The sequence below is a fragment of the Podarcis raffonei genome, chromosome 1, assembly GCF_027172205.1.
Source record: "Podarcis raffonei isolate rPodRaf1 chromosome 1, rPodRaf1.pri, whole genome shotgun sequence".
Classification (NCBI taxonomy): Eukaryota; Metazoa; Chordata; class Lepidosauria; order Squamata; family Lacertidae; genus Podarcis; species Podarcis raffonei.
Window position 1 is genome coordinate 5,989,721 of NC_070602.1, and position 64,223 is coordinate 6,053,943.

General features: G+C 48.5%; 1 protein-coding gene across 3 annotated transcripts; it reads left to right on the top strand.

The window, feature by feature from the left end:
- Positions 1-517: 517 nt before the first annotated feature.
- FBXO34 (F-box protein 34) lies at positions 518-59,665 on the top strand. Of its 3 annotated transcripts, none has more exons than XM_053390231.1 (4): positions 518-727; positions 31,944-32,022; positions 55,385-55,594; positions 56,877-59,665. In XM_053390231.1, the coding sequence occupies exons 3-4, from the start codon at positions 55,515-55,517 to the stop codon at positions 58,954-58,956; spliced, it is 2,160 nt and encodes a 719-aa protein (XP_053246206.1). In that variant the 5' UTR covers positions 518-727; positions 31,944-32,022; positions 55,385-55,514; the 3' UTR covers positions 58,957-59,665. The 3 variants fall into 3 exon arrangements, with proteins under 3 accessions (XP_053246206.1, XP_053246291.1, XP_053246377.1); XM_053390316.1 differs by lacking the exon at positions 518-727 and adding an exon at positions 1,276-1,378; XM_053390402.1 differs by lacking the exons at positions 518-727; positions 31,944-32,022 and adding an exon at positions 38,565-38,782.
- The last annotated feature ends 4,558 nt before the right edge of the window (positions 59,666-64,223 follow it).

Consider the following 64,223-nt stretch of genomic DNA (forward strand, 5'->3'; position numbering starts at 1 on the left):
TGCGCTACTGCTGAAACCCAGAAGTAACCTGTTCCGGTACTTCTGGGTTTCGGTGGTCCGTAACCCAAAAAAACCACAACCTGAAGCTTCTGTAACCTGAAGTATGACTGTATAGAAATATTATTATTATTATTATTATTAATAATAATAATAATAATAGAGCCATCCCCGCAACCTGGCACTACTAAAGCGGCTGCCCTCTTCCCTTTTGTATATTTTTGTGTTCTTCCACCGCCCTGTGATCCTCGGAGGAAGGGCGGCATAGGAAATGAACCAATACTAATAATAACCACCATAAGCGTGGCGCTGGGCCCCAGGGCCTTGCCCGCGCCGGGGCTTGTGTGGGTGTCGCGGGGGCTGAGCTTGGCCCTGGGCCCTAAATCCACTCAGCCCCGCGGCGGCGGCGGAGGCCTGCCCGCCTGTCCCTGCTGAGGCGGCGGGGAGCCGGCGAGGCCCGCCGCTCGGAGCGGGCGCCTGGTCGGCCCAGCCCTGCCTGCCTCCCCCGGCGGGCGGCGCCCCACTCGGCGCCGCTGCTCCGCCCCGGGCCTTGGATTGGCGGGAGGCCGCGGCTCCTCCCAGCGCGGGTCGGGGGCCGAGCGAGGGAAGCGGGACGGAGGAGACGTCGGCGAAGGTAGCGCCGGAGGAGGAGGAAGGAGGAGGAGGAGAAGCGCCGCCGCCGCCGCCAGCAGAAGGAGCTTCGGAGGCCCCAGAGCCGCCCCCTCGCCAGGTGAGGCGAGGCCGCTCGCGGGAGGGCCCGCGCCGGGGGCTCGCGTAGAACCCGTCGCGGGCCTCGGGTACCACAACGGGGGGCTTCCTTCACCCCCTCACCGAAACAACCCCCGAGGGCGCCCTTGGGAGCCCCACACCCCCAATTCCCGCTTTTCAGCGCTATAATAGGACCTGCCCCCTATATTGGGGGTTTCTCCCCCCTTGAAGGATTGTAGGGGAATTCTCCTTCCCTTTTTTGGGGGGGGTGATATTTGAGGCGGGGTCGTTCGGGTTTCAGCCCCATTCTGGGAAGAGGAATCCCTCCCCCCCCGCACATATTTTGGGGTGTCTGTGGGGTCGAGGCGTGGACTCGAGGTGTCTCCATCCTTTTTGGTGGGGGTCTGGAGCTCCTCCTCTTTAGCTTTGGGGGGTGTGGGGGCTTCTCTGTATTCAGGGGGCCCTGCAGGATTTGGGCTGCCTTTGCATTTCAGGGTTGTTGTTTTTTTGTGTGGGGCGGAGGCTTCTTGTCCCCATTCCCCCCACCCCTTCCTTGAGGGCCCCTATATTTAGGATTTTGTCGTGCTTGGGGAATATGGAGTTGGAGTCCCTGCTGCTTCCAGGGTTTGGGATGATGGAGAGATTTTCTGTTTCCAGGAGGCAGGGATTTGGGGTGAGTTCTCCTTTCTCCACACTCATATTCTTCCCCCCCTTTCCCCCCTACTCTTTGGGATTTGATCCTGTGCCTTTTGAAGGCTTCCCTTAAGCCAAACGGTTCCCTTAAATTCGAGAAAGGAGGCTTGACCCTGCTGCTTGAATTGCAAAGACTTCCTTGTTCCATCTCCAGGGATCTCGGAGGAGCTTCACATCTCAGCGCCTTTTTTTGCTTAGGGGATTTAGGAAACTGGAGCAATTGCCAGCCCAGGTCCCAAAGGCCCCTTATGACACGATGAATTTGCGACACAGAAGGAGCATGCAGCTTGTGGATCTTGGCCTCCCACACCTGGGAGCAAGCCCTGTTGAATTCAGCAGGATTTACTTCTGAGTAGACACGATTGCGATTATTTTGCTGTTGCATTTGTTAATCTCTTTTCTTACAAAGGTAGCTCTTTTGCATTGAAGCCAGTTAAAAGGCAGTAAAAACCTAAAACAGGCAATTTGGTGCAGTTAGCAAAAGGAAAAAGGCAGGACTACAAGTCATGCTGGTTATTGTGCCGTCCGTTAATTTAAATGGGACTTTATTTGTTTCTGTCTTTGTCTGTATATAGTTAACTGGACACGGTTCCAAAGATTTCAATGAGTTAGCATATATTTTGCCCTTTAGTTTACTCACTTATTTTTGTAATTTTAAACTTGTTTTAAACTGGATTTAATAATGTGCTTTAATTGTTGCTTCCCGCCCTGGGATCTTAGTGTGAAGAGCAGGCAATAAATTGTAAGGGGAAACCCTGTATGCCTGCGTACACAATTTTTCTCTTACCTGCGCAGGTAATTGGCTTGTGTGACGTGTCATGTGCTTCTTTCCAAAGGGAAGGTTTGAGAAGGGACTGTGGACTCTCAGTGCTGGAGTCCTCAGTTTTTATTCCTTGGCTGTAAAAATATACGGTATGTTAGGGCATCTCTGTTTGGTTTGAGCTATGAGGAATCCATGATGACTGTTTACTTTGAGTTGGTGGCGTGGTATTCCTGTGGTAGAATAAGTGACTTTTCACCAGTGCACACTTGTGGATATGAAGAATGAGTCCCATGGTGTTGACTCCTTACAGGATTTGTTAATGCACATGTTTTGGGGTGCTCCCAGAGAATAAAAATGAATGGTGTTTTTGCTAATGCTATGCAAATACTAGCATTCTTCTAAGCTAGTTATGCAATATGTGATCTTGTAAAATGTACTGACTACTGTACCTTAGAAGATCTAGTTCTTTGGGGGGAAAACTACATCTTCCCACTGCTACCCCTTTAACAGAGGTTCCCATGTCTGCTTCTGCCACAGGAATTCCAGCCATTCATCCCTTTCCCTTTAAAGAACACCTGCCATTGCTATTGATGTTTCTGGGGGAAAGCAATTACCCCATAACTAGGGTTCTTGCCAGCCAGCTTAATTTAGGAGAGCATTACCTGTCCATGCTCCTTTTTCCACAAGGGCTCTCACACCAGTGTAGCTGCTGCTCCGCGGAGGGAACAGATGAAAAAGAAGGTGATGCTGATCATAGGGTTGCCATATCTTGAACAAAAAAAGAGGACAGCCCAAGCCAGGGAAAGAGGGGCACTGGTGTATGGGGCCGCCGCTGCGCCAGTGTGCCTCTTTTCCCAACTTGGGCTTGAGCTGGCTGCGGCTACAGTGTGCAGAGCCGCCTGAGCCAACCCCCAAATAAATAAATACCCCCCCCCCAAAAAAATCACAGACATTTCCTTTAAAATCTAAAAATCCCCCTGGATGGGCCAGTTGGTCCCCCCAAAAGAGGACATGTCTGGTATTTCCCAGACATATGGCAACCCTAGCTGATAAGGAATTTGCTAATGGTGCCTCATTCCCTTGAATCTGTATGGGGTCCAGCTGTAGAGGGGATCTGTCAGTTTCGCCTTTTGCTGCTGCATTAGAGCCAAGCTGTGCAGGCCTCATATTTTAGCTTTGAAAATATTAAGTTGGCAAGCTTTGTTCCCTTCCTCTCTGCTGTCTTGCTATAGTTTTCAGGTAAAATGGTGCAAAATTGAGAGACCCCTTGGGAACTCCATACATGGGTACATGGGTGAGGTTGCACACTCTCCCTGACTGACTCCAGCTACAAAAGCTGAGGCTGCTGAACAGGCTCTTGAGCTGCGGTGTTGTTTGCGGGGGTTTTTAGTTGGGTTGGGTTGTTGTCGCTGTTGGGTTTTTGTGATTTATGTGGAAATTCTTCAGTTTGCTTGTTTATATTTTGATGTTTTATTTGTTGCTTATGACTACTTCTGCTATGTTGCAGTTACGTATTTTTTCATGTTATAAGCCGCCTGGATCATGATTCGAATTGTGGAAAGGTGGCAGACAAATAAATATACAGTGGTACCTCGGGTTACATACACTTCAGGTTACGTACGCTTCAGGTTACATCTGCTAACCCAGAAGTAGTGCTTCAGGTTAAGAACTTTGCTTCAGGATGAGAACAGAAATCGTGCTCCAACGGCGTGGCAGCAGCAGGAGGCCCCATTAGCTAAAGTGGTGCTTCAGGTTAAGAACAGTTTCAGGTTAAGAATGGACCTCCGGAATGAATTAAGTACTTAACCTGAGGTACCACTGTATATGCCTGTATGTATCCAGTGTTTGAAATTAGCGAGCTACATTTTGCACCTGGCTTCTGATCACTTGCGACCAAGTGAAGATGTTGGGGCACCAGGATGGCGCATGACGTCTCCACCATTTGCAGGTGCATGCCTGGGGATCTTGGATCTGGACTGTTTTCACACACTAATACCCCATCCTGTAGAATTCTATCAGTTATATTTTATCTGCACAACATGCAGATTCAAGAATGAATTTCTTGAACCGAAATGCTTTTTCTTTGCCGCCTGAGCAGGAGCAGTCTCCATTAAGAAGAAGAAGTTGGAATATAGTCCACTATATATGTGGACTGTCCCTGGATCAATGGACTTTTCTTCTTTAAGTTATCAAAGCTCTTAACCTAGCTCAGGGTTGCCATCTGAACTAGCCAGATGTTTAGCTGATAATCAATCACAGTCAGTCCATCATTTGAAAAATAAGACATTAGAGCCATCTTGCCCCCAAATGGCAAACTGGACATTCTGTTTTGGCGCCTGTAACCTTGGTTTCAGGAGCCATTTGGCTCCTAGATTATATATCTGAGTTCCGAACACCAAATGTATTATAAGCCATATATCTGAAACAAGGGAGGCCAGAGTGCTACCTTGGACCACACTTGAAAATCATATAATTATGGCAAAAGCTCCAAAGATAATGACTGGGAGAAATCGAGACTGAACCTTTCTCCCTAACATGCTAGATAACTTGCATAGCTGAGTGCTGAAATATTCCATTCCCACCTGCGGCAGCCTGAAGTGGATCAATCCAGGAGAAGCTTTTCTATTTGATTTTACTGAGAGTATAAACTGGTTCTTGCCAGTTTCTGTGTCCACAGTACCAAATTGCCTATCTAGAGTTGCCTGATGTTAGGAATGAAATCCATGCCATACAAACTGGCAGTACAGTGTCTTAGTGGTAGCTGTGTTTTTCTAGGTGGGGTCTGCAAATGCAGTCTGTTAAAATGCAGTGGACATTTTTTAAAATAAAAAGTGATGCGTATCTTTTCATCCCTGTTTTCGTGCTTGTGTGATCAGTTCTGTTCCCTTCCCTTTCTTGGTCTCATTGCTGTGTGGCAGTTACATAAAGAGCGTATTGTGGAACTGGATTGGACAGAGTGTCGTCAGATGCGCAGTAACACTTCAGGATTCACTGACGACGCTCTGCGATGGGCTCAACACAGCGTGCACCGAGTGAGCTGGCACCAGGCTTTAAATGCTCAGCACATTAGTGTCTCTTTAAAAATTCCTTTTCTTGAAGCCTCGGCATTGCGCTCATACTAATTGCATGGTTTTGGGTAGGTTAAATATGCTTATGCCATTTTTAAACAAAGGGCATAATGACAGTAGCTTTGGTGTTTGAGGCTTAAAGAATGTTTACGATGTGCGTTTTGAGCCGCGGTTCCGAATATGTTATTAGGATGCCAGCCTGAATCTTTTATTAACAAACGGAAGAATGTGACCCCAGGTTGCTGGGGTGGTGTGTTCGTGTGTGCTCGCGTCTGTGCTGTAGGATTTTTTAAAAAAGTTTTTTTAAGCCTTCCTCAAGTGGTTCTACCAATTAATAAGCCAACATGTTCCCATGAATAGAGTGATGGGAATTCACAGCAAATGCAAACTTGAGAGCCATATCAAAATGTGTTGCATCTTTTTTTCTATAGAAGGCCCTTGCTCTTTATTTCCACCCTGCCTTGCTTCTCCACCCTCCCACCCAAATGTTCTTCTTTTAACAAATGGACCAAATGGACTTCAGGACTCTTCCCCAGATGATGCCTCTCACCAGCCCTGCTCCCCATCCTCCAAAGTGCCTTCACCTGGCTGGAATGTGTCTTTTACCTGTGAATAATTACTCCATATTTCCTGGATGGAGAATTGTGTGGGGGTGTCGGGAACCTCTGACAAAAGCCAGAAGCCTTTGACTTCTGTGTTGCTGGAATACAGTGGACTGTACAAAAATAAGGCATGCATCTGTTTCTCTGCCTACTTTTGCCTCTGGTCCCACCCATGATTTGCATGTGGCCCCTGGAAGATTGGCCATGGCGGAATGTGGCCCTTGGGCTGAAAAGTTTCTCTGTCACAGCTTTGACCCATCACATGGTGGTTTGCGAGGTGGGCCCCTTCCTGCCTGCCTCCTAGTGAGCAGTCCTTCATTAAATACATTTTCATTCCCTCCTGTATACCCTGATAAGGGGAATAATAGAGCTGCTCTCCACATGTCTGCTCAAAGAGCTTGGCTTCCCTACAAGCTGGAAAAGAAAACTGCTGTGTCTCTACAAGGAGAGCAGATGCAGACACACACACACACACACACACACACACACACACACACTCACACTCCATTATGTAGGTGTTGGTTGATTGAGAATGCAACTATTCAATGCATCCTCTCTGTCTTGAGAGCCCTGAGCTTTTGCTCTTGCTTTTGACCCAATAAATATTCCTGGTGTTCTTGTTGTTTTCTGGATGGCTGGGGTGATGGGCACTTCAGAGATCTCATTTCAAACCTCAGCTTGGCTATGAGCATGCTTGTTGGTCTTCTGAAATGTCTCAAAGATGGAAGTAATAATGGCTCAAGCCAATAAGACAGTGTTAGAAACTCAATTATACAAACTAGGTGCCAAATGGCTCCTTAAAGCAGGGTGGTTGTTGTTCTTTAGTCGTTTAGTTGTGTCCAACTCTTTGTGACCCCATGGACCAAAGCATGCCAGGCACTCCTGTCTTCCACTGCCTCCTGCAGTTTGGTCAAACTCATGCTGGTAGCTTCAAGAACACTGTCCAACTATCTCGTCCTCTGTCGTCCCCTTCTCCTTGTGCCCTCAATCTTTCCTAACATCAGGGTCTTTTCCAGGGAGTCTTCTCTTCTCATGAGGTGGCCAAAGTCTTGGAGCCTCAGCTTCAGGATCTGTCCTTCCAGTGAGCACTCAGGGCTGATTTCCTTCAGAATGGAGAGGTTTGATCTTCTTGCAGTCCATGGGACTCTCCGGAGTCTCCTCCAGCACCATAAACAGGGTTACAGTCGCCAAAATGGAATGCCTAGTTGCTGTTTTTGGACCAGATGGTTCGAAAGTCATATTTTTCAGTATGATGTTTTGGTTCCTGAAATACATTCTGATTGTGCAGATACAATATAATGAATAGAATTCTACAGAATGTGTTGCCAGTGTGTGAAAACAGTCAAGATTCAAGGATCCTCAGGCATGCACCTCCAGATGGTGGAGACACCAGGCGCCATCCTGGTGCCCTGGCACTGATAGCCAGGTGGAAAATGCCCCTCGCGCCTGACAAATTTTGAATGCTGCAATAAGGATAATGTAAAGTCGAAATAAAAGAGTGGTGCAAAGCGCCTTACAGGCTAAAAGCACATTTGAACTTTAGGGGCAGGGGCTGCCGGTAGTTTGGTGCTTAACTGAGCTCCCTAATGAATGAATGGTCTGGAGTGCATCGTTAGCCAAACCTGCATTTCCTATCTTCTCTTTTCCAGGGTTTGTTATGCTTACAGGATTATGTGTGACTGTGCAATGTTTGCTCTTTACAGAAGAGGGGAAAGCATGGTGTGGCTTACTTATACATAGAGATGAGCTGTATTTTTTGTGAATTAGGTTGGCTAGACATTTGAACTCATAAAGAGTAGCTGTGCCTCTGACTGTCTGAATCTGCTTGGAAACCAGCTGGGTGGCCTGGAGGGGATCTTGCACACAGAGAAGCCCAATACTCTGGCTGCCTTTCCTGTTGCTCCTGCACCACAGATCCCTACTAAATGAGACTTAAGATAAGCGGGGAGAAGGCTTGGTCAGGCCCTGACCTCCTTAGCTTCAGAGATGGAGACTACACCTCCAGGTGCCTTCAGAGCATCTGATAGCAGCTTGCAAGCTAATGATGGGGGATAATAAAACCCCCTCTTCAGATGCTAATCCGAAGTGTTGGTCCCAAGGCTGACATAAACTGGGAGTGGAACATCTGGCGTAATTCGTGAGCAGCGCCTTCTTAAGAGAGTAGGCAATACACTGCAGCCTTTCTCTTACGGTTTATAGCTTCCTCAAGTCTACCATTGACTCTTCTCTCCCCAGTCATAACATGTAAATGCACTTGTTCCGATCATAAACGTCGCTTCCCCTCTGGACTTTCGCTTGTGATGAGTTTGGCCTTTGAAACCATAGCTGGCAAGTTCTCTGCTGTGCATTTCCTCTTTAATAAATGGATAATCTTTTGCTTCGGGGACTGGGTGTGTTTGGGATACTGAGTGCAAAGGAGGGAAGGAGTGTCCAGACATCTAGGGAGTGAAAGAGTCTCATTCACTAGCTGTGCTGGCACTGCATCCAGCTTGTGCCTGCTGTTGCATGGCACTGCCTATCAGCGGTTTTTATTGGGTTTTCAGTAAACGCACGGCAGCAGCTGAAATAAAAACTTGTGTGATGAACAGTCATTAAACAATCAACGCCACTCCCTTACGCTCACCCTGTTTCTTCCTAGTCTTGTGTGAGTCGCTCCCTTCTAGAAAATATGTATTAAAAAAACCTGGGCTCAGATCTCTTTGCACACTTTTCATAGTATATGGGCCGTTGTTTTTGTTGGCATCCGTCTGACTTGATAGACAATGGAGTGCTCCTCCAGGGCTGAAGTCAAACCGCTGCATTTGCAGTACTGAAGTGACCCCCGGGGTGCAAGCCTGGCCAGTGTGCCTGGAGGCCCTGGGCTGCCCAGACAAAAGACCCCCCTCTTGGACTCCAAAGGAAAGCAGAGCAATATATTTAGCTGGAAGAGTCTTCTGTCTAAAACCCTGTCACATGGAAGATGGAACAAGCTTGTTTTTTCCTGCTCCAAAGGGCTCGAAGCGATGGCTTCAAGTTACAAGAAAGGAGATTCTGACTAAACCTCAAGAATAACTTTCTGATAAGAGCTGTTCAGCAGTGGAACAGACTCCCCCAGAATGCGGTGGGCTCTTCTTCCTTGGAGGTTTCCAAGCAGAGTTTGGATGGCCACCTGTCATTGATGCTTTTAGTTGAGGTTACTGCATTGTGGGGGGTTGGCCAAGATGACCGTTGGGGTCCCAACTCTACAATTCCATGATCCTGGAGGGCTGCTGCCATGAGTGTAGACAATGCTGATCTTTGATGGACCAATGGCCTTGACCTCCATGTAAGGTAGCTTCTTATGTTCCTGTTGCAATAGGACTTCACACGGTTATAGAACAAGATACTGGGTCACCATGAGAACCTACTGATCTAGACACTGTCTGTTTCCATTGTCAGGAGGGCTGGAGCTTGGGGGAGACCTGCTGTTTCAGCAGTGAAGTGGTTCAAACTGATAGCTTGTGATCCTTGCCATATCCACACTGGCTTCTGAATGTTGCATGCAGAATACCCCGTTAGCTGGGGGAAATCTTTTGTAGGAACAAGACTGGCCAAGTTTCTCCAGCTGTGCCAGTCTGCAGGTGGCTAAAGAAGTGTCTCGTAAAAATCTGATGGTTGACCTAAAACTCACACTTGGGGGCTTAGAGTTTTGTGTGGTGGAAGAGTAGATAGTGTATTTGACCCTGAAGGCATAGAGGGAGCGCACACAGGGGTAGCTGCAGATCATTTCCTGAAGTGAGGAGGGTAGGAGTGTAGTAAACTGCCTTACCCCGAGTCACACCATTGATCCATCCAGCCCCATATTGTCCACTGAGTTGGGGCAGCTCTCCAAGATGCCAAGGACTGAAACTTGGAAAGTTGTGCTGTACCACTGAACTACAGTCCTTGAAAACAAGGGGAACTTCACACCTGTTTGCCCTTTTTGTGTTTCTACTGCCCTCCTGCTTGTTTCTGGATACAATTCAGAGTGCTGTTTTTAACTTTCAGGCACCCGTTATGGCTATGGCTCGGGGCACAGGTATCTAAAGGACTGCCCACTCCCATATAAACCAGCACAGGCATTTGGGGGGGGTCTCTATTGGTGGCTGTTCTCTGGGTGTCTCCAACAGCGGAGGGGCAGCGGGTGGCAAGTGTGTTGCGTCACACCCTTTCAGAGGGCAGCACCCAACTGCAGCATATCCTCTCCACAGAGAACAGGTGCAGGGTTAAGTTTTAGGTGCTTGGGTGATGACTTCACCAGCCTGCGCTTTTAATGAATGGTGGTTTTGATCTCGTCTGCTGAGAACTTCAGCATGTTGTTATTTTCGCTGCTTGATGGCTGCTTTTCCAGCACACCATTTTGATCTGACGCTTTTGAACTTGAAAAACTCGTATGTTGTTTCTATTCCACAACTGCTTTTGTTTTCAGTTATTCCCCACTCCCCCAAATGATTTCCAAAGCACGGTTCAAACAAATTAAAAGCGAGAGAGACAGATATCTTTGAAATGGACTGGAAAAATCTCAAAATGTCATGTTTGTGCCTAGGATCTTAAAGCATTTCTCCAGCTGACATAGACCTAGCGGTTGTGTGTAGTTTAGACTTAAAACCTCATGGTGCTGTTTTCTTGTTTGGTGTCTGTGCACAAGGGAAGGGTAGCCTGGGAGCCTGCATAGATGTAGCTTTTTGCCATCAAAATGCTATGTGTCTTTCGACCTTCTGATATATATATATTTTTAAACATAAGCTGGGGAGACATGGTTGATGATTCCCCCTCCCTGTTTCTTATTGGAGCTTAGTGGCCCATGAAAATCCAAATACGCTTTCAGTTTAGAGAAATGCACAATTGCAAACAATAAGTGACTTTTTCAAAATGCCCTCCAGCGGCGGCAATTTCTCCTTGCGCACAAAGCAGTCCTGTTTACAACTTGGGAGAGTTATGTTAAGTGGTTTTTCCAGCAGATATTTTGAATCCTTTGAAGCTGCCTCCTAGCCATACAAGCCTAGAACATAGGTGCGAAAACCACAGGGGTACCATTTGCTGCTCAAAAGACCTGTTCTTTCCTTCAGGGCAGTTTATTTTGCTAGTTGTTTTCAAGAAAACCCACATTATGCCCCCCTCCCTTGTGAGCAGTTTGTGGGTTCAAAGGTCACAGTAACTTAAACGTGTGCTTTTCTGTGCATTTGTCTGTCTGAAGACCGTAGGAACTGAGCTGCGTGATTGGGCTGAATTAACTGTGTCTGTTGCGTTTCTTGTACTGCATTACAGTGGTACCTCGGGTTAAGTACTTAATTCATTCCGGAGGTCCATACTTAACCTGAAACTGTTCTTAACCTGAAGCACCACTTTAGCTAATGGGGCCTCCTGCTGCTGCCACGCCGCCGGAGCACGATTTCTGTTCTCATCCTGAAGCAAAGTTTTTAACCTGAAGCACTATTTCGGGTTAGCGGAGTCTGTAACCTGAAGCGTATGTAACCTGAGGTACCACTGTATTTTCCAAAAAGAAAATAAAAATGTGTTAACGTAATCTGATTCCTATTTGGAATTTTCCCAACCTTGTGTCCAAAGCCATGGGTTGTACCCAATGGAGTTGTCTATTTAGTGCAAGGACTTCCCCCCTTCTCTCCCCCCCCCCATGTCCCCTTTTCCAGCCCAGATCTGCTCCAGGGGGTTGGTGGAAGGTCCAGAACAGACTGGGGCAGGGAGATGACACGTCCTCTGCTTCTTTCGATACAGATCCATGGACTTTCAGAGGTGATATTCCACTCAATAGGAGTTGGTAGGAATCGCAAGTGGGGAGAGGGGCTGTTGCACTCAGCTCCTTTGTTCAGGCTTCCCATTGAGGCATCTGGTTGACCACTCTGAGAGCAGGATGCCGGACCAGATGAACTATCCCTTTACCCAGAAGCCAGGCGCTTTTGATGTTCTTAACGGGTGGATTTCTGCCCTTTGCTGCAGCTTCCTACATAGGAATCTACCTTGTGCCGAGTCAGACAATTGGTCCGTCTAGATCAGTCTTATCTACACAAATGTTTCTTGGGTCCTCTGCTGTTGTGGGACTACAACTCCCATTGTCCCTGGCTAGCAGGACTAGTGGTCAAGGTCAGGGATGATGGGAGTTGTAGTCCAATAACAGCTGGGGACCTGAGGAACACTGGTCTACACTGATTAGCAGTGGTTCTCCAGGGTTTCAGACCAGGAGACTTTCCCAGTCCTACCTGGGATTTAACCAGGGACCTGTTGCATACGAAAGCAGATCCACAAGCAGCCCCAGGACTCTCCAGACTGCAGTTTGGAAACCAATGGTCTGGCGGGATGCTTAGTTTCGTCTTATCTCCCCTTCTTTCCTTTGCCTTTTTTCATCTCCACAGCCAGGATTTTACCCTAGCAGTCTTTGTGCTTTGGTCTTGCTGATTTTTCCGGGTGTGCGCGCTCGTTTGCTTCTATCTGCTTGCAGTTCTCTCTTTAAGTTTGTGATTTTGAGCAGTAACGTCAAATGACACTCTGCTGCAGGAGAAGGTCTTGCTGATTAGAACCAGCTAACTTGTGGGGGAAAGTGAACATAATGCTGCTGAGGTCATGAGGGTTTTCAAAACAGCAGAATGCGGTGAGTGTAACAGCTGCAAAGCGCGACATGTTTAGATGATGCCTGGAGTTGGGCTCTTGCCAGTTTTGAAAAGATAATTGGTTGTAATTCGACAAGCAGTGCGCTGGTTTTGCGGTGCTTGGATGCAAACCTGCGTCTGTCCTGATGGGAGCCAGAGAGGACACTCGTGATTCAGAATTCAACAGATGACAGGGTTGGCTCACTCACATGCTTCGTTCATGTGCGTCTGTGGCTTGTTTCAGCCCTTTTACCGAATAAAGAGAGACTGATGAATGACCACGTAAGCTGCTGTTGTGATTGCTCATGCATTCCAGCGGAGTCCACACACCGCTGCTCTTGGTATTAGATCAGAAGGGCTGCTTTGCTGTGTCAAAGCAGTGTCAACCTATCCTGGCACCTTGTCTGCTACCGTGACCAGCCAGCGGCCTCCAGAAGCTTACTAGCAGAATTTGAAAAAGATGGTCACCCTTTATACCAGCCTTCCCCAACCCTGGCACCCTCCAGATGTATGGGGCTGTGATTCCCATCAGCTGTGTTGGCTAGGGTTGATGAGTAGCGCAAATCCAAAATGGGTGGCACAGAATAAGCAATGATGTATAAATATGAAATATATAAGGCAAAACTGGTTTTTTTTTAAAAAAAGAACTAAATATAAAAAGGTTTAAAAATAGGGATAAGAGCTTGTTGAACCAACAATCTGACCTGGAATACAAGAGGGAGAGGTGTGGGGAAGTCAGGGAAATATGTTATAGAAAATAAGGATTGTGAACCGTATGTGTTTTTAAACTTTTTTCTTTCTTTCTTTTTTGATTTTTTATTGTATTACGGTGGAAAATCTTAATAAATATCATTTTAAAAAAAACAAAAAATAAAAATAAATGGGTGGCACAGGACCTGTAAATTGTACCTCTGCGTAGCCAGACCTCCAGTGAGTGACAGGCGCAACAACACTCATCCATGAGCAGTCCCTGCTTTCGTTTGTTTATTAAATTTGTATACCGCCTTATACAAACAGGGCAGTTCACAACACAAAGTTACAGCAGCACAAAATACTTAATAAAAAGAATTACAGCAATTAACAATACTAATGTATATAAACTACAGTGGACACTCAAGTTGCGAACGTGATCCATGCGGGAGGCACGTTCGCAACCCGCAGCGTCGCGTCTGCGCATGTGTGGCTCATGATTTGGTGCTTCTGCGCATGCGCAAAGCGCCGGAACCCAGGAGTTACCAGTTCTGGTACTTCCGGGTTCAGCACGGTGCGCAACCCGAAAACGCGCAACCTGCAGCGTCTGTAACCCGAGTTATGACTGTAATAAAAAATATGCTCCCCAACAAAAGCCTCTAAAACAATCCCCCAGCCCACCGATACCAATACAAAAATCCAAATTAGCACATAACATTTAAAAACAACCCCACCCTCCAGATAAAACAACACCCACCCAAGTCAAAACCCCACCCTTGGTTAAAATAACCTAGCAATTTCCTGCCGGTCTGCTCATTTGCCCTCCACCAATGCCTGCCTAACTCTAGTAGTAAAAACGGGGGTGGGGAAGCTACACAAAAAAAGCAGAGTTTCTCTATTCCCCCCCCCAAAAAACCCCTTTTTGTAGCTGAAGCTCTGTTTGAGCTTTATCCTGCCCATCCTTTCCTTTCCAAAGGCGGGCAGTCTGCCTCTTAAGGAAGAGTTTAGGCTTAACTTGCAGCAACAATGGCGGTGAAATCAAAAGCCACGCGTGCCGAACAGCCTTGTAGTGGCTCTGCTGCTTTTAGTGCATAGGGAAGCCCCTTGCCCGTTATAAGGGGATGTGCTTTGCTCTGACGTGCGATCCCTTAAGGTGTTGCCCATCTTGGCATATACTGAAAGAATGTCGGAAATGGCACATGTATTCCAATGGAGTCTTGCATTTGCAGCTCCCATTATTTCCTCTGGCCATTGTCTCCGGTGTGTCATCCTTGTCATTCGTTTCAGTCCATCCCATCAGTTTTTGCCTATTGCTTCTCAGAACCTTCGTTTCCGGCGATGGGCGGGGCCAGAGGCCAAAGTGGGTGGAGCAATGTATGTAGCTTTTACCTTTGCTTTGCAGGCTACTCTCTGCACACACTTGCACGTGCCTGTAGCCTTCCCCCAAGCAAGGAGTATTATTGGAGTTCAACTCGAAAGAGGGTGCAAAGCAGTGCCATGTAGGGGTGTGGTCTAGGGAAAGGGGATGTGGCTTGGGAGAGTCCCAGGGGCCAGATAGAGGAAGACGGAAGGGCGGCCTTTGGCTTCTGAAAAGAGGCAATTGAAATTCAGCAAGTTCAGATCTCTCATGTTTGAAGCTGCATTGGGTTTAGCCACACTTTCAAGTCTCAGAGGAGAAAATAAGGATAAGGTTAATCAAATACATATATTTATTTGCTTTTTTAAAGTTCTTGATGGTGGCAAGTCCTATCTTTCCAGTTTACCTCTTTCAGAGACGTGTGGAGGCCAAGAAAAATAAACTGGTACTTGCTCATTCGCTTTGACGTGAGGCACAAATAAGCTTGACAGCTTCGGAACAACTGATGCTATCAATAGTGGGGATTGTTGTCACTCTTGTGGTTTGTGGTGATCTCTTTATTATGATTTTGGAGATAATAAGGGCTTATTCATACATGGTAAGGTATGAAGGGTTTTCTCTGTCGTACTGAAATTAACGCCCTGGAATTCCTTTGATAGTCAGGCACACCTCGTTTTGGACCATTCTGGCTCATACACAGAGACAGTACTGTGGTGCAGTGGTTGAAGTGTTAGACTAGGACCTGGGAGAGCAAGGTTCAAATCCCTGCCCAGGAATGAAGCTCCCTGGGTGAGTCTCTCCGCCGAACCCATCTCACAAGGTTGCTCTGTGAGCATAAAATGGGGAGAGGGAGAACCATGTGTGCTCCCTTCAGCTCCTGTTTATAGGTCTGGAAACTCCGTATTTTGGAGATGATAACCTTGATATTTCTATATTCAGCAATCTGGTCCCTTCTCAGTGTTTTTGACAGGTCCAGCCAGTGCTGGGGAGGGCTCCAGATTGCTGAAGGACTGGCTTACATGGTCAGGGATGGAAGAGCTACTGTTTTCCATTTTCTTTGACCAGATTCAGCCTTAGAACGATCTATGGGTAGGCTGTTCAGTCTCATGAGAGCCAGTGTGGTGTAGTGGTTCAGAGCGGTAGTCTCGTAATCTGGAGAACTGGGTTCGCGTCTCCGCTCCTCCACCTGCAGCTGCTGGGTGACCTTGGGCCAGTCACACTTCTCTGAAGTCTCTCAGCCCCACTCACCTCACAGAGTGTTTGTTGTGGGGGAGGAAGGGAAAGGAGAATGTTAGCTGCTTTGAGACTCCTTTGGGTAGTGATAAAGCGGGATATCAAATCCAAACTCCTCTTCTTCTTCATGTGAAAGTGAATGCCAAGATGTTCATACCTATCGTACTCAAATGTAAGTTTCCATGTGTCCTGAGACTTGGGGTGTGTGCGCTGATGACAATAAGTGGGGTGACTGTTTCAGCTTCCCCATTCATATGGAGGATGATAGATCTACCCTCCAAAATTCCTAGAAGTTCACCTTATCAGTGCCTCTTAGTCATGGTGGCCGTATTCTATGGCCAGTGTGCTCATTGAGGAACAGAAATGGGCTGTGGCCTTGCTGCCTTCCTGGTGGGCTTCCAAGAGGTGTCTCAATGGCCACTGCAAGAAGCAGGATGCTGGACTAGGCAGACCTTTTGTCTCATCCTGCCAGGTTCTTTCGTGTTTTTCTGATGACTCCAAAGTAATCTGCATTAATGCTTTTATGTCACCTTTAAATGCCCGCAGAATCCACATTCGATGGCAGCATTTTCTGTTACCTCTTAAATGAACCAGGATGAAACATTTGCAGAGGATATTCAATACCCCCTTCATTGTTGGTATCATGTGTAGAGGGACGTTGTTCTTTCGTCTGTGCTTCTTAACATTTAACAACCTGGGGAATTTGTGTAACCTTTCCAGCAGCATTAAATCTCTCTGACGGAGGGCTTCTCCGATTTGTCTTGTTGCGGCTGTTTCAGTGTTCCCAGCATTTCTGAACTATTTTTAGCTTGGCTTGTCATTTGGTACTAGGTGTTCTTGAGAACTATTAATTATTAAGTTCAGTGGAATTCTTTTGTTGTGCCACTGCCGGTGTTGCTATACACACACACACAGATCAGTACATAGATTTTTCACTAGAAGCTTTATTGCTCTTGGTCGTCGTGCCCCCCCCCCCCGTCTTTAGCAGGCAAATTAACTTAAAACCTGTGATGTGGCCTTAAAGCAAGGCTTTCCCATAATTTTCATAAGAACATAGGATGTTGCCTTATACCTAGCCAGACCCTTGTTCCATCTAGTTCAGGACTGGCTACACCAGGCATGTCCAAAGTCCGTTTCAGGGACCTGCTGGTCGATTTAATCTGGCCCCTGTGGCAGTATATGTCCTGGGGTAATTCAATCCTAAGAAAAGCTCAACAACTTTGGGGTAAAATTGTAGAAAAAGCTCAACAACGTGTTCACTTCTTTAAATCGGGCCCTCTTTGAAAAAAGTTTGGGCGCCCCTGGTCTACACTGACTAGCTGCCAGGGTTTCAGATAGGGAACGTTTTTAACCCTACCTGCAGGTTCTGGGGATTGAATCGGAACCTTCTGCACACAGATCAGGTGCTGCTATTCCCCCTTCACTAATACTAGTATGTATAAAAGGTAAAGGTAAAGGTACCCCTGCCCGTCAGGGCCAGTTGTGACTGACTCTGGGGTTGCGCGCTCATCTCGCTTAAGAGGCCGGGAGCCGGCGCTGTCCGAAGACACTTCCGGGTCACGTGGCCAGCGTGACGAAGCTGCTTTGGCGAGCCAGCACCAGCGCCGCACACGGAAACGCCGTTTACCTTCCCGCTATAAAGCGGTCCCTATTTATCTACTTGCACTTAGGGGTGCTTTCGAACTGCTAGGTTGGCAGGAGCTGGGACCGAGCAACGGGAGCTCACCCCGTCATCGCGGGGATTCGAACCGCCGACCTTACGATCAGCAAGTCCTAGGCGCTGAGGTTTTGCCCACAGCGCCACCCGCGTCCCACTAATATGTAATAGCATTGCCTTTAAGTAGGTGTTCATGTTCTCTCTCTCTCACTCTCTCAGACACACACACCCCAACACACCTTTTGGTCTTTATTAGCATCTTGCATAAACTAAATTGGTTCCTTTCTGGAACGTGTACACCATTACCTTTACATACATTTAATACTCCGCCTTTTTTTGTTTCTGGTGTCTTTTCTCACCTTTTCAATAAGGAGAAAATGGTGAAGCATGACTTTTTATTACATCAAATAATACTGAACATGCTGGCAATGGCAGCTCTCGACGCTCTAAGAACTTCTTCAGGCATGTCCAAGGAATTCCTTTCTTTTCTAAAAAAAAATTGAATGTATTGCTTAACTTAAAGTCCCAGTTAAAACATGGAGACAATAATGGCTCGGTCCTTGGAGACAAAAGTGGTGATGGGTAAAATCGACCTGTGCCAGTTTTATTTACTTACCTGAGAGCAGGCAGTGTTTTTGCTTGCCTGAACTTTGATCTGATTTTACACTCTCTGCCAGGTTGGTTGTTCACAAACGCCACCACAAACCCAGTCTGAAAAAAACCGAGGTGTTAGTTTCTTTTGCAGAGCAAACCTCTAACCTTTTTGGTGCTCAACATCTGATTGGTTCCTTGCTGCTTCTGCTCTTTAAGCCAGGGGTGGGGATCTTGCGTCCCTCCAGCTGTTTGCTTGACTCCAAATCCCATCTTCCCCAGCCAGCATGACCAATGGCGAGGCATGATGGGAGTTGCAGTGCAGCTGCGTCTGGAGGGTCTACATCCCTCCACTACTCTAGGTAAAACACTGAAGCCCGCTCTCTCTGGCTGATTATTATTAAACTTGGATGTTAGAGGCTATTTTTTATTTACCGTATTTTTCGCTCTATAAGATGCACTAGATCATAAGATGCACCTAGTTTTTGGAGGAGGAAAACAAGAAAATTTTTTTCCTGAATTTCAGAAGCCAGAACAACAAGAGGGATCTCTACGCAGCGAAAGCAGCAATCCCTCTTGCTGTTCTGGCTTCTGGGATAGCTGCGCAGCCTGCATTCGCTCCATAAGATGCACACACACATTTCCCCTTACTTTTTAGGAGGGGAAAAGTGAGTCTTATAGAGCAAGATATACGGTAATTGGCCACTGGGAGCAGCCTTCCTGAGATCCCAGCTGCCTAGAGAGCTTGGGATAGGAGACACTGCACAGTAGCCCTGTGGATCTCTGTGGGAGAAGAGGATTTTGGGTTGGGGAATGAAATCTGGAGTACGAGGAGTGGTAGAGAAGGAACCTTGCTCTCTGGCTCTTGTGTTTTATGTAAAGCAAAACACAGAAAAGGACGCCAAACCCAAATAGGCCTCTGCTCCAAAGCAACAGCTTCTGAGCCAAGTATCTGCTGAGGTTAGATGGGCTTTTAACCGGGGAAACTATTAGAGTCTTGTTTAGGACTTCCTAGGCTTCCAAGATGTCCTTTCTTTGCTTGACATATTTATTGCAGCGCTGTGGTTTTAATAAGATGCTGAACGCCAGCATCCCAAGGATTTTCGTACGCCGGGAATTTTCCTCCCTTGCACGTCCAGCTGTCCTTCCCTTGCGGAGCCGGTAGTGCGGGAAGCCATAATGCAGACCTGCAAGCTGCTGACCGTGTTTCAAGAGAGGCAACGAGGCCAATTTTATAATAAACGGCATGGGATTATCTGTCATTCTGTGCCTGCTGCAGAGCAATATTTAATTGCATTCTGCACGTCTAAGCAGACTTCAAAGGAAGGTTTCACTTTTTCAAAAATCATTCCACCACACCCACTGGTGCTGTAATAACCTGCACACAGCTCCCAGTGAACTTGGCCTATTAAACTTGCTGGATTTGTTATCCCACCCCGGGGTTAGAATAAATAGGCCTCCCGTGCTTCATAGATGCTCTCCATTTCATAATCCACTTCCTACAAAAGCATGACGCTTAATGCAGTGGTAGACCCGTTGACAAATCCCTTTTCCCTTTGGCGGCTGCTGGCGGGTAGGGAGGTAATTTTCAAATTTTACACAGAATCGCAACTTTCCCTGCTTTATTTGCCCAGTCTTATTTTCATTGTGTTAGTGGGCATTTGAATAACGTCTGTGATGTGGAATTAGTGGAGGCAAACAAGGAAACTCAGATTACAGCAGGTAGATCATTAACAACTTGTGTTTTCCTTACCACTTAAAACTTCCTTGTTCCGAGGGAAACTGTTCTGTGGCATTCATCCCCATAGATGCTTAATTCTCTAATAAGGAAGTGGATTTGGTGGGCGCCAGCTGCTGGGAATTGGCAGGTGGGGAGAATACCATTGCTCTCAGCTCCTGCTTGTGGGCTTCCCATCACGGTGACCGCTTTGCGGATAGCATGATGGACTAGATGAGTGTTTTGCCTGATCAGTGGTTTTGGTAGTGGTACAATGAGATTCATAGCTGTTTTAAGACCAACATGGATGCTATCTTGTTCCGCCTGTCTTTATTTATTTTATTTTTTAAATTTTTTTTGAGGCATGGGACATGTTATGTTTTGCAGCCCGCATAAAGGAGAAAATATCTGTTGCGCTCAGCTGGCTGTTTTAATCACTGTTTGCACAGTAATTTGAGCCTCCGAGAGGCTGGGAGCCAAATTTGCCGGTCTCTCCCCCTTTTATTCCGGCTGGGAATGCAGGTCACTGGGCAGCGGATGGAATTTTTTTCGGCTGGGTTTTTTTATTTTTTTATTTTTGAGCCAGCACTTTTTGCTTTTCAGCGAAACAACAAAGGAACTCTCTCACTCGCTTAACAGGGTGGCTTTTCCCGTGGTCTTGCCAATAATGCCCCTTTGGGTCCTGTTCCAGTTCCTAAAAGACTGTGAGACTCTCCAGGCAAGGACCAAACGGTTCCTGGGATCTGTTGCTTCAGACTGCTTTTGCATGCTTGAATGTTGCCCCTGTGGGGGTGGGAGGAATTTTTAAACACATGGAATTCAAGTGTTATTGGGGAGAAGAGCCTTCATTATACAGCTTTAGGCGCCAGGCAATAAGTTCCTTTTTAACCAGGCCTTTGGTTGATTTGATTGACATCCTGTTCCCTTTTAAAATGTGTTTTTTTTTTTAGAGTGGGGTTATTGGTTTGTTGTAGTTTATATTTTGATTATGTATTTTGTGGTTTTGTATTTTGATTTTATTCCGAACTGAGACCTGCAGGTATAGGGCGGCAAATAAAGTAAAATAAAATAAAACTTTTGCAACACCTGCTTTTTGAACCAAGTGGAATACAGTCCAAACCTCAGTTCTCAAACAGCTCTGTTTTGGAACGTTTCGACTCCTGAACACCAAAAAACCAGAAGTAATTGCTCCAGTTTTTGAACTATTTTCAGTAGCCGAACATACTACACAGCTTCCGTTTTGAGTTCCCCCATTGTAGTGAGGCTTCCGCTTTCAATTTTTGGTTGTTGAACATTTTGGAAGTCGAACGGTCTTCTGGAATGGATTACATTCGACAACCGAGGTTTGACTGTAGTTATGTGATCTCCCCCCTCACCTGTAGTCGGAAGTGGTACAGTCCAGGAACGTTTTACCCTATGGTGAGCAGTCCCTCTGGCTCAGTATTGTCCACACTGACTGGCAGCATCTCTGCAGTGTTTCAGGAAGGAGTCTTTTTCCAGGCCAGCTAGGGATTGAGCTGGGGACATTTTTCATGCAAAGCAGGTGGTCGCCCACTGAGTATGACTGTTCCAGTATATATCTACATCTTTCTCTCTATACGTATGTGTGTACCCCACCAAACATATCACATGGAATCCTGAGTGATCCTAACACTACAATATAAAAACAGCATTAAGCAATAAACCATTTACCGTATTTTTCACTCCACAAGACACTCTTTTTTCCTCCTAAAAAGTAAGGGGAAATGTGTGTGCGTCTTATGGAGCGAATGGCACTGCACAGCATCCCTTCAGCGAAGCGGGAGGAGAAACGGAAGGGGCTCCATTTCTCTTCCCGCTTCACTGGAGAGGCGCTGCGCAGAGAGGGCCACCTTAACCTCACTGGGTTGTTGTGAAGTTGTTGTGTGATAGCCCTTGTTTAGCCCCCTGACTTGTTTAGCCCCTAACTTAACAAACAGACAGGAGAACATTATTCTTGTTTTCCCTCTTCAGCCAGTCTTGGATTCCATCACTGCCCAAACCATGTGCCTCTGTCTCTCCAAACGGCCAGATGATCCCATTTTTTTTTTCTGTGAGAGAATGAAATCCAAGCACTAATGCCTGTTAAAATGCTTCTACTGTTCACTCGCAAAATCAAGCTTTTGAAAAGAGGCTCTACAGAAATAAAAGATTCAGAATTTTTTTTGTTGTTTTCCTCCTCTAAAAACTAGCTGCGTCTTATGGTCGGGTGCGTCTTATAGAGCGAAAAATACGGTAAATACAGTCGTGCCTCGGGTTAAGTACTTAATTCGTTCTGGAGGTCCGTTCTTAACCTGAAACTGTTCTTAACCTGAAGCACCACTTTAGCTAATGGGGCCTCCTGCTGCCGCCGCACCGCCGGAGCACGATTTCTGTTCTCATCCTGAAGCAAAGTTCTTAACCTGAGGCACTATTTCTGGGTTAGCGGAGTTTGTAACCTGAAGCGTATGTAACCCGAGGTACCACTGTAGTCTTGAATCAAAAGCAGTACAGCAGTGAGTGGAACCAAATGGAAAAACCTGCCCAGCAGATCTTAAAAGCACAAATGCCAGTGTCAGCTCATGGTGTTCTGAGATGCCACTCGCTTCTCTGTGCTGGCACCCAAGTATTGCATGCATGCGCAGCCCGATGGAAGCACAGCACACTCGTTCCCGTTGCAGAAATGGACCTCCCTGGGATCTACGGATGAACGGCACTGTGCAAAATAAACAAATAAACCAGTAGCCTTATGCTGGCCTTGAGCTGCTTAGCTGGTTCTTCCTGAGTGGAGGTGAGCTGTTACATTCAGGTCCCACTTACAGGCTCTCCATAGGCACCACGTGGGGCTTTGTGAGAGCAGAGTGCTGGGCCAGAAGTGCCCTTATTAAGAATTACATGTGCTTTTCAACTAGAAGGATCCGAAACGATTTTTCCTACAGGCATAAATGTCTCTGCAGAGGCCCACTAAGCCTCTGTGCCCTTCATACCAAAAACAAAACTGCCGTTAGATGATGAAAAGCCGTACGCCCAAGAGAAAATATGTGAGCTCTGCACAGCGCGGCTTTCCCGTGGCGGAAAGCACTAACCCCAGAAGCCTGGCAATTAATAGCACTGAGAGCGGCGTGGGCTTTTTCAGTGCAGTGGACTCAAAATCTTCAACAGGCAATGTTCAAAAAAGGGTGTTCTCCCCCTCAACCCCCTACATGCACACTTAATGAATTTTGGAAGCAAACCAGCCGCGATCTGAATAAAGAGCAACAAAGCAGCATGCTGGTTTTTTAGCCGGCCACAGTTACGTTTCACTTCTGGTTTGCTGCCATCTGCTCTCTTGCTGTGGAGTTAGCACTTTCCTGCTGCTGGTGGAGTGTAAAAATCCAAATTAGTTTCCTCTGGGAGATCTAGCAAGTAGTTCTGAGGCTCTTGGGAGGTGGGTGGTGGGTGGTGGGGAATGACATTAGCGGTATAATGCAGGCAGGACTAGTAATTTGGAGCCGGCTGCTTCTGTCGCTGTAGAAAGTGAATAACCTCATCTTGTTAGCTCTCAACTTCAAAGAGGATTTCTATTTCCAGGATAAAGTGTGGGAAGGGAGAAACTGGTGCAAAATGAGAGCAATTTTGTCAGAGTAACTGAAGCTGGAATAGAAGGCCAGTAGTTGCGGGAAGTGAGCCTGTAAAACGGCTCAGAGCTTGTTCAGTAGCTGGCAAGTGGCTAGAAACAGCTCTTCTCTTTCTAGAGGCATCTTCAGATGCCCTGTTTCTGGAGCCCTCGTCCTGATTTGCTTACAAGCCCTAAATGGCCTCGGTCCAGTATACCTGAAGGAGCATCTCCACCCCCATCATTCAGCCCAGACACTGAGATCCAGCGCCGAAGGCCTTCTGGCGGTTCCCTCATTGTGAGAAGTAAGGTTACAGGGAACCAGAGGGCCTTCTCAGTAGTGGCGCCTGCCCTGTGGAACGCCCTCCCATCAGATGTCAAGGAAATAAGCAGCTATCCTATTTTTAAAAGACATTTGAAGGCAGCTCTGTTTAGGGAAGTTTTTAATGTTTGATGTTTTATCGTGTTTTTAATATTCTGTTGGGAGCTGCCCAGAGTGGCTGGGGAAACTCAGCCAGATGGGCAGGGTATAAATAATAAATTATTATTATTATATTATATTACACAAAGCTTATGCAGGGGTTAGATCAGGGGCCAGCAAACTTTTTATTCAAGGGGCCAGTCCACTGTCCCTCATACCTTGTGGGGGGCCGGACTATATTTTGAAACTCCCCCCCAACTCCCCCATCCCTTCTCCACAGCACCGGACGAACCCCGGTAGCTGCTTACCTGTGCCTTGCCAGTGGCAGTGGCTGGCAGCAGAAGGACAATGAGCGGCACGAAAGGGCTGGCTCCGGAGAGGGGCTGCTTAAAATGGCGCTCAGCCAACTACAGCTCAACAAAGCCCAGCCTCCTTCCTCCTCTAGGCAGGGCGGGGAGAAGCCAGGAGGAGGGAGGGAGGAGACGCCGTCGCGGTGTGTGTTTGGGGGGAAATGGCGCAGCCCGAACGATCAGAATCGCCACACCGATCCACGCGGCGATTCCCGGGCCATCCGCGGGCCAGATTCAAAAGGCATTTGGGCCGGATCCGGCCCCAGGGCCTTAGTTTGCCGACCCATGGGTTAGATCAGGGGTCAGCAAACTTTTTCAGCAGGGGGCTGATCCACTGTTCCTCAGACCTTGTTGATGGTCGAACTATATTTTTTTTTGGGGGGGGGGTGAACGAATTCCTATGCCCCACAAATAACCCAGAGATGCATTTTAAATAAAAGCACACATTCTGCTTATGTAAAAACACACTGATTCCCGGAGCATCCACGGGCTGGATTTAGAAAGTGATTGGGCCGGATCTGGCCTCCAGGCCTTAGTTTGCCTACTCATGGGTTAGATCAGGGGTCAGCAACCTTTTTCAGCCGTGGGCCAGTCCACCATCCCTCAAACCATGTGGTGGGCCAGACTGTATTTTTTGGGGGGGGGGAATGAATGAATTCCTATGCCTCACAAATAACCCAGAGATGCATTTTAAATAAAAACACACATTCTACTCATGTAAAAACACGTTGATTCCCGGACTGTCAGTGGGCCAGATTGAGAAGGCGATTGGGCCGCATCTGGCCCACGGGCCTTAGTTTGCCTTCCCCTGGGTTAGATGATGCCCAGTCTTTATTCAGCATTTGTTCCAATTTGTTTATGGGGTGGTTAGATGACAATGACTATTCATTCTGATTTGTTTGGGCTTTGCTTACAAGTCCTCCTGTTAACAATTCAGTCACCCCACGCTCTTCCTTTTTTTCAAAGAGTTATGCTACGGCGACAGAACGTTTAACCCATTTTAATGGTGCAAACCTAAATTTCTGGTATGCGTTTGAATCCCTTCTGGAAAGGAGTGACTGTCTGCGGGCCCCATAAAAATGCCTTGTACCTCCTGTTTTCTCATTTAATGCTCAAAGGAGCAAAGTAGGTCGTAGCCAGTATAAAAGCTTTTTAGAAATGAAATTAATAATGCTATTACTAGTAATAACAACAACAATAATAATAACAAATCTCATTGTAAAAAAAGGCACCTAGACATTCAGTTGTGGTGACTGTAACCTAGGTTTAAGGTGCTATTTGATGATTAGGTTAAATATCTGAGTTTCTAACACTGCTTGGAGGGTCTCTCTTTCGCCCGCTCTCTCCCTCTTTCTCTTGTAGCCCTAAGTTTATTTAAAAGGCTTGCAGTCGAATCATGTGCGCATTTACCTTGAAGGAGGCCCCTCTGCGACACTTAGGAAGAGAAGCAGCTAATCAGCAGGGACAGACTTCTGATTCAAAGAGGTGCAGCTTTGGGTGCTTGGTCTGCAGTAAGCAGTCATGATTCAGTAAGGGTGGCATTTTCCCCTTTCCTATTTTTGATGGTGTCCCCTTTTGCTAACCCTGGATTTCGTCGTTCCTCCCTAGATGAGCTTAAAAGAGAGGGAGGGAAGCATATTCCTGAGAATGTGAAACGCCAAACAAGGACCCCAGCTTCTTGAATGCAAAACTGTTTTTGTTTGGGTCGAGGAAGTGTCGTGTGGCGTTGTCTTCCTTACGGGCTCCTACATCTTGGTCTATTAATAAGCTGCAGGTCTATACTTAGCCGAGCAGCAAGGGGTGCGTGTACCGCTGCTTCTGCCTGGCAGGGCCTGGCGTTCCTGGCCTACTTCTGTTCAGCAGAGTGTGTTTGATGGTATCGTGCCTGCAGCTTCACAGCCTGCCATTGTGGGGAGTGAATGGAACGGTGCATCGCATGCTTTGCTGCACCCAGGGCACTTGAGGTATTAGATCGGATCGCGCCATCCGTTGTTTTCCTGGTATCGTTCTGTACAGACGTCACACGTCAGACGCTTCAGCTGCCCAGGCAAGTTCAGAATCCGGAATAAAGGCTTCCGCACAAAATGTGTAGACGTAACAGGATCGGGATGAACTGTGCTCATGTTGAGGACGCAGGGCGGTTAGAATAAAGGACTTTTTCGCACCGTGCGTGGCTAAACTGTGGAATTCTCTCCCTCAAGAGGCAGTGATGGCCACCAACTTTGGATGGCTTCAAAAGACAAATTCATGGAGGATAAAGCAATTGTTGGGTAGGAGCCACAATGGTTGTGTTCCTCCACACGGTTGCAGGCAGTAAATGTCTCTTGAATGCCAGTCGCTGTGAGTAATCCCAAGTGAGGAGGAGAGTGATCTTGTTCTTGGGTCGTGCTTGTGAGTTTCCCATTGGGGCATCTGGTTGTCCACTGTGAAAACAGGATGCTAGATGGGCCATTGGCCTGATCCAGAAGGACTCAACTTTCGTCATTACTTTTAGAAATATGTAAGTTTCTGGTCCTCAGCATGGTAAAAGTGGGAGGAGATCTATATTTGTCTGTCTTTCTGTCTGTCTATCTGTCAAGTGGGAGGAGATCTCTCTCTCTCTCTCTCTCTCTCTCTCTCTCTCTCTCTCTCATCTATAGCGTTTTGTTGCCTTCATCAGAGGAGCTCAGAAGTGGCACATCAGCCACTGGTTGAGAGCCAGTGATTTGCCACAGGTCATCTAGCTAAACTAAGGAGGAACATCAGTCTGGGTTCAAGACTTTTGGCGATAAAGCCCAAGGGAAAGCTGTACTGCTGATACATTCCCTTCCAGTGCTTTGCATTTTTACATTTTTTGCCGAGGGTTTTTATTGGGCTCCATTGTATTTTAAGTTTCCTTTGGTTGAACGTCTTACGATGCATGTCGCTATTTAAATTTAAAATAAACACAGACTTTGTTTCATTGTTGAACTGACTCCTGACCGTTGGGAAGGTCAGGACTTTAAATGATGAAATGAACAATGAATGTTAACCTTTTTGCTTATGGAGCTTCTGAATTTGCATAACAGGCTCTTGTCCGAGAATGTTTTTATTCCAGGTTCTGAAATACCCTGATGGGAGGGACTTGGCGGTGAGAGCTTATAGAGCCATGGGGCAGGAATGGGAATGGGGAGCACGCTGCTACTGTGGCTCCAGTCCTCACTATGGGACCGAGTCCAGAGGGTAGCAGTGGGAGAGTGCTTTTTGGCCCCCTGGTGGTTATGCTATTTTATTTTATCCCCGGTGCTATTTAGTCATAGAACTGTAGAGTTAAAAAGGACCACGAGGGTCACCCAGTCCAACCCACTGCAATGCAGGAATCTTTTGCCCAACGTGGGGCTTGAACCCACGACCCAGAGATTAAGAGTCTCACACTCTACCAACTGAGATATCCCATCTTCACAAGGCAGTATGTATATGAAGTTGTTGGGAGAGGTCATAAGGATTTTGGGGACAAGGTGCTTTAGTTGCACTGATGACACCTGGCTGGATTTCTCCATAACATCTCAGTTGGGAGAGACTGTAAGCCCTGGGCTGGTACCCTTTGTGGCCTCCTACTTTCTCTACCGGCCACCACTGGCCAGGGTCCTTGAAAAATGGAAGTGCCCTGAGCAGCCTCTGAAAGGGGCTGGTGATGTCAGAACCTGGACTCCCTCCAGGCAAATCACACACTCAAGGTTTTGGGGTGAGGTTGTCGGCATGCAGAGGGCCGGGAGGTCAGCTGGCTAGCCCTGGCTGGGCCGTCTCCTTCCAGCCGTCCCGCTGCGAAGACCATCACCTCTGCTCCAACGTAAATCAGTGACCTGGGCTTCTGAGCCAGGGCACACTATCCGCAGATCGAACTGCGCACACAGAATAGGCGTGAGGCTTGTGGAAGCATACTACAACTACAGATTTATTAATCATAAATCAGGACAAAGAAACATGTTGTCTCTCTCCCTCGTTGTCTCAGAGAGAATGGGAAAAGCAAAAGCTATACACAAGTTCCCAGCAAGCTGGTCTGGAATGTAAACAGACATGTGACACGCAACAATTCCACATATCTGGTCCTTAAGGTGGAATGGAAATGTCAACAGAGCTTCTGCTGCTCTGTCCCAGCTCCTGCCAACCTAGCAGTTCGAAAGCATGCCAGTGCAAGTAGATAAATAGTTACCGCTGCGGCAGGAAGGTAAACAGCATTTTCGTGCATTCTGGTTTCCATCACGGTGTTCCATTGCACCAGAAGCGGTTTAGTCCTGCTGGCCGCATGCCCTGGAAAGCTGTCTGTGGACAAACGCTGGCTCCCTTGGCCTGAAAGCGAGATGAGCGCCGCAACCCCATAGTCACCTTTGCCTGGACTTAACCATCCAGGTGTCCTTTACCTTTACCTTTTTACTCAAGGTTTGTTCTTTTTTTTTTTTTAATAAATTTTTATTGATTTTCCAACACATATTAAATAACAATACAAGACAATACAAAAACAAACACACATATAAACATGTATAGTTTCTTAACCTTCTTTTCCTTAAACTTTCTTTCAGCGACTTCCCCATACCTCCTTTTTCTGCATCCTTGTTTTAAAATTTTTCCAGCAACCTCTAATTTTATTTACTTATGGCACTTCCTTTAAATCCTTATTCCCATGTCCAATTGTTTATCGCTGCAATTCTATTTTACATTACTCAAAACATTTTAGCACTCATTAATTTTACAATAGTTCTTAAGATAAACTTTGAGTTTCTTCCAGTCTTCTTCCACCGTCTCTTTCCCTTGGTCTCGGATTCTGCCAGTCATCTCAGCCAATCCCATGTAGTCAATCACCTTCGTCTGCCATTCTTCCAGTGTGGGTAGTTCTTGTGTCTTCCAGTACTTTGCTAAAAGTACTCTTGCTGCTGTTGTCGCATACATAAAAAACATCCTATCTTTCTTTGACACCAATTGGCCTACCATGCCCAAGAGAAAGGCCTCTGGTTTCTTCGCAAAAGTGCATTTAAGCACCTTTTTCATTTCATTGTAGATCCTTTCCCAGAAAGCCTTAATCTTAGGGCATGTCCACCAAAGGTGATAAAAAGTACCTTCAGTTTCATTACATTTCCAGCATTTGTTATTGGGCAAATGGTAAATTTTAGCAAGCTTGACTGGGGTCATGTACCACCTATAAATCATTTTCATAATATTCTCTCTTAAGGCATTGCATGCCGTAAACTTTATACCAGTGGTCCATAACTGTTCCCAGTCTGCAAACATAATGTCATGTCCAATGTCCTGTGCCCATTTAATCATAGCTGATTTAACCATCTCATCCTGTGTATTCCATTTCAACAGCAAGTTATACATTCTTGACAGATTCTTAGTACTGGATTCCAAAAGCTCTGTTTCTAATTTCGACCTTTCCACCTGAAAGCCGATTTTCCTGTCCTGTTTAAAAACTTCGTTTATCTGGTAATAATGGAGCCAATCTCTTACTTTGAACTTCAATTTCTCATAACTTTGCAATTTAACTTTTCCCTCCTCATACTCTATAATTTCCCAATATTTCGGCCATTTAGATTCCATGTTTAATTTTTTCACTTCCTTAGCTTCCATCGGTGACAACCACCTGGGTGTTTTATTTTCCAACAAGTCTTTATATCTAATCCATACATTATATAGGGCTTTTCTAACAATGTGATTTTTGAAACCTTGGTGAATCTTAACCTTGTCATACCATATATATGCATGCCAACCAAACCCATTATTAAACCCTTCCAAGTCCAAAATGTCTGTGTTCTCAAGAAGTAGCCAGTCTTTCAGCCAGCAAAAAGCCGCTGATTCATAATACAGTTTTAAGTCTGGCAGGGCAAACCCCCCTCTTTCTTTTGCGTCAGTTAGTATCTTAAATTTTATTCTGGGCTTTTTGCCCTGCCAGACAAATCTAGATATATCTTTTTGCCACCTCTTGAAACAATCCATTTTATCCACAATATGCAGTGTTTGAAACAAAAATAACATTCTCGGCAAGACATTCATCTTAATAACAGCAATTCGGCCTAACAAGGAAAGTCTCAAACTTGACCATATTTCTAAATCCTTTTTCACTTCTGCCCAGCATTTCTCATAGTTATCTTTAAATAAGTTCACATTCTTAGATGTCAAATTTATCCCCAGGTATTTCACCTTCTTTGCTATCAATAAACCAGTGTCATTCTGGAATTTCTCTCTTTCTGCACTTGTTAAATTTTTATCCAATACTTTCGTTTTCTGTTTATTCAGCTTAAAGCCTGCTACTTGACCAAATACTTGTATTAACTCTAAAACTCTTCTCGTACTAGTGTCTGGCTCTTGTAAAGTTAAAACTAGATCATCTGCAAATGCTCTCAGTTTGTACTGTTTAGCTCCGACCTGAACCCCTTTAACCAGCTGGTCCCCTCTAATCATGTTTAATAAAACCTCCAGGACTGATATAAAAAGCAATGGGGATATTGGGCACCCCTGTCGTGTCCCTTTTTCAATAGCAAATTCTTCTGTAACCACATTATTTACAATCAATTTTGCTTTTTGTTCAGAATAAATTGCACTTATACCGTTCTCAAAACCTTGGCCTACCCCCATCCCTTGGAGATTCTTTTTCATAAAACTCCAAGAAATATTGTCAAAGGCTTTCTCTGCGTCCACAAATATTAGTACTGCCTTAGTGTTAATATTAACTTCCAGTAACTCCATAATGTCTATTATGTTTCTCACATTCTCTGATAAATGTCTTCCTGGAAGAAAGCCCGCTTGGTCTTTATGAATCTCCCCCACCAAAACTCTTTTCAGTCTTTTTGCTAAAATGTCTGCAAAAATTTTGTAATCCACATTAAGTAATGATATAGGGCGGTAGTTCTTGACCTGGTTCTTCTCAGTCTCTGACTTTGGTATAAGTGTAATATAAGCTTCTTTCCACGATTCAGGTGCCTTTTTCCCCTCTAAAATTTCATTACAGACCTCCTTCAACGGTTGTATAAGCCATTCTTTCAAAGCTTTGTAATATCTGGAGGTCAGTCCATCGGGTCCCGGAGATTTTCCCAATTGCATACTTTGAATGGCTCCCTCAATTTCTTACTCAAGGTTTGTTCTTGACTTGCTGCTTGTTCTTTTTCTCTAGGGCAGACAATCTGTGTAAACGGCAAAGAGCCTCCCTCCCCTTTGAAACTTGAGGAAGGGGAAGAAATCCTCACGTTTTCCTGAATCACTGGAAGGCTATTGTTCTAGGGCTGCCCCTGTAGGGTTGTGGAATAAGCTGGCAGGACTGGGAAGGGCTATCGCCATGCTTTGCTTGTGGACTGTCCCTGGTACCATCTCAAGCATCTGCAGTCAGAAGGCTCTGATCACAGGTGACCAGGGGGAGGGGACCTCTGCCTGAGACCCTGAAGAGGTGTTTCTAGATAAACCGATCATGTGAGTTGCATGAATAACGCTGAATTTGCCAAAACAATGGCAGCTTCCTAGCATCTGGGGGCATTTCTGTTGTGTGCAGTGATTTTGCCCATACACTGGGTGTAGTATGATGATGATGATGATGAGTCCATCTGACTGGGTTGCCCCAGCCATACACTGCATATTTTGCAGTGGTGTTTTGTGGCTGTCCTTGAGCTTTCTGTGTCGAGGGGAGCTATAAATATCCAGGAGACGAGAGGTTGTGGCTGCTCTTGCCTACCGTAGCTTTTGGAAATTCATTGCCCTCTCTTTCCACTTTGAGTTGTCATTCCCAACACCCTCCAGAGGGAAGAGGCCTGTGATGTTCTGGGCGGCAGTGCTTTTAATACATCTGGTTGATTGTGTCCTCTGGTAATTTTTATGATGTGTCCTTTTTATAAAGATGGAATGTTTGCTGCCTGCTAATTGCTTGCTGCCCTCTAACCTCCCCTTCCTTTTCCTTTTCAGAAATGCCCTTCAAAGGATTGTGCCGAACACCGAGGGTGCTGTGATGTCTGAAACTGCGCAGAGGGGCTTCTCCCTGAAGGTACTGCTCTCAGTTTGCCCCAGCGAGGTGCCTATGCGCAGCTCTACGTATTTGTTTTTGGCATTTTGGGGGTGGTGTGCAGAAAATCTCTTCCTGTTTATGGAGTTTGGATGCTGACTTTTTTTTTACAGTTGGGGAAGGGATCTTTCATTGTAGCAAGACTTTACATGCTCCAGTCAAGACATATACAGTGGTACCTCGGATTACAGACGCTTCAGGTTACAGACGCTTCAGGTTAGGAGACTCCGCTAACCCAGAAATAGTACCTCGGGTTAAGAACTTTGCTTCAGGATGAGAACAGAAATTGCGCAGCAGCAGCACGGCAGTAGCGGGAGGCCCCATTAGTTAAAGTGGTGCTTCAGGTTAAGAACAGTGTCAGGTTAAGAATGGACCTCCAGAACGAATTAAATTCTTAACCCGAGGTACCACTATACCCAGATCAGGTATTTTTAAAATATTAATTGATTGATTGAATTTATAAACCGGCCTATACCTGGAGGTCTTAGGGCAGTTCACAGAACAAAATCAACAACCCAATAACCTCCCCCCGCAACAAACCCACATTTTAAAAGGGCATAAAGGTAAAGGTACCCCTGCCCGTACGGGCCAGTCTTGACAGACTCTGGGGTTGTGCGCCCATCTCTGTCCGGACAGCCAGCGCTGTCCGGAAACACTTCTGGGTCACGTGGCCAGCGTGACAAAGCTGCATCTGGCGAGCCAGCGCAGCACACGGAAACGCCGTTTACCTTCCCGCCAGTAAGCGGTCCCTATTTATCTACTTGCACCTGGGGGTGCTTTCGAACTGCTAGGTTGGCAGGCGCTGGGACCGAGCAACAGGAGCGCACTCCGCCGCAGGGATTCGAACCGCCGACCTTTCGATCGGCAAGCCCTAGGCGCTGAGGCTTTTACCCACAGCGCCACCCGCGCATAGGATGTCAATAAAATCAACCAAAGGCCTGGTTAAAAAGGAACATATTTGCATGGCGCCTAAAGGTGTATAATGAAGGTGCCAGGCGAACTTCGCTTGGCAGAGCTTTCCACAGACGGGGAGCCACTGCAGAGAAGGCACCTTGTCTACATCCTTGAGCCTTACCAACTAGAACTCATCCAACACAACAGGACTAGACTGTGCTCCGGACAAAAGGCCCTGTACAACCTGGAAAAAGCTCTGCTGGATGGCATAATGAGGATGCAATGGAGGCAGCAATGTATGCCTTCTTTGCTGCCTTCACTGCTACTAGGTAGGCTCGATAATGAGCCATTACCAGTGTTTGGTTGCATTCATTTGGATCTCTCCTCCACTTGCGTTCAAACCGTCTCCCAGCTCGTTTCCTCGCCCTAAGCTCTGGAGTATACCATGGGGCCAAACAGGCTCCATGAAGTGAGAGAGGACGCTCAGTGGAGATCGTGTTAATAGCCTGAGCTGTTTGGGTGTTCCAGAGGTCAGCCAGGGCTTTGACAGGGCTGCCAGTCATATCAGTCAGAAAACCCCCCAGAGCTGTTTGGAATCCCACTGGATCCATCAGCCTCTGAGGACAGACCTTCCTAATAGGCCCCCTGCCTCTGCGGAGGGGGAAAGTTGCCGACAGCCTAAATCTCAGCAGGAAGTGATCTGACCATGACAAGGGACTGATGTCAATGTCTCCCACTTTCAAATTAACCTCTGCCCAGTTGAGAAAACAAGGTTCAGAGTGTGGCCTGCCAGTGACATGTTGGGCCAGTGACATGTTGAGACAGCCCCATGGTTGTCATGGCGGCCATGAAGTCCTGAGCCACCCCAGAGCCAGCTGCCTTGGCATGGATGTTGAACTCTCCCAGAACCAGCATTCTGGGAGTCCTCAACACCGCCTCCGAGACCAGCCCTGCCAGCTCAGGCAGGGAGACTGCTGGGCAGTGAGGTGGGTGGTAAACCAGCAGAATCCCTAATCTGTCCCAATTGCCCAGTTCCAGGAACACCCTCCCAACTGGACAGAGAGCATGGAGATACGAGAATTTCTATAGACCACAGCAACTCCCCCTCCCCGACCCTTGAGTCTGGCCTGATGCTGCAGTGAGTACCCAGGTGGGCACAGCTTGGTGAGACCAACTCCACCCTGTTCACCCACCCAAGTTTCAGTGAGACATGCCAGATCAGCCTCTTCACCCATAATCAGATCATGGATGAGGGAGATTGTTTCCTGGGTTGACCTGGCATTCAACAGCAGCAGTCGCAGACCCGAGGGCTGGCTGATATGACAACCACAATTCCCCAGGTTGGGGGAGGGACTGGCACATGGCACAGTCACTAACTGCCTGTGCTGTGTGCCCCTTACCCGGCCTGCCCCTCCTCCCACGCCATACCTCCCCCTACACAGAACCACTGAAATTGGGTCTCCCCCACTCCTCTCCTCGTAGGAACATCCCACAAAATGCCCTTAAAACCCAGTTAAAAACAGTTAAAACACTAAAAAAAAAAATTTAAAAGGATACAGTAGTACCTCGGGTTAAGAACTTAATTCGTTCTGGAGGTTCGTTCTTAACCTGAAACTGTTCTTAACCTGAGGTACCACTTTAGCTAATGGGGCCTCCTGCTGCCGCCACGCTGCTGCTGCACGATTTCTGTTCTCATCCTGAAGCAAAGTTCTTAACCTGAGGTACTATTTCTGGGTTAGTGGAGTCTGTAACCTGAAGCATCTGTAACCTGAAGCGTCTGTAACCAGAGGTACCACTGTATAAAAATCAATTTAAAAGCAATTTAAAAGAAAAAGCCCTCTCTGCTCAGCAGCAGTAGCAGCACCAGAAGTGCTTATAAAACCTGTCAGGCCCTGCCCTGGGCCGGGTGGAGAGAGGCAGGAGCAGGGCCCTCAGGCTCTCATTTATTTATGACTTTTTCTTCCAAGGAGCTGTCCAAGGTGATGTATGTGGTTCTCCTCTCTTTCACCCTTACAACAACCCTGTGAGGTAGTCAAAACAAAAAAAATTTTTCCTTCCAGTAGCACCTTAAAGACCAACTAAGTTAGTTCTTGGTATGAGCTTTCGTGTGCATGCACACTTCTTCAGATACACTGAAACAGAAGTTGCCAGATCCTTCTATATAGTGAGAAGGTGGGGAGGGGTATTACTCAGAAGGGTGGTGGGAATGGGTGATTGGCAGATAGCTGTGATGAGCCTGTTGACGACTCTTAACGACTGCAATAGGTCTTACAGGAAAAAGCAAGGGGTGAGAAGGTGAAAAATGGCTTTGTCATGTATAATGAGATAAGAATCCAATGTCTTTGTTCAGACCAGGTCTCTCCATGGTTTTAAGTTTGGTAATGAGTTGCAATTCAGCAGCTTCTCTTTCCAGTCTATTTCTGAAATTCCTTTGTAGTAAAACAGCTACTTTGAGATATTGTATAGAATGTCCTGGGAGATTGAAGTGTTCTCCTACTGGTTTCTCTGTCTTGTGATTCTTGATATCCGATTTATGTCCGTTTATTCTTTGGCGTAAGGTTTGGCCTGTGAGGTAGGTTAGACTAAGAGATGGTGACTGGCCCAAGGTCACCCAGTGAGCTTCATGGCTAAATGCGGATTTGAACTCTTCTCTCCAAGGTCATGGTCCAACACTCTGAACCATTATGCCACACTGGCTTTCATGCAGAAGATAGCTGGACACAAGCAAATATTACAAGTTCAAAAAGGCAAATACTTTCTAGAACGGAATAGTAAGATGCATGTCCCCAGTTTTAATTCAGGAGAAAATTGGACCTTGGCTGTCTGAAATCTGGGGAAACTGTTGTTGTTGTTTAGACGTTTAGTCGTGTCCGCCTCTTCGTGACCCCATGGACCAGAGCATGCCAGGCACTCCTGTCTTCCACTGCCTCCCGCAGTTTGGTCAAACTCATGCTGGTAGCTTCGAGAACACTGTCCAACCATCTCGTCCTCTGTCGTCCCCTTCTCCTTGTGCCCTCCATCTTTCCCAACATCAGGGTCTTTTCCAGGGAGTCTTCTCTTCTCATGAGGTGGCCAAAGTCTTGGAGCCTCAGCTTCAGGATCTGTCCTTCCAGGGAGCACTCAGGGCTGATTTCCTTCAGAATGGATCGATTGGATCTTCTTGCAGTCCATGGGACTCTCAAGAGTCTCCTCCAGCACCATAATTAAAAAACCAATGCTGCTACGTGAGCAAAAAGAGACAGTCTTCAAGCCACCCATTCAAGCTGCTTCATTTGGAGAGGTCACATGAGAAGCTTGTTGTGCAAGCTGTTGAATCTGCCTTACGTTGGCGGGATGAGTCCTGGATAGATCTGAGAGCTGGCTGGCTGAGCTTTGTAGTTTGCAATCAGCTCAGACTTCTGTTAACCACTTCTGTAGTTGCCTGAGGTGAGCAAGACTCTCCTCCAGGTGACCAGACGGAGCTTTGTAAAACTGGAAGTGCATTTGGGTTTGTGGTGTTGGTGTCATGTTGTTGTTGGACCTTCGATGTGCTACAAAGTTCTGTTGGCAGCTGGGCGAGTACCGTATTTTTCGCTCTATAGGACGCACTTTTTCCCCTTCAAAAATGAAGGGGAAATGTGTGTGCGTCCTATGGAGCGAAGACACCATAGCCCCGCGGCCCTCTCCCGGCTGGAGAGGTAACGCACGGCTATGGCAGGAGCCTCCATAGCCGCGCGTCAGCTCTCCAGCCGGGAGAGCACGCGCGGAGCTAAAGCAGCCCCCCGCGACCCTCTCCCGGCTGGAGAGGTGATGCGCGGCTATGGCAGGAGCCTCCATAGCCGCGCATCACCTCTCCAGCCGGGAGAGCGCGTGCGGGGCTAAAGAAGCCATAGCCCCGCGACCCTCTCCCAGCTGGAGAAGTGACGCGTGACTATGGCAGCAGCCTCTCCGCTGCGCCTTTCCGCTGCTCCCTGACCTGCTCTTTGGGGCTGGTGGTGGGCTTCCCCCCGCCAGCCCCAAAGAGCAGGTCGAAAGGAACCTGAAGCCTGGAGAGCGAGAGGGGTCGGTGCGCACTGACCCCTCTAGCTCTCCAGGCTTCCAAGGTAGCCGCCTGAATGCACCTTAAACGGCACCTTGTTTTAGAGCAGGAAAACAAGAGGGGGGAAATTCTCCCACTCTCTGCGCAGCGCTTCCTGCCGCTTCGCTGAAGGGGCGCTGGGCAGAGAGCGGAAGAATTTTTTTCCACTGTTCTCCCCCCTCTAAAACAAGGTGCGTCCTATTGTCCGGTGTGGTGTGAAAAATACGGTAAGTTTTGTGGATCTGTTTGCAAGGCTAGCTCAGTTTCTTAAGTTGTGTGATGTCTTGGCTCAGCCCTACTCAGATCCGTGACTCAGAAGTCATGCTCTAAAATCCCAGGTGTGTAAGAGACGTCTACAGTTCCTCAGTCATGAGGAGAAGGAGTACTTCGTTCATACAGAATTGTAGGCCTTGTTTCTAGAGTTTTTGGGGTACAGTTCCCATCATCCCTTACCACTGGTCCTGCTAGCTAGAGATAATAGAAGTTGTAGTCCAAAAGCAGCTGGAGACCCAATTTTGGGAAACCCTGATCTAGATTCCAGCTCTGTGATTCTGTGAGCTGTTCCCAAAAGCAAGTGAGAGAGAGTATCTGGAAAGTAAGGTAAAGGTAAAGGATCCCTGGACAGTTAAGTGCAGTCAAAGGCAACCAAGGGGTTACGGCGCTCATCTCAGGTCGAGGGAGCCGGCGTTTGTCCACAGATAGCTTTCCAGGTCATGTGGCCAGCAGGACTAAACTGCTTTTGGCGCAACGGAACACTGTGATGGAAGCCAGACCGCACGGAAACGCTGTTTACCTTCCCACCGCAGCGGTACCTATTTATCTACTTGCACTAGTGTGCTTTCAAACTGCTAGGTTGGCAGGAGCAGGGACAGAGCAATGGGAGCTCACCTTGTCGCAGGCATTCAAACCGCCGACCTTTCCGATCCACAAGCCCAAGAGGCTCAGTGCCGCCCGCGTCCCTAAATCTGGAAAGTAAACCTGGATTTAAATGGCAGGTAGACCTTGGATTCTGGCCCCTCATCTTGGATCCATAAAGCTTTCTATGTTCTTGTCTTCTTGTCTACACGAAGGACACCAGCAATTTTTGTTTGCAGCTGTGCAGAATTACATAGTGCTCTCTCTTTCCCTGACTCTCCCTCTGACATCCCATGTCTTTCTCACCCATGTTCACTCACACATAGAGTCTTGAGTCTGGAGGGTCTATAAAAGTAGACAGGACCCTACAAGTTCCCCAGTTGGGCTTTACCTGGAGATGCTGATGTTTGAACCTGGGGCCTTCTGTGTGCAAAGCTTGGGCGTGCTCTGCCAGGGAGCGACTGTCCCTTTCTGCACAGGAGGCATTTTAATTCCCCAGCCTGCCACTGTGCAACAGGTTGCTTTCTGTCTGGAGAAGCCTTGCCCAATTGGGTGTAAGGAGGGGGCTCTGAACCCGTCTGTGCCTCACTCAGGCAGAGGCCGGCTCTACTGCCTGAAGCTGCTGTGGTTCCAGAACACGGGGTTCTCCGCAGCCCCCATCATTCCCATGGTAACAGGCTGATGTCACATCTGGTGAAGGACGTGGTTTCAATGGCTGGGTGACGCAGGGCCCGCGCGTGGCTCAGGTGGAGGAGCAGATGGACTTTTTGCCGGGCTGAGAGTCCCCTGAGAAGGGCGGGAGGCAAGCAGGGCCGTTTCCTGCACTGAGGACTGAAATATGGGCTTGCAAAGAGGAGAAGGTGAATGTGTGAATCGGCTGCGTTTGCTTTCCTGCCTGTTGCTGACCGACCTGGTAGAGAGGATGGCATGGTGCAGGTAAAACCTTTGAAAACAAGCCTTTATTCAGAGCTGGGCATGGGTGGAGAGGACCTTTTCTTGGTCATCTCCCAAGTTTCTGTTTGCTTCCGGGGGGGGGGGGACTTTCCAATGTCGTCTTGTTTTAATTCTGTTCCAATTGTCTCATTTGTTCTCTGAGCCACACTCTTCCCCGCCCTGCCTCCTCCATTCTCTCCCCCCTCTCCTTTTATACTTACTAGGAAAGGGAACTCTCCCCTGCCCTCGTTGCATGATGGTCACATTTTCCTATATCCTATGAGCAGATTCCAAGATTGCAGAGTGGGGTCCCCACCCATTTGATTTAGCGGCAACCTTTCGCTCCCATGAAAGCAGGGGCCGATTGTTCCGATTCCCTGTGTATATGTGCTTTGGCAAGGCTTGAAGGCACTTCCAATCACAGCTGCCCATTGTTGGCTTGCAGAAGTGGCTGCAAATGAAAAGGGTGCAGCCCCAGGGCAGTAAAGATTATGGGATTGTTCTCCTCCCCGCCCGCCCGCCTCCCTTGCCCTACTACTACTTGTTTCCATGACATACAACTTTCCCTCCAGCACTTCCCTGCTGGGATTTCAGTCCAAAGACCACTGCTTGGTGGACAGGAATCTTTGCATCTCTCTGCCCCCCCACCCCCCAAAAAATATTTTTTATTTTGCTCTCTTTCTTTTGTGACCAAGTTGGGGATTTCGCAGGTGCTGCCCTTGGCCTCGTTTTGGAAGTTTTTTATGCCAAGACTGCTTCTTGGTTTAAAAATAACAGCAGATATCAAGGAATTGAAATAGCGCACAGCTGGGTCCCGTTTTCACACAGCGCATTGTTGAAACAAGGGGACTTGCTCCTATGGGAGGTAGTGAGGCAGCCACCAACTTGGATGGCTTTAAAGAGGGATTAGACAAATTGCTGTTGTTGTTGAGTTGTTTAGTCTTGTCCGACCCTTCGTGACCCCATGGACCACAGCACGCCAGGCGAATTAACGGAGGATAAATTGGTAGAGCATAAGACTCTTAGTCTCAGGGTTGTGGGTTCAAGTCCTAGGTTGGGCCAAAGGTTCCTTCACTTCAGGGGGTTGGACTAGATGATCCTCGTGGGCCCTTCCAACTCTACCGTTCTATAATTTCCCTGATTCTAAGGGCTACTAGATGGCATGGCTATGCACTGTCCGAGGAAGTAAATGCCTCCGGATACCAGTTGCTTGAAACTGGAGAATGGGAGATGTTCTGTTGTGCTCAGGTCCTGTTTGTGGGACAGGCCACTGTGAGAACAGGTTGCTGAAATAGACAGGCCTTTGGCCTGATCCTGCAAAGTTCTTATTCACTGGAGTTGCTGAACTCAGACCAGAATATTGGCCTGAGTTTAGAGCAGGGGTCAGCAACCTTTTACAGTAGGGGGCCGGTCCACCGTCCCTCAGAGCATGTGGTGGGCTGGACTATATTTTTTTGGGGGGGGCGGGGAAATGAACGAATTCCTAGGCCCCATAAATAACCCAGAGATGCATTTTAAATAAAAGCACACATTCTATTCATTGAAAAACACGCTGATTCTCGGACTGTCTGCAGGCTGGATTGAGAAGGCGATTGGGCCCACGGGCCTAAGGTTGCCTAGCCCTGGTTTAGAGCATGTACTCTACCAGTGAGTATGTGGCCCTTAAGAGCTTGCTAAAAAGCTCCAGAGCTGGATGGGCAGCGGAACAAAATCCCTGGCATTTGGGCTTCCCTTTTTCGTCATGCAAAACCTCTATTTTAGAGCAAAGTCTAACCAGTCCTGGCTGGATTGAGCAGTCTGCTTGTTTTCTGGGATTCCTTTGAGTGAAATGTACTTCATTTAAAAAGGAAAACAAAGGAGAAGCTGAGTCATGATTTGTGAGCATGGTGTTACATGATGAGTGATCTTTGCAGTCCTGTCAACAAAAACTATGTAATTACTAAGAAAAAGGGCTGCAGGTTCAGCAGTAGATCACCTGTGAGATTGCAAAGAGTTTGCAGGATGTTTACCTCCAGGTTTGTGTGTTATTCCTCCTTTCTTCCTTGTTCCTGGTCTGGTGCCATGAACCGATATTCTAGTGGTTTGATTCTCTGCGTTTTGGGATGGGACGGCGTGTTATAAGGAATCTTTTAAACCCCAGACTTTAAAGGCAGTTATTTCCAGACTTAAGGAGAGGCTTTCATACTCTGAAACGCATTTTGTGCTGTACTCTGTGTGTATGTGTATGTGAGATTACTTCATTTCAGGGGGTTGGACTAGATGACTCTTGGGAGTACCTACTCCTGTCCCTTGCTAATTCTGTGCCTCTGTGGCTAAACGTATTCTTGGGCAGAGTAAAGTCCACTTTGCTCCTTCCCCAGGTCCTGCAGATGCTGTACTGTCTAGAGTTAAGCCATGGCTTGACATAGCACTGTGTCCAAAGCTGGGATCGTGGTCCATCTCCAGCTACAGCTCGTGGTTTGTTTGGACTGAAGCAGGAGAAACCATAGCCCTGGGTTTGCACGCAATGCCAAGCCAAACCATGGCTTAGCTGAGGGTAGCCGAGCAGCAGCAGAATCGAGAGAGGGTCAAAGCAGCCAGGATTTTCCCTTTGAGTACTAACCCGCTCACTCATTCACACTTAGCCATGTGCTTCCATGTGAAGCAGGTCATTGTATGAAACCGATTTAGTGATTTTTACCGTGTTTTAAGAACTTTGCTTATACACCACTTTTGAACATGGGGAAGAAGTTTTAAATCAATGTCCAGTCTGGTGTTGGACTACAACTCCCATCAGCCCCAGTGAGTGTGGTCAATAATCAGGGATGATGGCAGTTGTAGTCTGACAGCACATTGGCTACTGCACATACTAGAGTAAGTCTGGGTCTACACACACAAACACACACTGAATCTTTCCAGGGATCCACAGCTGGTTCTTGGTTTCTCTGCAGTTAAAAGGAAACAGTTCTTTAAAAAGTGGAATGCATGTGTCTTGTCTTTTAAAGAAAACAATCCTGAATGGGGCAATTTTTTGTAGCCATTAGTTTCCCTGAGTGTGTGTGTGTGTGTGTGTGTGTGTGTGTGTGTGTGTTTGCAGCGCAACTCCTCTCACAGCCATGGGCTTTTTGCTGGTGGTCCAGCACATCGTTTCATTTCTCTGTGGACTTTCCCCCCCTCCATTCTTCAGGGTGTGAGGCTCTTCCAGCGACTTTCCAGATACTTGTCAGTGTGAGTTGGGAGGGTGTGTGTTTTAGTAGCGGTGATGAAAACAGCAACCCCCAGCTGGAAAACTGTCAGCTCTCCAGTATCGGTGCTGTAAAACAATGCTGGGATCACCCAGAATGGAAAAAGCAAGCGGCTTGGATTTCTACACACACACTCCTTGGAAGAAGTGATTTGCACAAAGTCTTGCAGAATATTTCTTAGGGGCAGTGAAGACGCTTGGAGGCTTCCCTGGGCCTCTTCCTCTCTCTCCAGCTAAGAGGCTTGGCCAGTCCCAGCTGGGAATCATAGAATTGTAGCGTTGTGAGGGACCCCGAGGAATATGCAGCTGTCCCATACAGGGATCAGACCTGCAGCCTTGATGTTAGTAGCACCATGCTCCAACCGAGCTATCCAAAAGCTCCCACAGCTGTGGGGAACATGTGATCCTCCGGATGCTGTCAGACTCCCATTATGCCAGCCAGTATGGCCAGTGGTCCTGGGGATGATGGGAGTTGTAGTCCAACAACCTCTGGAGGGTCCGTGGTTCCCCATGCCTGGTGCACGACAAAAGGAAGAGGCTACGTGTGTACAACAAATGCACACGACACTCAGATGGAAGTGGCCTCCTTGCTGCAATGAGTGAGTGAGAGAGAAGGATACCACAGTGATTTATTGCGTTTTCCTTTTTAGAGGTGGGGGTTAAACTAGGGTTACCAGACGTCCCCGGTTCCTGGGGACAGTCCCTGGATTTGCAAATCTGTCCCTGGACAAATTCCGTCTCTGGAATGCCCCCATATTTACAAATCTGTCCTGGGAAACGTGGCCGCGGCAGCCTCAGCAGCCCGGAGCCAGCCTGGTAGCGCAGTTGGCTCTGGCTAGCTTCAGGAGCTGCTTGCTGCGTTGGCGCCCCCCATTTTTCCTCGCCGGAAGTCCCCATTTGAAGGGCTTTGCACCTTTATACAATATGCATGTGTGCTTGGGCCCAGGATCTTTTGCCTCACCATCCTCGCTACTGACTCCCTGTTGCTACTCAGCTTCAAAAGAAGGGGGGAGGGAGGGGTCCCCGGATTCATTGAAAAAAATCTGGTAACCATAGGTTAAACATTCACAAACAGCCACTCTTGATGTAGTTCTGAAACAACCTCAGATAGCCGATAGTGTAACTTGCCCAAATTCTCCCTGTCGTTACCTGAAAGTTTGGTGGACGCAGAGTCTGGGGTTGGTGATGGGCATGGGCTGAGTGCTTCCTGGTCCTATTTTCCAGCTCTTTTGTATGCTCTTCCAGACATCAGGGGGAAACCAAGATCCCCCTGAACCTGCTAAGTTTCACAGCGGGGCGTAGGAAACACCTGGCGACGAGGCAAAGCAACAGATGAGAGATTCTTGCTTGTCCTTTGGCTTCCCTGAATTGTGAGTGCACTGTTCACAAGGATCTGTTCAAAGGCAACCTTGGAGCATCAGTTTGCACGGTCCACCTGCAAGCCATCCTGTGTAACGTAATTTACGTGGCAGTGTGTGGATGTGCAAACCAGCCATAAGGTTCTCAGAATTCATACAAGAGTCTGAGGCCATAGGAGGATGGCAAGCTGCCTCACATTGAGTCTAGCCATTGGTCCATCTAGCTCAGTATTGCCCACACTGATTGGCAGCAGTTCTTGTAAGGTTTCAGGCAGGGAATCTTTTCCAGCCCTACCCAAATATGCTGGAGACTGAACCCTGGAGTCTTTTGCATGCAGCTCTGCCTCTGAGCTGCTTTTGACCTTCCTCACAGTGTTTCCTGGGCATATGTTGCCTCCCAAATATCTGAATGGTTCCCAGTTCCTTTTTCAGCTCTTAAATCTTCCTCTCTTCTTGCTGCATCAACAGCTTGGCTGCAGCAGAATCCAAATCCTGCCAGACTGGAAATGTGTGTAGATTCAGTGTTTGCAGTGGCAAGTGCTTTGCCAGCTCTTTGAATCAAGGCTTGAGGTGTTCCCCATTTTGCCTTAAAAACAGGTTATTCAGGAGGACGCGAGAGAGCAAGTGGGAAATAAAACCTCAGTTATCAACATTCCTTCAGCTGTAAGTCACTTTCTGCTTTCGATGGAAAGTTAGCAATGTGGAGAGTGGCTGCTTATTTTCCTCCCAAAGCCCCTGATCTGCCTGGAGGTGGGCACTGCTGCTGTTCTTGTACAGTCCTCCTGGGCATCTCCTAAGCTTTGGCCCTAGTTAGATCTGAATCTCAAAAGAACCTAGTGACTTTTTGAAAGGCCCATCTGGTTGAGATGCTTTGATTACCAGAACAGATAGAACATTTAATTGAATATCCTGGTTGAATGTCTTTCATCTACCACATCAGGCCACCCTGAAGCCTAATTGGGTGCATACAAATGGCACGCTCTATCAGCCATGAAGCGGTGCTTTTGAAGACATAAGGTATCAGAAGACTCCTTGTTTCTGCAGTCACAGATTTCAAAGACTGACCGCCTAGAACAGGCATGTCCAAAGTCCGTTTTGGGGGCCTAAACTGGCCCGCCGGTTGGTTTATTACCTGGGGTTGTTGTTGTTTAGTCGTTTAGTCGTGTCCGACTCTTCATGACCCCATGGACCAGAGCACGCCAGGCACTCCTGTCTTTCACTGCCTCCCGCAGTTTGGTCAGACTCATGTTTGTAGCTTCGAGAACACCGTCCAACCATCTCGTCCTCTGTCGTCCCCTTCTCCTTGTGCCCTCCATCTTTCCCAACATCAGGGTCTTTTCCAGGGAGTCTTCTCTTCTCATGAGGTGACCAAAGTATTGGAGCCTCAGCTTCACAATCTGTCCTTCCAATGAGCACTCAGGGCTAATTTCCTTAAGAATGGATGTGTTTGATCTTCTTGCAGTCCATGGGACTCTCAAGAGTCTCCTCCAGCACCATTACCTGGGGTAAAATCTTTAAAAAAACCCCTCAACAACTTCAACCCTAAAAAACAACAACTTTGGTCGGCCCTCCCGGCCCTTCACATCATCAAATCTGGCCCTCTTTGAAAAAAGTTTGGACACCACTGGCCTAGAAATTCTTACTGAGACTGAGGGACCCTTACAAATGACCTGCAGCAGTGAAATGGTTGTAAGGAGCCTCCAAATTCTGTCACAGGTGATGTTTATACATGCTTGCATGCGGGGCTTCAGGCATGTGGGATTGGAGAGCCTTGGCCAAACCTTGTGGCCAGTTGTAGTTGTGTGTGTTTGTGCAGGTGCAATGTTTCTGTATGGCAGGGGTAGCTAATGTGGTGCCCTCCAGATTTTGCTGGACTGCAGCGCCCATCATCCTTGATCATTGGTGTCCTGAACCCCGGCGTACTTGGCGACCAGTCCTGCTGGTGTATACAGTCCCAAGGGCAAATGCTGGCAAGTGGTTCAGAAATATGGTCCAGGTTCAATGCAGCAAGCCAAGTCCAAAGTGCGACAGTCAGGAAACGCAGTCGAGGTTCAGTTCAGTGTCACAAACCGGCAGGACAATGGGGAAGAGGAAGGGGATCCCAGCGAGGGGTGCAGCCATGATTGGGGCAAGCTGGGGATGGAGAAGGAGAGGTTGGGGGCTTGGAAAGTACTCACAGGGCAACAGAGAAGGGCAAGGGGATCGGGGTCAGTGCACATGGACCAGGGGCCTCCGTCTCTGTGAACACGCAAGCAGGAATACAAAGAAGGAGGAAGACAATGTGTAGAAAGAAAACTCCCATAAGAACCCGTGATTAAAAATACTGATGCCTTCCCCTGAGCTTTTAATATTGGATAATTTAAACATGCTCATAAATCAAAAGTTTTGTGTCTCTTTTGCAAAAAAAAAAGTGTACTTTTGTGTGTGTTCTGCTCTTTCCTTTGCGTAGGGAGCAGTGGCAGGTACGCTCTAGGACAGTGTTCCTCAAACCTGGGTCTCTGTCTGTTTTTGGATTACAGTTCATCCATCATCCCTGACCACTGATCCTGCTAGCTGAAGTCCCAAGATTGGATAAACCCTGCTCTGGGAGGCTGAGGCAGGCAAAGGCCCACAACCCAGCTCCCTAGCTGGCCAGGTGGGGCTCATTAGCTCTGGGAGGAGGGTTGTGATTCCTCAGCTGGATTAGGCTCAGGACAGGTGAGGTTGCCATGGCCTCATCAAGCCCAGATGCTGCAGACCCAGCACCTCAGCTCTGCTCCCCTTTTAAGCCTTGACTCCGAGGCTGATCCCTTCCGAGTTTGTGGAAACGGGGCTCCCTCTGGTTCCTGTGCACTGACCCCCATTTCCTCACCATCCTCTGTCGCCCCATGAGTACCACCTACACTCCCAACTGCTCTCATGGGGACCTGAAGGGTTTTTTTCTTTCCCATGCTGAATTCCCATTGCCTGCTGGAGTGGAAGAGTCCAGGATGCAGAGCAACCTTCTGCAAAATTGGGACCAGTTTGAGGATGGTCTTGGGCTGCTTCTTACGGGAGTAACCATGATGGAACAATCAGACTGGGGACTCAAGCCCATTTCATCAGGTACACGAAGGTGGCATTTTAGTTGGCAGGTATAGGAAGAAGAAAACTTTAAGGTGGGAGTTGGATGAGATGCAAAAATTACAGCCGGTGATAATTGGAACTTAATATATATGTTAAATAGGCACACCTTTAAGCCTTCATAGTGGCAGATTAGCGATTGCTACTGAGACGATTGTATTAACACCTGCACCTTTGCAAGAAACAGTCCAAGATAACACAGATATTGCTATCTGTGCAAGCAGTTAACACATGTGGCGTGATTAAAAAAAATGTTTGTCTCCAGTTAATCCGCAAGTGATGGCATTAAACGTCTTGATGAATTCGGCAGTTTCATGTTGTCCTTCACTTGTTCCAGAGCAGCCACCTACAGTGTGTCCTGGGAGGTTGAGATGTTCTCCCACTAGCCTTTATGGATATTGCCGTTCCTGATGTCCAATTTGCGCCCACTCTTCAGCAGGCAAGATGCTAAACAAAGTAGTGAGTGAGGGGCAAGAGGGTGAAGATTGCACAAAAATTAGGCTGCCCTCATGGCTACAACATCAACCTAATTTTTGTGTCCCCCCCCCTCTTTTTTATAAAGTCTCTCCTTTACTCCCCTGCTTTGAGTAACATTTTTTCCTGATGAAGGGTCCTGGAGAATCCAAAAGCTTTGCCACTCTTTGGTGATAGCTTGGTTAGTCCCATAAAGTTATTGCTGAACTGTTGGTTTTCTTCTCCTTATGGACCTTATGGACCTCCGTATGGACTCCTTATAGTACCTTTATTTTTTACCCCAAATCCCAGTATATATATAAATAGTAACACAGGGGTGTAGCTAATCAGAAAAATTAAATAAGGGTGACTTTCCAGGAAGAAGAGAAGGTGGCAGGGCTTCATTTTGGTGCTGAGTTCAGTTGCTTTTCACAGGGTGAGATACGCTAACCACCTGCTCACATTTGATTGAAAACACACACACACATATGGGCTGTGGCTTAAAAGAGTTTATTTCCAGAAAAACACTGCAGATAAGAGGCAACACAAAGGACAAGATAGTACACTATTTTTTAGAACTGGCCTTCCCCTGCACAAAGGAGGTGTGAGTGAATTTCTGTCGGCAAGAATGCCATTCAGCATCTCATCTGTTCCACAAAGATAACGCACGTGAATTTGCCCCTTATCATCATCCCTCAAATGGAGAGTCATTTTCCATATAGCCAGGCAGGGTACAATAACACAGATTCTATCACTTCTGGTGGTATTCTGCAAACATCCCAGCGCCTCCTGTTGGGGATTTGCTTGTGCCTGCATGTTGGGGGAGGGCTGGGTTAGGGCTGAGAAAGGTCCGGAGGCAGCAATATCTTGGAGCCCCCTCTGATGCTGCTGCATTTGTCCTTTCCCACCGAATCTTTTATCAGTATTCAGCTATGATCTCAAAGCCCTGTTGGTGCCCAGTACTTCTCTCATGCTTTTATAAAGTGCCTTCTGGTGAACCGTATGAAGGGGACAGCAGTGCTGGGTCTGGAAGGCATACAGTGCACAGATATTGAGCTGAGATGGGTAGTACAGGCAGTGGGAACAGGAGCAATGTGAGGAGGGCAAAGAGCGGAACAGGGCACTGGTGACGCCCCCTCCCATCCATTGCAAGAACCCTTCTTGGGTTCTCCATCATCATGAGGCACCGTAAAAGCATTTCAGAGCTTTTCAGTTTGATCATGAGGACTAGGCACACTCTGTTTTCTTGCTAGATAATAAAACTGTAAGTCTGTCATCTGACTGCAGTTCCCATAATAATAATAATAATAATAATTTATTATTTATACCCCGCCCATCTGGCTGGGCCTCCCCAGCCACTCTGGGCGGCTTCCATAAAAACCAAAAATACAGTAAAATATCACACGTTAAAAACTTCCCTGAACAGGGCTGCCTTAAGATGTTTTCTGAATGTCAGGTAGTTGTTTATCTCTTTGACATCTGCTGGAAGGGCATTCCACAGGGCGGGTGCCACTACCGAGAAGGCCCTCTGCCTGGTTCCCTGTAGCTTTGCTTCTCGCAATGAGGGAACCGCCAGAAGGCCCTCGGCGCTGGACCTCAGCGTCCGGGCTGAACGATGGGGGTGGAGACGCTCCTTCAGGTATACTGGACCGAGGCCGTTTAGGGCTTTAAAGGTCAGCACCAACACTTTGAATTGTGCTCGGAAACGTACTGGGAGCCAATGTAGGTCTTTCAAGACCGGTGTTATATGGTCTCGGCGGCCGCCCCCAGTCACCAGTCTAGCTGCTGCATTCTGGATTAGTTGTAGTTTCCGAGTCACCTTCAAAGGTAGCCCCACGTAGAGCGCATTGCAGTAATCCAAGCGGGAGATAACCAGAGCATGCACCACTCTGGCGAGACAGTCCGCAGGCAGATAGGGTCTCAGCCTACGTACCAGATGGAGCTGGTAAACAGCTGCCCTGGACACAGATTTGACCTGTGCCTCCATGGACAGCTGTGAGTCCAAAATGACTCCCAGGCTGCGCACCTGGTCCTTCAGGGGCACAGTTACCCCATTCAGGACCAGGGAATCCTCCACACCTGCCCGCCTCCTGTCCCCCAAAAACAGTACTTCTGTCTTGTCAGGATTCAACCTCAATCTGTTAGCCGCCATCCATCCTCCAACCGCCTCCAGACACTCACACAGGACCTTCACCGCCCTCACTGGTTCTGATTTAAAAGAGAGGTAGAGCTGGGTATCATCCGCATACTGATGAACACCCAGCCCAAACCTCCTGATGATCTCTCCCAGCGGCTGCATGTAAATGTTGAAAAGCATGGGGGAGAGGACAGAACCCTGAGGCACCCCACAAGTGAGAGCCCAGGGGTCCGAACACTCATCCCCCACCACCACTTTCTGAACACGGCCCAGGAGGAAGGAGCGGAACCACTGTATGACAGTGCCCCCAGCTCCCAGCCCCTCAAGACGGTCCAGAAGGATGTTATGGTCGATGGTGTCAAACGCCGCTGAGAGATCCAGCAGAACTAGGAAACAACTCTCACCTTTGTCTCTAGCCCGCCGGAGATCATCAACCAGTGCGACCAAGGCAGTTTCAGTCCCATGATGAGGCCTGAATCCCGACTGGAAGGGATCCAAATGGTCCGCTTCTTCCAGGCGTGCCTGGAGTTGTTCGGCAACCGCTCGCTCAATCACCTTGCCCAAGAATGGAAGATTTGAGACTGGGCGATAGTTGGCCATCGTGGCCGCATCTAAAGATGGTTTTTTAAGAAGCGGTTTAATAACCGCCTCTTTCAGCGGGTCTGGGAAGGCTCCCTCACGGAGGGAAGCATTCACTACCCCACGAAGCCCATCGCCCAGTCCTTCCCGGCTAGCTTTTATAAGCCAGGATGGGCAAGGATCCAGGAGACAGGTGGTTGGTTTCACTCGTCCAAGCAGCCTGTCCACATCCTCGGAGGTAACAGATTGGAATTGATCCCACTCAACTTGACTAGACAGAACTCTAGCACTCTCCCGCCCCGGCCCTGCTCCCACGGTGGAGTCTACTTCTTCCCGAATCTGAGCGATTTTATCTGCAAAAAACTTTGCAAAATCATTGCAGGAGAACATGTGGCCCATACTGGGCCCCGATGTTGCAGGTGGTTCCGCTAAATTGTGAACCACCTGAAAAAGTCTCCTGCTGCTGTTTTCTGCAGATGCAATAGAGGCGGTGAAGAAATTCTTCTTCGCCGTCGCTATCGCCACTTGGTAGGCTCGACGTTGAGCTCTAACCTGTGTCCGGTCAGATTCGGAATGAGTTATCCGCCACCGGCGCTCTAGCCGTCTCAACGATTGTTTCATTGCCCTCAGATCCGTGGAAAACCACGGGGCTGTCCGGGCTCCATGCAATCGGAGAGGGCGCTTCGGAGCCAAACAGTCAATAGCCCTGGTTAACTCCACATTCCAGCGGGCCACCAGGGAATCAGCTGAAAGGCCATCAACATGGGATAAAGCATCCCCTACCACTCTCTGGAAACCATTTGGATCCATTAAGTGGTGGGGGCGGACCATCCGAATTGGTCCCACCTCCCTGCAGAGGGGATGGGTCGCAGAGAAGTCCAGTTGCACCAGGAAGTGATCTGACCATGGCACTTCTTTCGTTTCGCTTTTACTTAGTGTCAGATCACCAACATCCATGGAGGTAAACACCAGGTCCAAGGCATGTCCGCGGCTATGGGTTGGGCCAGACTTATTCAGGGACAGCCCCATGGAGGCCATGCTTTCCACGAAGTCCCGAGCGGCCCCTTGTAAGGTCGTGTCGGCATGGATGTTAAAATCCCCTAGGACGACCAAGCTAGGTGTCTCCAGGAGAACATCCGCCACGACCTGAAGCAGCTCGGGCAGGGAATCCTTGGTGCAGCGGGGAGGTCGGTACACCAAAAGGAATCCTGTACTGCCCCTATTGCCCAACTTCCAGAACATGCACTCGGAAAACTGGGTCTTCCCAATAGGACGCCTGGTGCAAACTAATGACTCCCTAAAAATCACTGCAACCCCCCCTCCCCGCCCACATGACCTGGGTTGCTGTGCGTAAGAGAAACCTGGTGGACAAGCAGCGGCAAGGACAGGCCCATCTGCTTCATCCAACCAAGTCTCTGTTACACATGCCAGGTCAAGTCCTCCATCCATGATCAAGTCATGGATGGCAGTGGTCTTATGAATCATTGACCTGGCATTGCACAGCAGCACCTTCAGGTCATGTGGGTATCATGTGGGTGGCCATGGCAGTTCCAATGTGATGACAGACCAGCAGGAAAACAAGCAGGCAGCACAGCTGGCAGGCACCAGAAAAGAGCTGTATAAAGGCATGTGGGAGGCACACCAGAGACTAGTTTGGCAAACCGCTCTCTGAAGGAGCACAGTCTGCGCTTGGGCAGACGCCTCTCGGAAGGGCCTTCTACCCTCCTTTAAAAGATGCTGGCGGTTTGGACAAACCATGAGGGGTGGTGGCTTCAGACAGGCTGTGAGAGAGAAGAAGAGGGGTGGTCAAGGTATAAAGGGAGAGGCTTTGGCCAGGTGGGGGGGGGAAGGGCTTGGCAAACCGGTGGCAGCCCCTTGTTTAAAAGGGAGATCTTGTAGTAGTAGGACTGCCTTCAGATATATTGGAAAATCGTGTAGTTACTCATCTCCTTGACATCTGGTGGGAGGGCGTTCCATAGGGTGGGCGCCACCACCGAGAAGGCCCTCTGCCTGCTTCCCTGTAACTTGGCTTCTTGCAGTGAGGGAACCGCCAGAAGGCCCTCAGAGCTGGACCTCAGTGTCCGGGCAGAACGATGGGGGTGGAGACGCTCCTTCAGATATACTGGACCGAGGCCGTTTAGGGCTTTAAAGGTCAGCACCAACACGGGCATTAGCTGTCAGAGTGTACTTTGGAATTTTTGCATTGAGGTGGGAGCGGGGAACGGGTCTTTGTATGCAACTTTTTGTAAGCCAATACATCAAACCACTGAATACAGTCCAAAGTTTTATCACTGCTTTCTACTAGCAGTCGGGAAGAAAAGGAAACCAAAGTGTTACTTTGTATGAAAGATGGAAGATGTTTTGTTACATGACATTTGGGGGGGGGGTTAAAGCAAAACTTAAAAACCTAAAACTAAATTTGCATTACATGTATAAAAATCGAGAGTTGGTTTTTAAAGAAAAATCTGGCCTGCATAACAAAACTTCAGGGTATGTACTCAAATAAAACATTGTCAGAGCTAAGGGGGGGGGGGAAGGTTAGCACCCACCAACACTTTGAATTGTGCTCGGAAATGTATTACAGTTTCCTAGTAGTAGTATGGTGGCAGACCTACGCCTGTGTCTGCTTAGTCAGGGATTTTAGATCTGCAGAAATTTGGACCGAGTGCAGGAAGAGAGTCTAAACAAGGCTGTCGTTCTGAAGCGCTTGACAAGATTCCGGATGCAGCGCTGCACAGATGAAGGCTTACAAAGCCACATGCTGCCACCTAATTGCCAGTACGGCCTGTTTAGCAACTCGGTGGCACGATTTCCTAGATACCAACCAGTATTTAACCAGATGACATTCCACTGCCTTGGCACTGACTAATCCATATATTTTTTTCCAGCTCAGGGCTTGTTTTCCACCCTGGGCTCTGCCTGCAGGTCACGTGTTTGTGTCTGACGTTTTCCAGGCTTCCCTCCAGGTTCTCTCCAGTGGGGAGGCAAACGCTCTTGTGTGGAAAAACAACAATCCTACACTCAAGTGAATTGGGGGGCGGGGAGGTGCATGGAAGAGGGAGAGGCACACATGCTGCAAGGAGCAGATTGGGAAAAAGTCCCCTAGCAGCTGTGCTTGTGCTCATTCTTCAGTCTCCTTGGCCCAAGGGGCTACCAAGGGCAGTCACTCCTGCTGTGTGTCAGCCTCTACTCCCCTGAAATCCAATATGTTGCCTGGATTTTGAAAGCCAGCAGCATAAGCAGTTCTGCTGCTCCTACTTTCCACTTCCCTATAATGTGAGGGGTCCAAGGACCAGAAAAAGGGTGAAACATCATATTATGGGACCAACCCATCCTTTGCCAAAAGACAATGGCAAGCTGTTCGATGCCACAGCACCCTTCTTCCCAAGGTGCAGTTGTTGAGAACGTGTGTGGCTGTCACAGGAGATGGGGGGGGGGGAGGATGGGACATAAGACTGCAGCTCAGGGGCAGAGTATATACACTGTGTGGGCAGGAGGTCCCAGGTTGTTGCCCTCCCTCTGTCCTGAGAGACAAGGAAGCGTGCCTCTGGGGGCAAAGTCAGTCTGCTGGAGAATCACAGCGCCTGCTGCGGCTGCAGAGACCAGCAACTCGTAACTGCTGCCTCCCGCGTTGTTTTTGCTGTGTTAGCAGCACCTAAGTGACATCCAGGGGTCTCAAGCCTATGGAGGTCCTGGGCTGCCCGGATGACAAGACCCCCCCCCCCATCTTAGACTGGCTGATGTGGTCCAAAGGAAAGCAGAGCAATGCGTTTGGCACCAGCTTGGCTGCAGGAGTTGCTGCAAGGAGGTGTACAAGGCACCATCCGACAGGCTGTGTGTCAGGTTTCCTCCTTAGCCTTTTAACTCACCGAGGGTTTGACACCCATCAGCTCCCCTCCCCTGGTTTATAATAATAATAATAATTTATTATTTATACCCCGCCCATCTGGCTGGGCCTCCCCAGCCACTCTGGGCGGCTTCCATAAAAACCAAAAATACAGTAAAATATCACATGTTAAAAACTTCCCTGAACAGGGCTGCCTTAAGATGTCTTCTGAATGTCAGGTAGTTGTTTATCTCTTTGACATCTGCTGGAAGGGCGTTCCACAGGGCGGGCGCCACTACCGAGAAGGCCCTCTGCCTGGTTCCCTGTAGCTTTGCTTCTCGCAATGAGGGAACCACCAGAAGGCCCTCAGCGCTGGACCTCAGCATCCGGGCAGAATGATGGGGGTGGAGACGCTCCTTCAGGTATACTGGACCGAGGCCGTTTAGGGCTTTAAAGGTCAGCACCAACACTTTGAATTGTGCTCGGAAACGTACTGGGAGCCAATGTAGGTCTTTCAAGACCAGTGTTATATGGTCTCGGCGGCCGCCCCCAGTCACCAGTCTAGCTGCCGCATTCTGGATTAGTTGTAGTTTCCGAGTCACCTTCAAAGGTAGCCCCACGTAGAGCGCATTGCAGTAGTCCAAGCGGGAGATAACCAGAGCATGCACCACTCTGGCGAGACAGTCCGCAGGCAGATAGGGTCTCAGCCTACGTACCAGATGGAGCTGGTAAACAGCTGAAGCTGTTTCCCGGGGTGTGGCCACTGCCGCACGCTGACAGCTTCTAGGAGCTGCAGGCGAGAGCTGAGTGCAGGGGACCAAAGGTGGACAAAGTGTCCCAGAAAGAGCACGATGTGTCTCCCAGCAGAGATACTACCCCCTCCCCTTAACACCCCATAAACCGCCATACATTACTAGGGAGACAAAACTCCTATCTGAAACCCTGGAGATTTGCTACCAGTTGTTGTAGACCAAGGGTGGCATTGGGATGATCTCCCATCATCCTTGACCACTGGCCATCCTGCCTGGGTGCTGGAAGGCATCAGGGCAAGGCAGGCTGGTGGGTGTCAACTCTGTACGCTGCGCCCAAAGTCATCTGTGAGCAGGGGTGCCCTCTGGGTATTACTCGACTGCAGCTCCCATCATCCTGGACCACCGGGGAGTTGCAGTCCAACAACGGTGTGGTGCAGTGGTTAGAGTGTCAAGACTAGGATTTGCAACAGCAGGGTTCAAATCCCAACTTGGCCCAGAAGCTCCCTGGGTGACCTTGGAGTCAGTCACTGCCTCTCAGCCCAAGCTGCCTCACAGGTTTGTTGTGGTGGTTAAACGAGGAGGGGGAGAACCACCTTGTATTCAGCCTTCACTGGAGAGCCAGTGTGGTGTAGTGGTTAAGAGCAGTAGTCTCGTAATCTGGGGAACCAGGTTCGTGTCTCCGCTCCTCCACATGCAGCTGCTGGGTGACCTTGGGCCAGTCACACTTCTTTGAAGTCTCTCAGCCCCACTCACCTCACAGAGTGTTTGTTGTGGGGGAGGGAGGAAAGGGAGAATGTTAGCTGCTTTGAGACTCCTTAGGGTAGTGATAAAGTGGGATATCAAATCCAAACTACTACTACTACTACTACTACTACTACTCTTCTTCTTCTTCTTCTTCTTCTTCTTCTTCTTCTTCTTCTTCTTCTTCTTCTTCTTCTTCTTCTTCAGCTCCTTGGAGTAAAAAGTGAGGCATAAATGTGATAAATAATAATAAATAGACATTGCTGCATGAGGTGAGCCAGTTGCCTGACCCCCTATAAGGCACCTTCCTGTATTTTTATGTTTAAACATGCAGTTCCCTTAATAGCAGCCTCAGTGCTGCTGGTGTGCATAATGCACAATGGTTTGTGTATCTTTGATGCGTTCTAACAACGCCCGTTTTCATTTCCCCCCAGCGTTTTTTAGGTGCCAAAGACCCAGTTGACCGCCGTGTGGAGCGAGATAAGTTCAGGCAGGAGCCCCGCCAGAGGACCGGGATGGATTGGCTGTGACAACCTGCCGCAGGTGGAGGTGGAGGGGAGAGTTATGATGAAGAGTTCCTGCCGAGCTGGCCTCCACCGGGAACTGCTGAATTCCACATCCTCCGCGTTACACCCGGTCAAACGGTATGGTTAGATGCAGAGCCCCCATTTCTCCTGGGCAAACACATTCTATCTCAGCTGCCTTCCGATAGGCTCTTGGTGGCTGAAAAACCCATTTTTAAGCAAGGATCCCAAGGAAACGAGGAGGAACACTGGATTCCTGGCTATTTATAGACTTATTTTGGGTCCCAGGTGACTCTGATGTCTCCTACGATGAAGGCAGTTTGTGTCAGAATTGCAAAGGGAAAGGCTGTGGTCTTTTATAGACAGAGTGGCTGACTAGAAAACAAGAAGCAGAGGATAGGAATAAGTCAGCTATTTTCCCAGTGTGTACAGTCGGACCTTGGAAGTCGAATGGAATCTGTTCTGGAAGTCCGTTCGACTTCCAAAATGTTCGAAAACCAAACCACTTCTTCTGATTGACTGCAGGAAGCTCCTGCAGCCTATCAGAAGCCATGGAAGCTCCGTCAGACGTTTGGGTTCCACAATGACATTTGCAGACCAGAACAATCACTTCCAGGTTTGCAGCGTTCAGGAACCAAAACTTCCAAGTTCCATGGTTTTTCAGGATCCAAGTTACCACTGTTCTTCATTATAAATATTTGTGTCCCTTGCCTGCCAAAGTGGGACCCTCGAAACAGCTTATGACAACAATGATCGGTTAAAAAAACACCAACACCCTAGGAAGGAAATGCCACCCTCCTAAGATGTGTCTGGGCCTTCATTTCTAACTCCCTCGTGCTAAGACAGAAGATGCCAGACTCCTCCAAAAATTCATGGGTGCTTGAGAAATCATGCTAAGGTCATGGCTTAGGTAATTGTGGGTCAGCATCCTCTGCTCTGAAGTCCTGACAGGATGACGGGTCTTCCGCTCAGCCTTAGAAATAAAATCCAAACAAATAATCAATTTGAAAAATGAACTGAGTCTTGAGAGGCCGAAAATGAGTTTGTTCACTGTTACTGAAGTTCCTTCTTCCTGTAGCTTTAGGGTCCAATTTATATCAGAGCCTTCCCCAAGCTAATACCTCCCTCCCCCTGGTATTTTGGACTAGAACTTCCATCAGCCCCAACCAACATTGACTTTAGCCAGGGGTGTCGTCCTCTCTCAGTTTCTCTCTCACACACGTGTGTTTGTGTGTGCGCACACATGTGCATGTATGAACACACAACTCCCTACCTACTCTATAAAAAAGGTATCCCATCTCCCTGATCTCTCAGCTCCTGGCTCCTTGTGTACAAAAGCAAGCACACTTCAAAAATCAGCAATGGTATCGGTTTTTAATCCGTGCATTTCTCTCTCTCCTAGAATATCTGGCATGCACTTAAAGCCCTATCTCAAGTTACAGAAGAAAGAACGGCCTCTGGAAATAAGTCTGGACTCTCCCCGAAGCCCACCAATGAGCCAGCCGAGGTTGGCAGAAGAGGAGAAGCCCAGCAGCCCCGAGCCAAGCCTCTTTCCTGCCCCCTCTCTCCGGAAGCCATTGGGGACCCTCTCCCCCAACACCATCGCTAGCAGCAGGAGCCACGCGGAAGGGCCCGGCGGGAAGGAGAGGAGAGCCGCCCTCCTGGCCACCATCCACCAGGGGGACGACGGAGAGGGGCCACTGGACATCTGGGCCATCGTGAAGCCGGGGAACACCAAGGAGAAGGTCGCCTTCTTTGCGGCCCAGCAATGCGGCGACCGCAGCCGGGTGCTCTCCGTGAAGAACAAGAGCACCTGGGACATCGACGGGAGGTCCACTAAGCGCAGGAAAAAGTCGCTGGATATCAAGAAGGCAAAGGTCCACCTGGAAAGGATGAGGGAGGCCAGTGGGAGGTGCTACCAGCCTGAGCCATTTGCCTGCGGCATCGAGCACTGCTCTGTCCATAATGTGAATGACGGCCTGGAGGGGGGCTTCCCGGGGCGGCCCCTGTCGGTCGTCGAGATGGTTGCTTTCTTGGAGCAAAGAGCCAGCGTCTTGCTGGCCGACTGCTCCAAAAACTGCCCTAGTGCCTCTGCTGTGACCAAGTTCCCTGGCCAGCCCAAAGCCGCTCCCCTAGCCTCTCCCGGACCTTTCCCCACCTCGGGAGTCTGCGAAGCTCCCTCTGAAAAGGCAGCCTGTGGGGCGAGCAGCAGCAGTGGCAGCAGCAGCGATGGGGAGCAGCAGGCAGAGCCCCTTCGAGTGCTGGACATGGTGGCCAAGCTGGAGTCGGAGTGTCTCCGGCGCCAGAACGAACGCGAAGCAGGGTCGCTCTCGAGGAACAACAGCTTCCGGCGGAACGTGGGGCGGATGCTGCTGGCGAGCGGGGCGCCCCCGGAGAACGACGCCAGCAAGGCGCCCCCAGAAGCTCCCAGCCAGGAAGAGCCCTGTCCGCCGCTGGAAGGCCAGCTATCTTCGATCGTAGACGCCCGTGCTGGGAAGGGCCTTCTCGTTCTCGAGCAGGGAGGGTCGGTCTCCTCCAGCCGCGGCTGGCTCGGTTCTGAGAAGGCGAGCAAACCCACATATCCTGAAGCTGCCCAGGCGCCCCCACATTCCTTGCACAGCAGAAAAGCGACGGTTGATTGTACGCCGAAGGAGCCGGCCCCTCTTCCCAGCCTGGCTCCCAACGCGCGAGTGAGAGAGTCTGTGAGCATTAGTATCTCTGTCACCAAGAGGGACGCCGGCTGCAGAGCTGCCCAGCCTTCTGACGCCGCCTTGGGCGAAGACCCTCTTCCGGGCAGACTCTTCTTGCTCCTGTCCAGGTGCGAGGCCCCCCAGGAGTGCCTGCGCTCGGAGGAGACCCTCCCCGAAGAGTGCCGTGTGGGTCCTCAAGGGAAGGAAACCTCCCTGGGCGATGAAGCCCTGCGCCTGCCCGCCCCTGCTGCCGGGGAGCCCCAGGAGGCGCCCTCAGAAAGCACCCCGCAGGCCCTCGCCTCCTCGCGCCTGAAGCGGCAGAGATCTCACGACTTCCTGGAGACCAGGTTCAAAATCCAGCAGCTCCTGGAGCCGCAGCAGTACCTGCTCTTCCTTCCGCACCACATCATCGTCAAGATTTTTGGGCTGCTACCCACCCGCAGCCTGGTGGCGCTCAAGTGCACCTGTGGGTACTTCAAGTTCCTCATCGGGTACTACAACATCCGGCCGGCCGACTCCCGCTGGGTCCGCGACCCCCGCTACCGGGAAGACCCCTGCAAGCAGTGCAAGAAGAAGTACACCAAGGGCGACGTCTCGCTGTGCCGCTGGCATCCCAAGCCCTATTGCCAGGCGCTGCCCTACGGACCCGGCTACTGGATGTGCTGCCACAGGTCCCAGAGGAGCGTCCCCGGCTGCAGGCTCGGCCTTCACGACAATCACTGGGTGCCTGCCTGCCACAGCTTTAACCGTGCTCTGCACAAGAAGCCCAGGGAGGCGGAAGAGGACTGTTAGCATGCCCTCCCTGGCGCAGTCTTTGTGGAGCCTCACTTCCTAGGTGGGGAGGGGAAAAGATGTTTTATGCCTTGTGATGTTTACACTGTATATAATTTTGTGGGTGGTTTTTTTGTTTGGTCCCCCTCCCCCTTTCTATTTCCCGCTTCCACAGGGCTATGAAGAAACTGCACATGACTTCTAAATCACAAGAGCCTTTTTTAACCTTTTAGAGAAAGAGAGAGAGAGAGAAATAGCCCTTCCGTGTACATAATATTCCCAGAATCTCCTTGTCCATCAGAGTGACTTGACAGCTGGTTGACCAACGTTGAAGATCACTACAACGCAGCTACGAGAGTGTTGCGGCTACAAGTCCCGTGTTGTCGTCGTTGTAAAAAGCAACAACTGTGTCTCATTTTCAAATCTGTATATCCTGTACAAAAATATACATATATAAATATATATAAATATAAATATATATTGAAAATGTTTCTGGAAGGAAACTCTAAATAGGTAAAAGAGGAATCTTCGAAAAGATGGTTTAACTGGACAACCTTAAAAAAATAGGCTAGAACAAATATTTGTTATATCTTAGGGTGGCAGCAAGTGAAAGAGGGGTGTTTTTCTTAGAGCAAAGTGTGTTGAGAAAAAGCTCTGTCTTCCCATGCCCACCTCACCTGGTTTTTGTTTCATTTTTTTTTTTACCTTAAAATAAAATGTGCATTCTGAATCTTGCTCTTGCTCACCTCTGTTTTCCTCTCAAGATTTTTCCTCGTTAATGCTCTCTCTCTTAAAAAGGGGTGGTATTGCAAGCATTCCGGCTATGTGAAAGTGTTCTGCATTATGGTCAGAGAAGCAGGGCCAGCCCAGGACACTTTGCTGTCTGGGGCAGGATGATGTGCCCTCCCTTTTCTGCATACCCAAGCCCATGGACTGGTAGTTGGGTCTTGCCATGCAGCCACCAGCACGGAAGAATCTTCCACTACACCAGAAGGCAGCAGGTTGGTTTAGGGCATCCAGGACAAGGCCACACAGCCCTTGTGCATAGGAGGGCCATACAAGAAGATGTATCTGCCACCTGGGGCAGTTGCCTTGTTTTGCCTAATGAAGACAGCTTACCGTATTTTTCGCTCTATAGGACGCACCGGACCATAGGAGGGGGAGAACAGGGGAAAAAAATCTTTTTCTTGTTCTCCCCCTCTAAAACAAGGTGTGTTGCATTCACCCAAAGCCTTCACAGCGCAGCGGGAGTTACCGCTGCGCTCTGGAGGCTTCAGGCGGCTACCTTGGAAGCCTGGAGAGCGAGAGGGGTCGGTGCGCACTGACCCCTCTCGCTCTTCAGGCTTCAGTGAAGGCAACTCGGAGGCTTCAGGTTCCTTTCGACCTGCTCTTTGGGGCTGGCAGGGGGAAGCGCTGCTTTCCCCCACTGCCAGCCCCAAAGAGCAGGTCGGGGAACAGCCTTGCCGCTGCCCCCTGAGCTTGTGGGGGCTGGCGGTGGGGGGAAGCGCTGCTTTCCACCACTGCCAGCCTCAAAGATCCCTGAAGCCTTTGGAGCGCAGCGGGACCTCGCGCTGCGCTCCAAAGGCTTTGGGTTCCTTTCGCTGACCCAAAGCCTTTGAAGCGCAGCACGAGTTCCCGCTGCACTCCAAAGGCTTGAGGCTTCGGGGACAGCCTTTGTAGCCTCCACAGGGCAGCCTTCACCCCGCTGCCCTGCAGAGGCTTTGTGCAGCTAACCCCAAGCTAGAACAGCGAGGCGGAGCGCTGTGCAGCGCTCTGTCTCCCTGTTCTGGCTTTGGGCTTAGCCACGAAGCCTGCATTCGCTCTATAGGACGCACACACAATTCCCCTTAATTTTTGGAGGGGGAAAAGTGTGTCCTATAGAGCGAAAAATACGGTATGTAATTGAGGGATCTTGCACCTGATTTTGAATGACAGTTCCCCTATCCTGAGGTTATGTGTGACTCGGCCCACACAGTTCAGGAGGAACCCCAGGGAGCTTCAGGGAGAGGAGGGAAAGGACAAGATTGGTTGCATGACCTTCCGCTCATGCAGCCATTGGATACAATCCCTCTGTATTTAGCCAGGGGATGTGTATTTAGGCTGGTGGGGGTGTTGAAAAACTAACTGGATTTTGAAATTTAAATGTGAATCTTTGCCATTTCCGATTTAATTTTGCAAATGTCAAAAAACAGATGTGCACCCATGCTATGGAATGCACACTCGATTTTCAGACATTTACGAGGTTTTCCGGAATGCTCAAAATCAACATGGGCATGCTGATGTTTTCCAAATTTAGGCATTCAGAGTTACATAACCTTCATAGAGTTTACTCCCACTTTGCACACTTTGATCAGAGGCAGGTTGCAGCTGCCTCAAGCGCAGTCGCTTCTCATCACACACATGGATTTGACTGTTGGAACAACCTTTTGTTTTGAGAAGCAACTTCCCTCCAGCTCTGGAAGCTAACTTTGATTAATGGAAAAGTGTGTATTTTATTCGTAGAATCAAGTAGTAGATTAAATTATGTAGTAGACGGTATATGGTTCCAGGTTGCAGAGGACACCAAGTCAAGATGAGCAGCAAACGTTTTAGAAAACATGGGAGTGTTTCATAGATAGCAATTAATTTGAAAATCAACAAGAAGCATGGTTGTGTTTCATGGAGGAGCAAAAGTGCCAACCATCTCTATAGCCAGGTTGAGGCAGTTTAACTGGTAGCAAAGTCTTCTGAGAAAATATCTAACTTAGCATGAGTCACCATGACTGTAAGTCATGCAAGGCCAGTGTTTTAGGTTCACCTTGATAGGCCTAGTTCAGGGGTCTGCAACCCGCGGCTCCAGAGCTGCATGTGGCTCTTTTACACCTTTGCCACGGCTCCGGGGCGGATACTAGCGAGGGGAGGAGGCGCATTGTGCGCCCCGACACTCCCCACTGTGGCGGGCGCTGTACTGGCTGTGACGTCGCATGGGGGCGGTGCGTGCGTTAGTCACGCACCGTCCCGACGTCACCTTCCCGCCCGCCCGCTACATTGTAAGAGACATGTACGCTGGTCACTGCATTGAAAGGGGGCATGTACGCTGGTCACTGTTTTGAAGGGGAGTGAAGAACACACACACACACACAAAAAGGTAACTTGTTAATTTAACGTTTATTTCTATGAGGAGGAGTAATTCTGAGGGGTCAAACAAAGAAATAATAAAAAAGTGACAAAAAAGTTATTTTTATAATGACGAGTTTTGCGACTCCCAGTTTTTTTTTCTTCGGAAACAGGTCCAAGTGACTCTTTTTGTCTTAAAGGTTGCAGACCCCTGGCCTAGTTTCTGAGATAGAGGAAGCACTATTACTTTGTTCTCTGTGAGGAATACATTTTCACACTGGAAAAGAGGATGTTGATAAGGTGGGGGGGGGGGAATTGAGAAGAGCTGAAAAAAAGGGCAAAAAGGCTCGTAGCTCAGGAGCAAAGCATCTGCTTTGCATGCAGAATGTCCCAGGTGCAACGCTCAGCATCTCCAGGCAGGGCTGGGAAAGGTTCCCTGCCTAAAATTCTGCAGAGCTGCTGCCAGCCTGTGTAGACAGCTCTGAGGTAGATGGAACACTGGTATATGGCAGCTTCCTATGGCATGACCAGTCACAAGTACAGTGGTACCTCGGGTTAAGTACTTAATTCGTTCTGGAGGTCTGTTCTTAACCTGAAACTGTTCTTAACCTGAAGCACCACTTTAGCTAATGGGGCCTCCTGCTGCCGCTGCACAATTTCTGTTCTCATCCTGATGCAAAGTTCTTAACCTGAGGTAGTACCGTATTTTTCGCTCTAAAAAGTTTTCCCCTCCTAAAATTTTTCCCCTCCTAAAAAGTAAGGGGGAATGTGTGTGTGTCTTATGGAGCGAATGCAGGTGGCTTTGCTCAGCGCTCCCTTTAAAGAGCTGCGTGGAGCGTGTGTGCGGCTCTTCGGGGCTTTTCCCCGAGGGAGAAGGGCTTAGCCGCACGCAGTCTGTCCCGGGCAAGGGGAGCCTTCATCCCGCTGCCCGGCAGACGCTGCGTGCAGCTATCCCATAAGCCAAGACAGCTTGCGGGATTGCTGCGCAGCGATCCTGCTGGCTGTTCTGGCTTCTGGGATTCAGAATATTCTTTTTCTTGTTTTCCTCTTCCAAAAACTAGGTGCGTCTTATGGTCTGGTGCGTCTTATGCGGTATTTCTGGGTTAGCGGAGTCTGTAACCTGAAGCGTATGTAACCTGAGGTACCACTGTATTAGGAAGAGAAGGGTAAACATGTTTTTTTAGATTACTAGGACTCTTGAGAACGAACAAAAGTTAACAATCTGTTTTGCCAGTTGAAAAGCACCTCAGGCAGCAGATGACCCTATCCTGGCTGGGGTTGATGGGAGTTGTAGCTCAAAAATCTGGGAAAATCTATTCTGCATAGGCAGCCCCTGCAGGAGAGCACCTGTTTTCTTTGTACCCAGAGACCAGTACCATCATTCCGTCTTTGAATTAGTGAATTTCATAGCTTAACCACGTGCCGTGTGAAGAAGTCCCTTTTCCCCTTGTCCTGAAACTTCCAGCGTCTGGGGATGCTTCCCTGGAAGGGAGACCCAGATGTGAAACAGCAGAAACTACCTCCAGGCTCCGAGGCAACAGTTCTCTGGGACCTCAGCTGAAGATACCAGGGATTAACCCCAGGACCTTCTGCTTGCAGAGCTATAGCCAGTCCGATTGGTGGAAGAATCGCATACACCTGCCCTTGCAGGTGAGAGCAGAATAAAACCATGAGATCAATAAATGGGTGGGGCTGCTTGACAACAGTAGTGACAAGAAAATTTTCCCTCTACACTGCAGGCTTTAGGGAAAAGGTGTGATTTGCCATTGACTTGGGAGAGCAGACAGAATTCCTGTGCGCTTGAGAGGGGCACATTCCACAAGCAGGCAGATCTTTCGCCATTTTGCTGCATTGCATAAAGATAAAGGGACCCCTGACCATTAGGTCCAGTCGTGGCCGACTCTGGGGTTGCGGCGCTCATCTCACTTTACTGGCTGAGGGAACCGGCGTACAGCTTCCGGGTCATGTGGCCAGCATGACTAAGCCGCTTCTGGCAAACCAGAGCAGCACACGGAAACGCCGTTTACCTTCCCGCCGGAGTGGTACCTATTTATCTACTTGCACTTTGACGTGCTTTCGAACTGCTAGGTTGGCAGGAGCTGGGACCAAACAACGGGAGCTCACCCCGTCAGTGGGATTCGAATCGCCGACCTTCTGATCGGCAAGTCCTAGGCTCTGTGGTTTAACCCACA

Bases quoted from the DNA above. Each gene is read 5' to 3' on its own strand.
- FBXO34 (XM_053390231.1), top strand. From the start codon at position 55,515: ATGATGAAGAGTTCCTGCCGAGCTGGCCTCCACCGGGAACTGCTGAAT. The intron at 55,595-56,876 runs GTATGGTTAGAT...TCTCTCTCCTAG, and splicing joins GCGTTACACCCGGTCAAACG to AATATCTGGCATGCACTTAA.